We start from the raw sequence: 61,437 nt of genomic DNA, 5'->3' as shown, positions 1-61,437 counted from the left end.
GATATTTGTGTGTGTGTGTGTATATATATATTGAAAGTATACTCTTTCTTGTTTCTGACCATCCCGTTATAAATTTAATTTTCATGGTTATCCTCTACTCTCTACTTTCACTTTCTTTCAAAAACCCTAATAAATGTACTCATTCAATTTTCTTGGCTTCCATTTTTTTAAATTTGGTCGTTGCTTTTTATTTTTATAAAGAAAAGAAAAAGACTTACTTCTTGGCTTTTTGGAAATCACTCCCTCTCTTTCTAACATTCAGAAAGTCAATTAAATTCAATGAGATACGTTAAATTAATATTACACCAAAATTAATGATATTTTGGAATCTAATAGGTAATAGTAATAAATGTTCACACACCAAAATTCTCTATATTTTTTTATTTCTTCTTCTTCTTCTTCTCTGTTTGGGAATAAAGGCATCAAATTGGAATGAGATATTCCAACCCCAAGTTACCTAATTAGAAAAAGAATCACATTCTATTACCCTAATATATATTTATGCTTATTTTATTTATATAACAAAAGCTAATTCTTTAATACTTTGGCAATTCATTGAAAGGTAATTGCATGTCATTATAAAGGTTTTGGTAATTTATTCATGGTTGGCCTTTGACTGTTTGATGCCTTTCTCAAGACTCAAATGAGTAAATGAGACTATGTGCATTTGGTTAATTAATAGATCCAAGCATTTTTCTCTTAGATGCCTTGTTTAATTTATGATGCAATAAGAAAGTAATAACTTTTCCAATTTATAAGTTGAAGATTAGAAACTCTCTCGCACGATAAATTCTTAAATACATCTATTTGAATTCATCACTGAGTGTTCATTAGAATATCAAACCTTCAACCAAATGAATAAATTAATGAGCTACAAAAATAGTACATTAAGACGATGCAACCCACGCTTACTTGTCTAGCCATGATTTTTGCTACCCGGAAGCTTTCTTTTAAATCTTTTTATAGTAATCCAATTACATAAAGATGAATATAGTATAAGATGTACCAAAATAATATTAAATTGAGATATACATTTCTAACTCAACCAACCTAAAACGTGTGTATTGATTTAAAAAATAGCTTACGTAGTCAAGCATCATCGATGATTCCTTTTATGGAATGTATGTACAAAACTTCTTTCTCCTATTTATAAAGCAAAATTTTAATAGAAAATAAAACAAAATAAAGTTTACGCGTGAATCTCACACACACAGATATATATATATATATAATTGACTATTAAAAAGTTTGATGTTCTAATCAACTTTGTTGTTCCACGTTTAAATTAAAACATAAATTTCTTTGCGAATATCTCGTACTTGATTATTTTATTGAATTCACTTTAACATAACACATTCCACATTCCAGACTATATACACATTGCAAATACCCCTTGAGTAAAATTCATAAATTAGTCGAGTAATCTTTTATAAAAATCTAATATAATGCTAATAGCTTTATTAGTTGATTCATCATGCATAACCATATGTAAGAATCTACCATGGTTTAGCTTAATTGGACAATGGAATAATATTTAAATTTAACCATGATTTTTTTTTTAAAAGAAAGAAAAAGAAAAAGGGAAAAAGGAAAAGAAAAAGAAAAAGGGTGATTAATGATTAGCTAGGGTAGAGTGATTTAATTTGATTTAATCTAATGCCTTGGTTAAATAAAGTTGGAAAAAGAGAGAAAAATGAGTACAGAACTATATCTGAGAAAATGAAGCTCACCAAACTTTATGAGAGAAGAAGAGAAAAAAAAGGGTAATACCAATTAGGGACTTTGAGACATTCAACTTTTTTCATCGTACCAACTACCAACCTTTGCATACAAAATGTTTGGCAGCTCATCAATATGTACTAACCCAATCGTCTCCCACTAGAACGTAACATTCATTAGTAATACAGTGTAGTTGATTGTTTCTACATCGTCGTGCATCATCTTCAATCACAAAAGAAGAAAATGTACAAAGTGAGTTTTTTTTAAAAAAACTATACTAGCAGTTTGTGATTAGATCGATACTTAAATGCAAGATGTAAAATATATAAATGCAGCCTAAGATGCACTAATATAGAGAGACATCCTCACTTATAATTAGATCACTTTTTTTTTTCGCTATTTTTATAATTTGATTTGAATGTCAAAACAAAGAAGGTCGAAATACTTGTAAAAAGAATTTTTTTAAAAAATAAAAATATAAAATATAAAAACGTAGATTAAACATGAACTATATGGAGTACAGTGTTCATTGTAATAGATGATCATAATTCATTTATTATTTTTAACAACAAATTTTAGAATTGTATCAAATAATTATATACATTCATGTGCTCATAACGTGGAGAAGGAAACGTTTGAGAAATCTTTTTACAGTCACGTTTGTTCCTAAACTTAACTATATAAATCAAAGTCTCTAGAAACCCTAAATGACCATAAGTGATTTTTAACCCTAAACCTATTAATCTTCAAACCGATTTAAACATAACTCAATGGGTAAAAACATGTATAGATCCAAAAACTAATCTAAACACTACAATTAATAAGATTAGAAGTGTGTTTGTAGTAATCGATATAATAATATCAGAGATATTTTAAACATTTGAAAGTACTTTTCAATATCATTTGAGGTTCAAAGATGATGAAACCAATAAAAAATGGTGTCACTTAGAATCGGAGAAACGTGGAGAATATGATATCAACGTAACCACATCCAAACTCATCATCATGCATGAGAGAGTGTATTTGTCAATATATATACTTTAAGACAAACCCTCTTCTTTTATTGCTTCTTTTTCTTAGATGGAAATATATATTCAAAAAAACTATTTGATGTAAATATATGCGGTGAAAGAAAAAGTGTATGAGATGATAAAGAAAAGTGTTCTATTAGAAGGCCCATTAAGTGCTAACTTTTAAAGCACTTTGAGTGATCTATGAAAAATTAGTTTCTATCTATTTTTATTTCAAAGTAACTATTCTTTTTCTTTTTCTTTTTTTTTTCATTAGTTTTTGGCTTTCTTTATTATTATTATTATTATTATTATTATTATTATTATTATTATTTTAATATTGCAATTGTGGTTGCAATTATTAAGAAGGATATACAAACTATTAATGGAAAGAATCTTTTTTTCATTTAGGGGCCCTTCTTTTTTCTTTCTTTTTTTACTTTCAAAATTTTCTCTCTCTCTCTCTCTTTAAAAATTATGATTTCAGAAATGATATATAGTTGGAAAATTTTAATTTCTTCTTTGTAATAACATTTCTTTTGAACTTTTTGTTACCTATAACTTTTTCAAAATTTTAGCTTTTTTCTATTTTGATTAAAAATTAAAAAAAATAAAAATATTTAAATATTTATATTTCATATAAAAATCAAGTATAAAAATTTAGTGATTTTGTTTTTCGAATCGTAAATAATTTGTCAATATTTTATATTTTAAAAAGTTAATTAAAAAAAGTAATTTCATAAAGAAAAATCTAATTTCATGAGTCATTTTTATATCAAATTGTTCTAAGAGAACAAAAAAAAAAAAGGATTTATACAATTTTTTGACAAAGGATCATTCAAACCATTATTTTCAATAGGTTAAATAATATACCTCAAAGATTCAAATATATATATATATATATATATATCATTTTTTTTCGTTTTCTCTCGATTTTTGACATAGTTATCTTAATATTGCATTTTAATAATATAACTTTATCATTTTTGTTCATGATTTTTAGTACCTATATAAAAGTATAGGAAGTTTTCAAATAGGTCTACAAAATCAAGTTGGCAAAGTTCATCAAAAGAGCTAGCTAGCAAACTATGCAATTTTCAATCTTGTAGTGAAATCTATAGACAATTGAAATATACATGAATGTTATTACATATATACGTCTCTATTTAATGATAACACCATAGTAAAATTCATAGTACTCATAAGTCAAAAAGAAAATCTCAGATTATATATTCATCCAAATTAGTAACCCAAAGCATGTGGCAAAAGAGTTTGGGTTACAAAACAAAAAAAAAAAAAAAAAAAAAAAGAAAGGCTAAATCCTAACTAGTGGAGCTCAACCAGTAAAAAGTATACACAATAGACAAAAGAACTACATAATATTTTATGATTTAGGAATGAAGACAATATATCACATAAACAATGTAAAGTAAAAAGTTGGGTAAAGTTAAAGAAAAAAGGGACAAATAATTCATTGATCATAAGTGGTAAGCAAATCAGTTGATGCTTATAAATGAAATATTGGTGATGATTGATAACACTTTTTTTGAGAAAATCACACATGTTTGGTTTTTAGTTATCATAATTGGTCTTCGTATTTTAATAAAATTTTAGTAAATAATTACTATGGATAGAAATTAATTATAAGAATTTAATGAAATTAGAAGAACAAAATTTCAATTAAAAATTAAAAATGATTGTGATTAAGTTAATTTTGCTATTAAGCATTTAGTCAAAGAAAATTTATTGACCAAATGTGAATAGGAGAGTGAAGGACACCAAAGGCGCGCTCGCCCTAATCGCATTGCCATAGACATCGCCGCCTGCCCTCTAACACAAAATCAGCTCTACGGCGCAGCGCAAACCAAATACTGAAAGCGGCTTTGGTTTATAGGGTTTTACAACCACCGAACAAATGGATTCGTTTTCATCCCCTTCAAGCGGTTCTTCTCCCCAATTTTCTGCCAATGAATTCAGGGATCAGCTCAAGACTCAGCTTGCTCAGGCCTACGCCGAGGAGTTTCTTGAGGTTTTACTTCTCCCTTAATTGTTCCTTTTCTTCCGGACTTGTTTGTTTAATTACTGATATCATGTGCGGATGTATCGTGTATGAATATCTGGACTTGTTAGAGTAGTCGGTTTGATGAATGCGTTTCACTATTGTGTGTTTTGAAGTTTGGGTAGGGATTGGAGCTCGCTTGTAAAGGTGATGCAAGAATTAATCAATGTGAATTGTTGAGTCTATAGATTTTGGAGTATTCTATCACAACATCAAGTTGAATCATTTAGGCTTCTTTTGATGACCATTTGGGGCTTTAGAATTGTGCTTGTTTTCTCAACCTTACAGATTTTCGTATTTCTAGCGAATCATTTGAACTTCAAATTCCACAACCCCAAAAAAAAAAAAAAAAAAGACGAGTTTTTCAAAAGTGCTTTTTTTATTAGTTTTCATAACTCGACTTGAATTTTAAAAATCCAACTCATAAGTAGGAATAGTATATAAGTTTCATTTGCAAATTCCACAACTTAAATTCTCACTTGTCACTTCCAGTTCAAACTTCTTTTTCACTTCCTCATACTCATTTTAATGATTGAAGACGTAGAAATGTAAAATTTAGGTGTGGAAGTTCTTTACTGATCGAGTGCAGTAGATGAATAATACTTAATGTTATCTAACTTGTGTTGTAGGATTGATTGATAGATTTCTTTTCCTGTTGATTTTGAATGGGGAGAGGGAGGGCTAGAGGTTAATTAGGAGGAACAAATTTTCCGGAAGAAATCTCTTGAACCTTTAGGCTTTACCGATGGTTCTATAACATTATGTTATTGTCCATGTGTGGTAGATGACTCGTTCTTTGATTTATTCTTGCTCTAGCGTTCATGGTATGCATAAATCCTTCATAATGATTAGTACAGAGTCCAGACAATAATTTTACTTGGTCTCAGCATTGTTCTACCATATGATCTTTGGAGTTGTCCACACTAAAGATGCTGGGGAAGGAACGACATAAAGGTTCATTGTTCAGCCAATGGTCCTTCCAAAACAGTGTTTTTATTATCTTTGCCCACCTTTGTCTTGTACCAGTTATCAGAAAACTGAATGCACTCCAAAATATGGAGTCAAAGGGCCTTTTACTTGACTGGACCTTTCAACATGGTCGACCAGTCTTTCTCTTCCCACCTTTTTTGGAAGCGATCACCTTCCTCCACAAAGCCCTCTATTCAGTTGAGTATCTCCCATCCTAGTTGGCCAAGAGAGAGAGCCTAGTTCTAGTTGCTAATTCTCCAATGCTCAAACCTCCTATTAAAGAAGGGAGGGACATGAGTTCCCAATTTACGAAGCTGTTAATGGGGTGAGGTGCACTCAACGAAATAAATTTTGGACCAGGAAACTAATTTTTGGGGAAAAGTCTCTTCTTTTGGGGAAATTGTGTGGGTTATAGGCAAAATTTGAATCCAATTTGATTGCCTTATAATAAGTTGGTAGAGAATTCTCGAAGAAGGAAATCTAAAGGTTGAATAAGCCAGGAATGACTTGGAAAAAACGTTGAGAGAGAATCTCTTGTAAAAAATCTTTGAAGGTTTGAACTTCGGGAAAGATGGGGCAGCTTTGATGTTTGATCTACAACTTTATCCACCATACCATAGAGTATTCAATTAGGAAAGTCTTTCATCTGGTGTTCTCTTTCTGAACTTTTTTGTTCTTATAATCTTGTACATTCCCATAAAAATTTATGATCGTTTACAGTGTGGGTGTGTTGCCAACTTCAATTCCTTTTTTAAGCTTTTCCGTTAGGGACATCTCATCTCTCTCTCTCTCTCTCTCTCTCTCTCTCTCCCTCTCTTATGGTTTCTCTCTATCTATATATTTCTCAATTTCAAAAAGGGTTAAAATCAAATTACATCTTTTTTTTCCTCTGTTGATTCTTAGACTTTATTTTTTGTGAATGAAATTTAGTAGCTTTGTTTATGGGATAGATCTCATGAGTTAGGACATTAAAGATATTGATATCAGTTATAATTTCCATGCTTCGTGTTTCTTTCAATTGTGCCGAGGGTTTTAGGGAAGAACTCTTTTGGAAATGTGTTGTGGTATTTGCTGGTTCCTTTACTTTGTTTGCCGTGTGCACCTTGTGTGTGCTTAGTAATATCAAACTTCTTGATAATAAGTTCCGTATATTGATATATAAAGTCCCAAAAGCCAGTTTCAAATTAAAATCTTGCATTTTTCTTGCACAGACCTTAAGAGTGAAGTGCTTTGACAAGTGTATCACAAAGCCAGGGTCAAGCTTAAGTGGAAGTGAGAGCAGTTGCATCTCTAGGTGCATGGAGCGTTATATTGAAGCAACCAGCATCGTCAGTAGAGCCCTCTTTAAGACACCACACTAAAAGAACAGGTTTTCCTAAGACATTATGAGGTCGAGGTATCTTCAGCACCCAACCTACATTATTTTTCTCGGTTAGATATTTGTTTTCCTGCTCTAAAATCTTTCTTGAGGAGACAAGTTTTTGATCTGTTCCCCATAGATAATATTGGTATCATGTGCTTTATTTGCTTACATGTGAACTTCGGGTCATTCAAACTCTCATTTCTTGTTATTTAACATGCTTCAATTGGGGTTCTTACCATTTGGGGGTTCGTGGTTCATCTATTAATGCAAACTGCTCAACCAAGCTATTTCAAAGGGGAGACCCAAAAGCAGCAAAATGCGATTACAAGAGATGAGAAGATTTCCAATTGGAACCTAAACAAGAAAAACTCAAATGTTTAAATGGTTGCTTAAATTTGCACCAATACAACGCAATAGAAAGAACCAGCTGCTAGTATTGGTTGGATAGAATAGAGAAGAGTGCTGGTGTGAAAATTGTACTGATAGTAAATTTCGTATAGTTGGAAGTATAGAGCAATGACACCTCTAGAGTTGGAAAATTTACGTTAAAACCGTAAATTATGATATGCCCAAAGCAACTTCAATAGTAAATAATATATCATAGGGGAATAACACGATAAGAAACAACAATTACAAATCTTCAAATTATGATTCTAATCTCTCAGCCACGATTTTGGGATTGGATTTGAGTATTCATGTGAATAGGTCGGGCCTTCTTGGAATTGCAGAATTCTTTACGTACAACTTAAATATGTGACAGGATATTATAAATGTCAGAACCGTCTTAGATTTGCCTTTCGGTTCTCCAATTCGTTTCATTTAAATTTAGGGAAAAAAAAAAACAAAAGAAAGAAGATTGTGCCTTCTTGAGTTGAATTTTGGTTTTTGTGTCTTACTTTTATAGAACTTGAAGTAAAGTTAATCTGTTGATTTGATTTTTATACTACAATTTTCCAGCTTCTCATAGAATAAATAGTGTACTCTTCAAAAATTTGAATTCAATTTTAAATTTGAAGAAGGAACAAACACTTTTACTTGAAAGTCAACTCTTTTGGCAAAGAAACACAAAGTACAATTTAAGTCTTTCGATAAATTTACATACCATTACAAATATTCATAATTGGTTCATTAATTATAAGTACTTTTCTTGCATTCGATAAACGTTACAAAGAATCTTCAACTTTTTGTAATTATAGAGAATCTCATCAAGATCATTACAAAATTCTAAATTATTTTTTTTCCTATGGTTTTTTCGTCTTATTCTTTCTTCTTTTCTTTTTCCCTATATTGTCACTTATACTTGAAAAAAAAGTTCAAAACATATAATATATGATATAAAGTAATTTACAATTTTAAAATTATGGTTTGTATTTTGTCTTCCGAATTATTCATTTTTTTTCCCTTTCACATACGATGCCGACAAGAAAAATATTCACAATATTAAAAATTGGAGGTCTTTTCTTTTTTTCTTTTTTTTTTTTTTTAATTTCTTTCTAAAAGTAAAATTGATGGTTGGAGTTTATATCTATAATATTTCATTAAAAAAATTCAAAATTACTATGCTAGATAAGGTCTTTTATTTGTTAGAGTTTATCTAGAATTGTTTATTTAGGACAGTGGCCTCAAAAGTAGATAAGATTTTTATTTGTCAGTCTTATCTAATACTAAACTTTTCTACAAAATTATTTGACAACACTATGTTAGATAAGTTGTTTATACACTCAAATAGATAAGGAAAGAACCACTAAGGTAACAATAATGAAAAAGAATATATATTTATATATATATTCTGTATCATATAGATTTTGAAAAAGATATTTAGAATTTCAATTTTGTATTAATAGATGTTTAATTCTTTTTTTTATTTTTTTTAATTTTAAATATGATATGTTTCAATCATTCATTTTAAAGATTTATTAAACGTAAAATTTTAATGACTAAATACTAATTTCATTTTAGATATTTAATAGATTACGTGGATTAAGAGAGGATTTTTTATTTAATTGAACAATTAAGTACACACTCTATTCTTTTCGTACTAAAATAAATGAATAAATAAAGATTAATCGGTCGACTTTAGGGATAATTAATTTTATATTTTGACAAGTAAACATAAGATCATTTTTATATATTCTTATTCTACTTTATTTCCAGAACTTTTCATATTAATACTTTAATGATGTAGCGTAGAATTGGTTCATAATCGACCCATCAGCAAAATTATAATTTTGATTACATTTCTTCAACGATTTCTGCTGTCGACATAAAAATGATAACAAAACAGCAAAAGTAAAAAATATATATAGAGAGTAGTAGATTGAAAGTGGTCTCAAAAAGATTATTGTGGACCATATAATATTAATTAGTGTTTCGTAAACAAAACTTTTATCTATGTTTGTTTAATACTATAATTTTGTTATGAATCAATTAGATTGACATATAGTTTATTTAGAGGATTGCCGACACACATTATGAATATGCAAATGTTTAGTTTTTCCACTACAGTTAACAAGAGGTCGGTCATGTTTCTATTATATATGTCAGTTTTGGGTTCAATCCTCTCTAACTTTCGTGTCGTTACATAATAAATATACATATACATATACATATATATATATATATATATATCATTATTTTAATATTATTAGTTGACTCGGTGATATATTAGTTTTTAAACTCTCTTTAAACTTATATTTAAGTCTTGCTATTCTTTTATATATGTTTTTTTTTTTCATATCACTTTATCTTGAAAAACTAATATGGAAACTCCTCTGGAGCACTGGACCTTTGTTTTTCTACTAACCCATCAAAAGGACCGCGGAATTAGGAGTTTGAAAGCGGAGCCTCAAAGAATTTGAGGCGAGATTGAATCAATGAACAAGGGTTTGAGTAACAGGAGTGCAAAAAAGAACCATTAGATTTCGAATCTGGACTTTTATTTTTGCTTCTACGTTTCTAAAGATTGAAGGACTTGTTTTGATCCATTAGAATTTACCGGAGGTTATGAAATAGCTGGATTGAAAAGAGAATGACGAACTCAATTTCAGCCACTTAGTGGGCTGTTGGGACAGGTATTCAGATGTTTAAGAGCAGTCGCTTTTGTCATGGAAGTTATTTTTTAAAGCCTATAGTTCACTTTCATTTATAAGAATCTCCATCTTGGAACCGAGAAATGTAAATTATAAAACTCCCAATCAACAAAATTTTTGAATCTACCACTACATATAGACACAACGATAAAATGTCTATCACTTTCTACCACTAATAGACTATAAAACTTCGTTATATTTGAAAATATTTTTAACAGTTTTATCATTTACAATAATTTTCTCATTTAATTTAATTCATAAACATTAAAATGTTAATTTCATTAAAATAGGTTCTATTAAATTAATTTTAAGAATATATATATATATATATATATATATATATATATATATAAAAAGTGAAAATTTAATTTAATTTTAATGGTAAAGAAATAGGAAACATAATTAATGAAGATGATAATAATGATAATAATAAAAGGGTGTGTTGGCAATGCGAATTGCTTTGGTAGAAGCTTTGAGTCGGTTTGCATTGCGAATGGTTTTACCCTAATTGCAATCACCTTTTTTCCTTAACCAAAATTTCCATAATCTTCTCCACTTCCATCTCTACACATAGGAATCTTTCATTCTAAAGAAACTATATATTAAAAACAAAACAACACTCTTTCAAACCTACACTAGGGTGATAAAGTGAAATAAGGAACGTTTCAAAAAATCATTTTAACTTCAAGATTTTGATTGTTATAATTGTGTGCATATATTATCGTTTTATTTAGTTCTCTCAACTCATATGTTTCATACAATTCATTTAGATACCAATTTTTTAGTGCCTCAAGTTTGAGATATTTTGTGATTCATTGACATGTTTTTTTCTCTCTTCTTTCCGATTCTTTTCTTTTTCTTTTTATTCTTGTTATACATAGTGGGAACATTTATTTGTAGTTTTTGTAGAATTTATTTTATAAATGTGTTGTAATTACTTTATTTTTCTAGTTTATTTTACCTTGTCTTAGATGTTATCATCAATACGTTAGTTTTATCTTTTTTTTTAATCTACTCAGTAACGTTATTCTGATTTATTTCAAGATTCAAATTTGAGAAGAAAAAAAATAAATAAATAGTTGGAAACAGGATAGCGGATGCAAGAGATTTGAGAAGGAAAAAAAAGCAATTAATTTTTAATCTCGGTTTATTTGACTCAACCGTGATAGATTACATTTGGCATAAAAGATTTATAGAGTAAATTAACCAAGATTTTTTCTTATTTATCAGTTTAATTAATATGATAAATATAGAGTCTAATTATTCAAATATAAAAATCACAATAGTTAATGAATTTCTAACGTCATGGACCAAAATGAGGATTTTTTCAAAAGTTAAAAGAACCAAATTAAAACAACCAGTTTTAAAAGTCTAAGATCAAAATAGAACAAAATACAAAGTTTTATGGACTAAAATAAGATTTTTATTATTACATACACTATATTATATATCGTATCAAGATGCTTTTAAAAATATGGTGAGATCTACCGACATTATCGTGGGATCCATAAAATTAAATTAAATGAAGACAACCTTAGAATGTAAACACATGAAATATGGTCCTATGAGAGTAGTAGACATTTTTTATAGAGAATCCATCCATACCTCCCCTCTTTCTATGTCGGGTGACATGTGTCCTTATTATGCATTCTTATTTTATGCAACTTTTTTATCTCTTTATAAAAGAAAGTCCTAATCTTTTCTTTCTTGTCTTTAATTTTTCTATATGACTATTTTTTATTTTCTTTTTCTTTTTCTCTCTACTTTAATTAATTTTCACTCTCTTCACATTTTTTTTTATATATTTCTTTAGTTCTTACTTTTCACACTTCTTTTTTAATCTTCTTTATCGATTTCTTTTTTTTTTTCGTTTGAACATATTAATGAAGATAGTCATCTTCACTTATATACCCAAAATCATCCCCTTATTTGACCGATGTGGAACTTTGGTCGGATCACAATTCCTATTTACTTATTTTTCAATGTTCTTTTAATTATATTTTGAGAGAACATATTTTAAGCAAAAATCAACTTCGATTATTGTGTTTATATGTTGAGCGAATTGGTGGATTGTAATTTTGAATTGTATTAGAAAGTGAAATGGTAAAACTCTTGTGTTTGAAAATCAAAGTTAAAAGAGAATTTTTAACTTGGAGCAAAAATTATTAAATACTTTTCACAACTTCTAAATCTAAATACATACAATGAAGAAGTATAATAAGTTGAATAATTGTATTTGACATACTTCGAAAAATAAAAACAATGATGATGTAATGAATACGAAGAAAAATGACATTCTTCTATTAAACTTTTGTCTTTACATTTTACATTATTATTATTATTATTATGTAATGAATATGATTATTATTGTTAAATGACATGTAATAAAATAATATTTATAGGATGACGTTCTTGACTTAATTTCATGGTTAATGAAAAGAAAAAATCATTTTTAAGTCATTTGTCCCTTTCCCTTTTTAATAATGAGGTTCTTTTCCAATGTTATTTGTCTTTTACTTCATTAGATAAATTAATATTTCAAAAATAATTACATCCTATGCATGAAGTATAATGTATAAATTTCAAAATCCCTCCCAATCAAATTTTTTCTTAGTCTCATGTCATTTACCTAGTTAAGTTATAATAATATTTGTTTAAGGTGTAAATTATTTTATTTTAAAAAGAAAATACTAAACATTATAGAATAAGAAAAATTATTAAATATAAAATAGTAAAAATCGTAATAAATTAATGATTTTGTGAGATAATGTTAATTGAAATAATATATGATAGTGTTTATTGTAGCTAGAGGTGTGTATGATAATCTTAAGATAATTCTTACGCGGTTTAGATATTTGTTAATGATTTTTTAAAAAATATTTAGTCCACTAAGGCAGTATTAATTTTTATTTTAATCTTAGTTTAATTCATTATTTTTCCATCCTAATGAGATTTTATTTTATATAGTAATTAGAAGTGTGAAAGATCAACTCCAAATCATACTCCCAATCAGCTCCAAGTCAGCAAAGTCAAGAAGCTACAAACCAAATCATATTTTAGTAGAATTATTTTATCATTTCAATCAACTCTAAAAATTGATTTTTTTATATGCATATCATCCAACAACAAGAATGTTCAATTTCAGCTATATACAGCTCACCCATGCTCATCAAATTAATCATAGCATTAGATTCAAGCTGTATAATCACATCAATTTTAAGAAGAAAAAAAAACCCTAGAAACGAATTAAATGCTCGACGTACTATCATTCGACTAAAGCATCATCTTCATGATTACGAAGGACAAAAAATCATTTAAAAAGACCAAATCAAAAGGTCGATGTATGTGAAGTATATAGCTACTACGTGAGTATTGGAAATATTTATTTTGAAAATGACTTTCGGTTGGTCGGTCGGTCGATCACAACCAATGAAAAGACAACAAGTGGAAGAGTTATGATATAAATCTACTTCCATTTAGACTCATTCTCTAATGACTAATTCCTCTCTCTCTCTCTCTCTTTTGTATTTCTTTCTTCATTTTCTCTTATTTACATCTCGTTTACTTTCTATGCCAAACATATGCAAAATTCAAAATTAATCACCTCTCTTTTTCTGTACCTGTGATGCCGCCATCAAGTCTTTGTTTTCTCCATGGAAGATTCAACTATCTTCTTCAAGATCTAACATGCAAATGTATAAGTTATTCTTGCCTATTCTCTCTCTCTCTCTCTCTCTCTCTACTGGCTACAATAATATGCAAGGCCAACCCAATTAATAATCCGAATCTACTCCAACTTCTTTTTTTATTACACCAACTTTAAAATAGGATTGAATCTTCAACGTTTAGATCATGCCAATAATAGTGTGAGTTAATTAAACTCCTTCTAAACAATTAACTTTAACTTTATTCACCAAGTCTTAAAAAAATATTTACTCATTTTCATTTTTTTAAAAAAATTAATTAATTAACTCAATATAAAATTAAAGGCTTAAAAATTCAAAGATTAATTTTATAATTTTGATCCATGATTAAAGACTAAATAAACAAAAATTTTAAATTTTAGTGACTAATATTTGTAATTTAACAAAAACATATGTATGTGATTTGTACTCTCCATTTGAATCCCATTGACTTGCAATTTGCTATGATGGTTTTAAAGTTAGTATATAACAATGGAATGCATACATAAAGTGCAAAAGTTGGAAAAACTTTTTGAATTCACTATTGAAAGGTTTGGATTTTGAATATTTACACTACTTTATTGAGATAATTATAAATAAATACGAGGAATTATTAAGATGGATATTTTGTTCTAACGAAGGAGAGATTGAAATTGTTTCTACAATGATTTGTACTATAGTATTTATTTATATCAAACTACATATCAGCATGCAGTTAACACAGATATTTTCTAGTATGTCTACATAATACAATTTAAACCACTATATACTAAAAGCCTACGACTAATTAAGTAGTGAAATATACCCTTAAATTGAATTGAATAGACAATATATTGTTTGAAATTTTTAGTATTTTATTATGTTAGATGAATGATTGAAAGTAAATTATATATATATATATATATATACATCATAGTGTTTTAAAAATGGTAATATATGTTATAATTTTAATTGTTGTAACCCTTCACACACGGCAAATGTTAATCTTCTAAAATATGACCCTTCACACACGCCACAACTTGCTTTTCATCAATATCACTATATATGCCAAACTCCCCCACTTAAATGTATGATGTATATGTCGTCCCAATTCTTTTTATACCATAACGAGGATATTGTTACGAGTAGATAATTTGAATTAGAGATGTGTATTTTCATGAATTGTCAAGAAAATTTTCGTCCCAATTCTTTTAAAAGAAATGAAATTCAAGTGAAAAACAACATCCAATGACTCCATTGGGCCATGAAAGAAAAAGAGAGGTTAAAACGAAATCCTTTAATTGACCTACTCAACCTTCATTTTTATTTTGATGAATGGGTCGTACTCATGAATGTACGTGCTTTCTCGACACATTTGATCAAAGAAAAAATGACAAAATGACAAAATGACCTACTGGGCCGTGGTTAATCCTCTTCTATTGGATGAATGAGGCATGAAAAATGCACATCTCAACTCATTTGGCTCCATGTTAAACTCTATCTAACTTCGAAACCCTAATTTGAAAAACACTCTATATCAACCAATTTGACTTCAAAAATGCCTATGTTTTAGAGGAGGTGAGGAAATAGACAAACGTAGACTTGAGTATATTTTGGTCGGCAACTATGATGAGACAAGAAATAAAATTATAAAATAAATTTATTTATTTAAAATTCATTTATTTGAATCGATTTTTTTCCTTTGAAGTCTAATGGTTATTTATATATTAAATAAATTCTTTTAGCAAAATGTTTTAAAGAGAATGTGATTTGTGACTCAACTTCTTCTTATGAGTTTTTTCTGTTGTCTGTTCCATCGTTGGATACCTATTATAAATATTCGACTTCGGTATTTCTATTAGTGGTACAGTAACATCATTATGTATATATGGTGCCTATTTGGGTTATAGGTTTAACTATCTTAGACCGAATACTCATTTAGGCATAATGAGCTCTCATACCATGTTAGATAGCATGAAGTTCTATCTCAAGACCAACTATCAATTAGAGGAGTAACTCATCTATCCTATAAAAAGTAAAGTGTTCTTAATTTTTTCAACGTGAGACTCTCAAACATTTCCACCCGTATACATAAAAACAAAATTATATATAAAGAGAGAGTATGATATGTTTGTAAATATTTGGGACAACGTGAAACACACGAACAAAATTTCCACAAAAAAGGTATCTTTTTCTATTGGGAACAAGTCAACACTCCCCCACACCATACAAAATCCATCCACGCGGTTTAACCACTCTATCTCTTTAAATACACTTACCTTTCCCAACTCTATTATGACATTTATTTCCAATTTTGGAGCTTAGCAATTTAATTCTCCTTTTTGTTATTATTTTTCTTCATTACATTTTGTCATACAACTTAATTAATACCCCTAAATAAATCTGTTGAGGATAACTCAACATTTTATTTATTTATTTATTTATTTGTTCTTTTTTATCTCTTTCAATGGAGAATAGGAGGAATACAATGAAAAGACCGACGTAAAAAGACCGTTTCAACCATGAAAATTTAGCCACTAAATAGAAAAAGGTCGGCAAAGTGATGTCACATTTCTAAACCTTATATGCCCCATTACCAATGGTCACAATATGTCGTGAATTTTCCCACTTCCTATCCTAAACTTTACACTAATTATACAATTCGACTCCGAATTTTCATCTCTTTTTTCCTTTTTAATTTCTATTTATAAGTGGTTGATCAAATTTCATTAATTAAATGAATTTGTAACTTATATTCATGGATTACTTCTTTTTATCATTTTAACTTATTCTATCATTTTGATTAAAATTCTTTTTTTTTTTTTTTTTTTTTTGTTTGAGTAGTCTAAATAAAGTTGATTAATTAGGTCAATAATTAATTATATGACTTACAAGAAGATTTGTATTTGAATTCCAAGAAGAAGAAAAAAGAGCAACTCTTTTCTCATCATATCTAAATTAATACTTTCACCATACACATGTCGTGTTACTATTTTCACAACTAAACTATAATGTTATAGGTGAGGTGACACTTTCCTATCTAAAAAGGAATTGAAGGAATTCAAATTCAGATTTTGTTTTACGTTTGTTTGTTTGTATATATATATATTTATATCTTTGATTAACTTGTTTTTTTATATTTTGTTTTGTATTATACAATCTAAACGGTGCCAAAAAAAAAAAGCATCAATTATATGACATTAACCAATATAATATTTCAAGTCGTGAACTCAATTATTTTTAGTAAACTATAATATGTATTACATCCACGTGGAGTAAACTAAAGTCTGTATTACAAATTTATAAGATGGAAGAGAATTGTTTTAAGTGATAAAATTATTAAATATATTTATAAATATATAATAAAATTTTGTTATATTTATAAATAAATTAATTAGTTTTTGTCAAATTTAAAACATTCTTAAAAAGTATTAGTTACATGAAATTTTATACTATACACAAAATATTCGTTACATCTACCTTTTCTTAACTTAATATTTAATAGGTAAGTATATATCATTGGGAAAAAAAGCTGCATAAACCACTCTTAAACTATGGGATTAATCATACCTTACAACTTTTAATTTCATAAGCTATATTTTTAAAAATTTGTTAATAGTTGCGATTATTTCTTTGTAATTACGAAGGGGTATTTTAAAATTGAAAAATAATAAAAATAAAATAAAATAAAGATTTTCTTTCTATCTCTCATCTCTTTCTCTCCCTTCTCCTTCCACCTCTCCTCTCACCTTCTTCACCTTCTTCTTCTTCTTCCTTACTTTCAACAATTGTCATTACGTAGTTCGTGAATGATAAGCTCCTTCAACTCGTATTTCTCTTTCCAAATCCTCTAATCTGCGAGCTTGAACACTAATTCTGAAGACGACTCCAAAGATTGCGACTAGGGTAAAAGAGAAATCAACTCCCATGAGAATAATTTAGAGGGTATTTATCATCTTTGATATTTTTGTTTTCTGTATTTACTGATTTGAAAATCTTCTTTCCCTTGCCCTGGGTGATGTCATCGTTACTTTATTATCGACACGATGGTTTTCGTTTCATTGACTTTTCCCTTGGGGGTTTACTTTTCGTTGGCTTCTCTCCATCTCGTACACAAAAATGAATGGAAAATCAAGTTTAGAGAAAGAGTTATTATTGCTAATTTTGGAGTCTAAATTACCAAGCTGTAGAGGAAGATGAATGGCATGGATAAACAAAAAGTTCATTTCTTATGCATACAAATGAATAGACATGGAAGATTCGTTAGCTTCAAACATACAAATGACCATTGTTGAAAGCAAGGGAGAAGAAGATGAAGATGGTGAGAGGAGGTGGAAGGAGAAGAGAGACGAAGATCGTGAGATGTGAGAAAATCTATATTTTTATTTTTATTTCTTTAATTTCAAAACAACCAATCATCATTACAATCGATTGATTGCATAATTGACAAACTTTAATGACATAATTGATCAAAGTTAAAAATTAATGGGTGTGGTTTATGCAATTTTTCCTAACTAGTTTAATTTGATTTATAAATACATTGTCAGATAATTCATTTTAAATAATGGTTTAAAAATGAAATTTAATTTCTAAATTTGTTGCAAAATTATATATTGAAAAATATGAAATACACAATCAATTGGTTGAATCTTTGTTTTCATAATTCTATTTTTAGATTACCTAGACCTCTAAACATGTTCTTCCATCCTTTGCCAAGCATTACCTAATTAGTCATGTAGCTACTCAATCCAATCACCATGAAAATTAAAAACTTATATTAGTTGAGCTAAACTAATTTTCATAGCTTAAATTAACTTCTATGGCTCTTCAACCAACTCTTACCAACTAATCTTTGAAACTTAGGGAAAGTGTGTTAGGCAACAATTAATTTATTAATTAAGTTTCAATTGATTGGTGAAGTCTAGAGTTACAAAGTACTCATCAAGTGCGCAAAAGGAGGAAAAAAGTCCCATAAAACTAAATAAAGTATCACATATTAGGTCATGGGTAGCTTAAGTAAACACAATTAAGCACTAATTAGCATGCCTTCTATTTGTGGAGTGATACGTTTGGATTTTACCATCTCTACGATTATTATATTAAAAGAAACAAAAAATGGATACTCCCATGCTTATGCTGGCAATCTTTTAGAGGTGTTGGAGCCCCCAGTTTGTCTTAGTTAGAGTGGGTTGTATTAAGGTTCATTCAATGTTTCGTACCCTCTTGTTGTAAAAATAAAAAGAGTAACACTGTTTAAAACCTCCATTGTCACATGATGTTTAATATTTTGTAATTAATCATTCTCTCTCATTCTTTATAACTTAAACTAAACTAGTTTGTTCCGAACATATATTATTTTACACAGATTATTAATTATAATTCATATACTATTTAATTTAATAGATCATCACCAAAACGCAAGTGTATTTTTAAATTTTTTCTTTCTTTCTTTTTTTTAGAAGTATTTGTGACAAATGTTTAAAGATACTCAATGTGTGTCAACGATTTATCTGTCAATGGATTTAAAAGGACATATAAAGAAAGACTTTCATCACATATTTATTTTATTCAATATTTCGACACATCATTAGATCATTTATTATTACCTCAAAAAAAAAACCCATTTATTGTTTAACTCGATGGGCCCTACCCCGCAATTGATACAAATTGCAACACCTCTCAATACGTCATCGATGTGACGACATAGTATCGTCTATACCTTTCCTATAAGAAGCAATGATTTTGTTGTCAAGGAAATTACAGCAACGCATTTCCTTTTTCCTCCATTAAATTAAAAACAATCCTTTTCTTTTTTTTTTCTTTTTTCTTCTTTTAGGGGTTGAATATTCCGGCCGGCGATGTCCGCTTCCGTCGACACTAAGTTACTTGTGACAGATCTCGCTGCCACCGTACAACAAGTTCCGTCGAGGTACGTCCGCCCAATCTCTGACCGTCCAAATTTCTCAGATGTCAGACCATCCCACGCCTATTCTTTCTCCGTCATTGACCTTCACGCCCTCGACGGCCCCTCTCGCTCCGATGTTGTTGACCAAATTGGCCGTGCTTGTGAACGCGACGGTTTCTTTCTGGTAATCAATTCTTTCAATTCGATTACATGTATTTTTTATTTTTTATTTTTTGTAGTCTTCAGTTTATTTAAATTTCTAAGTGAATAATATTAAAATTTAATTAACAAAATAGTTAATTAGAATTAGGATGCATGCATGCATTTGATTTTCAAATGAGATCTTTGATTTAATTTTTAAATTGTTAATTACTTAATAAAGTTTAAGAGATTAATTCATCAAGTTATAGTAAATGTGATCGATGGAGGATATAAGTTGATAATTAAACTTATAAGAGTCTAAATTAAAACTGATATAATAATTTTTTAAGTCAATCATACTTATTTTTTATGTTCCAAAAATGCATCTTTTATAGTATAAATTAACGGTGGGGATTTGAAAAACACATATGCAAACGTCAGTTAAACTTTTGTTTACAAAAAAATTGTTTATTGGTAAAAGAAGACTAAAACATGTATACAAATAAAAAAGTCAACAGCATAGTTCACTTAAAATAAATTTTATGTGTAAACATTTATTATTATAAGTTGAATTTTTTGAAACAAATTTCAAGATTCAAACGTTGATCAATTTTTTTTTTCGAAGTTCGAACTTTGAAAAGTTCGAAAGATATATACATAATGAGAGTGGATAATTTAAACTACAAATTTCTTAATGTTTAGGTTAGTTGAGTTTATGTCTTTCGAGAAACTTGACTTCTAAATTTATTATATATGATTTGACCAAATAGTAAACGTGGGCACAAAAAAGTTTGTGTTGTATTAATTATATTAAAGGAGTGGGGCTTGGTGTTGCAGGTGAAAAACCATGGAGTGTCGGAGGAAATGATCAATGGAATGATGAGTATAACGAAGGAGTTTTTCCGGTTGCCAGAAACTGAGAGACTAAAGAGCTATTCCGATGACCCGACGAAGAAGACGAGGTTGTCCACTAGTTTCAATGTGAAGACGGAGAAGGTGGCAAATTGGAGAGATTTCTTGAGACTTCATTGTTACCCTCTTCATCTTTATGTCGATGAATGGCCCTCCAACCCTTCTTTCTTCAGGTGAGCACACCTTTTCTTTTTAATATTTCTAAATTCTAAAAAGAAAAAAGAATGCATTTCCGTTATCTTTTTTCTTTTGACCCTACATAACATTATTGGGAGTGGAGAGATTTATGGATTTTATCTCCTGGTCGAGAGTAGATACTGACTAGCTTAACTATGGATTGACAACTAAGAGTATATCCTAATTAGGGTGTCATGACTTATGTACTCCAATGAAAAACTAAAGAGATCAAATGAGGTCAAGTCAATTCTATCTGAAGTACTAACCTAGGCTTTGACTCTTTCAAAGAAATTCTGTCAACTATTTAAGAGATAGTTGAATGAGAGTCTAGTAAAAGAAAAATATAGCTTTTGATTTGTTTTTATATTATATCATATTCATGACCTTATTACTTTTGAATGTTTGTAGAAAAGAAGTGGCTGAGTATTGTACTAGTATGAGACAATTGACCTTAAAGCTACTAGAGGCCATTTCTGAGAGCTTGGGGTTGCCAAAGGACTCAATAGCCAACTCAATTGGAAGTCATGGCCAACATATGGCCTTGAACTACTATCCTCCATGTCCACAGCCAGATCTCACTTATGGCTTGCCATGCCACACTGACCCCAACCTCATCACTCTTCTCCTCCAAGACCAAGTCCCCGGCCTCCAAGTCCACCGCGACGGTGCTTGGGTCGCCCTCGACCCTATCCCTAACACCTTCATCATCAACATCGGCGACCAGATGCAGGTATATTAGTTTGAGTTTCGTAGCATTTTGGTTCATCTCATCTGTTTTCTATTAATTTACTAACTTAAAATGATTTCTTATATAGATTCAAAATATATTTTTTAAAATCATATATTTATCATCTTTTTCCCTTTAATTTATCCCTCCACCCAACCTTCTCCCCTCTTCATTTCCATAACTGCCACAACCACCTGTTGTCCCATCATTGTGGGGTAATAAGCTTAGACACTAAATTGAAGCAAGCAGTTATTTGAAATTACGTTTTTTGTTTGTAGGTGCTGAGTAATGATAGATACAAGAGTGTGCTTCATCGGGCTGTTGTGAACAATGCAACAGAGCGAATTTCCATACCGACGTTTTACTGTCCGTCGCCAGAGGCAACGATCAGGCCAGCAAAGGAGCTGATCGACGGCGAACATCGACCTGCTTTTAGACAATTTACTTATTCTGAATACTACCAAACTTTTTGGAGTGGAGAACTTGATACTCGAAGATGTTTAGATTTGTTTAGGGTTAATGAATGATTTATATTTTCCTATTTGATCATCAGAGTAATTAGGTTAATTTCAAATTTTCAAAATTGATTCTCCCTTAGAGAGTTAAATCTATTAGGGTCAAAAAGTCTTTTGTTTGAAGTGCAAAGTAGTAAAATAGATCGATTCTTCACTAAACGGGTGAACTTCAATCGTAAACACCGTCGAAGTATTGAAGTTTTGAGTTACTTAACATCAATTTATGAAGTCTGTAAGCCAATGCTTAGTAATTTTGTATGTTGAAACTACATGTTTAAGAGTGATTTTGATACAATTAAGAACACAATTTTTTGTTATGTCCACGATCAAAATCGATTCAATGTTTAATTTTACATTTTAAATGTAATTTTTATCCTTTCCATAACATCAAAATTTGTTCTTGAGAATTAAAAGCATGTTATAAAGGAAATTTTGAAAATGAAAAAAGAAGAAGAAGAAAGAAGAAATTAACTCTTTCAAAATCATTCCCAAACTAAACATTCCAAAAATTAATTATAGGGAAATTTTGAACCATATAAAATGATTTTAATCATCACAATATCACTCACAGACATAAATTTAATATATAAAAATATCAAATTATTTAATTAATTAGTATGTTTCTATTATTCATAAAGAGAGAAATATTTTTTGAAAATTATTATAATATAATATGATTCTGATGTAACAATAGTAATTTTTAATTTAATTTAAATATATAGTCTCAAATCAACTAATTTTAGTTAGAGAAATTGTCATAAAATAGCAAAAAAAAATTTGAATTTATTTACAAAGTACACCAAAAAAAAAAAGATTCAAATCAAATATTATAATTAGCAATATAGAAAAGAAAGAAAAAAGGTTAAAATAGAGAGAAAAAAGAAAAGAGAATAAAGCCAAACTTTTTAAAAGCAAATAGAAATCTCATTGTCATAGGACCAAACATAGATAAATTGATTAAAACGTTGTAGGCTTAACAAAAAAAGCTGAGAGCTTCAAATCCACTTGAAAAACAATGTTGAACTACATTTGAATTGTCTATATTTATTGGAAGAATTGTTCAGCTAAGATCTTAAAACACGCAATGGAAAACCGTGAAGAATCGAACTTCCCAATGCTCGTATATTGATAATGGATAAAATTGTTAATTCTAACTCATGGTTGTGATACAATAACATATTATCGACCGCAGTCGAACTGAGAAACGATACTACTCTACCTAACTCAGATGTTAACCTACAAGCAATGAGAAACCATATCCTCTACTATGTAATGGAAAACCATATCCTCAGTACCAGAATAACTTTAAATATGATTTTAATCTTTCCAGTCTACTTTAGGAAATTCCATTAATGATTCTTTAAGCTATCACATAAACTTTTACAATTAGTGGGCGACTCCTAGGAAGATTCGGTGAAATTTTTCAAGGAAACCCAAACAAAAAATAGACACAATTTCTTCTTTTCTATCGAATTAGTTATCTGACCTTTTTTTTTAAGAGATTTGGAATGTCAAATTACTTCAAAAGGTGATGCATCCTTTCCTTGGAATAGCATCACTCACTTTTCACTGCGTGTTTTAAGATTTTTTTTTTCTTAGGAGATTCGGTTCGTGAGAAAGTAGTGACTGCTGAGAACTAACATTTTGCAGAAGGCTCAAAATGGGATGCTCGAAGAAGAAAGTTAAGTGAGGTCAAGCATAAGAACCATATAGAAGTAGGAAGCTTGATTGTGGATTTGTAAATCTTTTTAAAAGTAAGGTACCTCGAATAGATTAAAGCATACAAAAAAAAAGTGAAAGAATAGAGGGATTGATCACAAATGACTACACAACTGCCTTCTGTTTAGGTTCAAGGACAGGAGGGTCAACCTCAATTCCCATATTGGCTGCTGTACCTGCTATGATTCTCATTGCAGATTCAATGGTCGTGCAATTCAAATCTGGTAACTTTTCTGCCGCAATCGCACGCAACTGTTCAATGGTTACCTTTCCCACCTTTTCTCCCTTTGGATCTTTTGATCCTTTTTCGACTCCTGCATGGACAAGTGTGGTGTAAATTGTCTATAGATGCCATTAACTGAATAGCATTTTTCAAAATGGAAGTTCTGTAATCATGTTTGCATATGATCAATTCACTCTCGTAATAAATTACCTGGATTGTATCATAAGAGAAAGTTCAAAAAATTAAAATGAAGTGACCATTTTTGCTCATTAGCTATTCATTACAAAATACAAATCTCTAGAATGACTCAGCTCCCTTCTAACTTGAAGTAGAGGATCATAGAGTACTAATAGGTATTGTGAATATTAATTAGATAGAGGTGGGGAGTTGGGGTTTTTAGGAGGGAGGTTCATTTTGGTGAGAATTGAGATTGTGTATCGCTGCGGGACTTGGTAGAGAGACATCCCTCACAAAAGGCTATTCGATTGGTACATTGTAATATCTTTTGTATGCTGTAGATTCAAGGCCTGAAATTAGAAGGAAACCTGAAAACATGTCCAAAAGCTACCACCAGCCTCCACGAGAGATGGGTAGTAAGCTGTAATTTGACGAAGAGGAGGTGGACAATATCCTCCTAATAGCACCCCAGAAGAAAACTTTGGTCCAATTAAGATAGGACATTTCCAGTAACAAAAAGCTTAGAGGCATTAGCATGTAAAGCAATAGACCAAAAGAGAGACTACCACAAAATATGCAACAAACTTTTTCTGGTACACTATCTTCACTACACTGTAGCCTAAAGATAGCTACTTCCAAAAGCTAACCTTATTAACATTCCAACTGGCAATCACAATCCTAGTTTTCCTAGGGATTTAGATTACTGGCTTGGCTGTGAAGAACTGGGAACTTCTATTGCATGATTGAGCTTGAATAAGAAGCTAAAGGAGACTACAGTATACTTAGCAGCAATAAACCACACGCCAATGTCATCTGCAGCTATGAGGTAAATAGAATGGCATTCCTCCTGTTACTGTTGCAATTGCAAATGCCAATTCTTCCATAGGCCATGAATCTCAAAGTTATGTTCCAATGAATAAGCCTTATGCATACCAATGAACTTCTATGAGGAATGCAACTAGGAATATTAAGGGAATATCAGTAATTAAATAGAGAGTTGGCTATATATGGAGTTTAGTTATAACTATAGGGAGTGAGGAAGAAGGGAGTTAGGCATTTGGTGAATGAATTAGGTTGGAAAGGATCTCAAGAAAGAGAGTGCAAGCACCTCAAATTACCTATTTCCATGGCAGTTTCTTTTTTATATTGCAATATATTCGCTCGGTATATTTTCTGTGGACACCTAACAACTTCTTGCTTTAGGCCCTCCAAAAGAAAAACTTTGGATTTGGCCCACAAAACTTTGGATTTGGCCCACCCTCCTTGCAACCATAGGGAAATATGAGGACTAAAAACAATAGGGATGTTTGGAAAACTGGAACGTAGTCAAGATTACTAGAAAACAATGGGTGTTGGGATGCATGAGGAGTCGAGGGCGAACCGAAAATGAGATTGTGAAGTATGAAAACGATGGAAAAGAGGGTTGAGTTAAAAACAGACAGAACAAAAAGAGTTTAGTACTACAAATTGAGTTCAAAGCACTCAATCTAAACATGAATTCTGAATTTCGTCACATTACAAACTCAACTCATTACGGGTCTCCGAGCAAACCCTAAATATTTGGCCAAATGAGATCATACAGCCCAGCTACCCTGACCTAGGGAGAGGCAACTAACTCGTGAAGAGTAGGACTTATTTGATTTTCCAATCTTGTCATGTGTTCTTCAACTAAAGGATGCAAAACACCACACTTCTAGAATTATAACTAATATCAAGGTAGTTCAAGGTTATTTCCCTCCTCGGACCTAAAGTTCATGCTTAGTAAAAACATTGATCTCTGCCACCACAATTTCATCCCACTCTAAGTTATTGTTTTTAAAACAATTTCACAGAGGAAAAGAAAATTATGATACCAGTGGCAAATTGTAAAGGAAAAAAATATTACTTTTCAAAATAAACCCGATATAGATCATTCTATACCTAGGAGTTCCTGCTATGAATCTAATTAGCAACTTATCAAGTAACTTCACAAATTTTCCTCTCCTGCCCACCCCTTTTAAACAAATGCGAAATAAACAGTTCTCATGAAGAAAAGGCCAGTTTCATATTAAATCAAAGAGAACAAAAAAGTTACACAGGGGAGGCCAAATGGGTTCGCAAAAAGGCATCCCAATTGGCACAAACAAGGGAAAGGGGAAAATTGTATAAAGCATATCAGCAGCTAAACGCACAAAATATAAAAATAGAACAGCCAAATGAGAATCAAGTACTTAAAAGGAAATACCAGCAGCCTTGAGGAGAAGAACCGAAGCAGGTGGAGTCTTCAACACGAAAGTAAAACTTTTATCCTGTACCAAATCTAACAATTAAGTCATTTGCCAAAGGAAAGCATAGCACAGGATTCACAGAGAAAGGAAAGACGAACCCACATCGTAAACAGTAATTTCAACTGGAATAACATAGCCGGCCTTATCGGCTGTCTTGGCATTGTAATCCTTACAGAAGGCCATAATATTAACACCCTTGGAACCGAGAGCAGGGCCTACAGGAGGAGCTGGGGTAGCCTTTCCAGCCTCCAAAGCAAGCTTTATCATCCCAATTACTGCAAACCCCCAAAAGCAAATTAGACAAAGTCGCAGCCCACTTAAGGATAATGTTGAAAGAAATTAAGGGTTTAACCAAAAAAAAAAAAAAGAAAGAAATTTTTTTTACCCTTCTTGGCTTTTCCACCAGGCTTGGCTTTAGGAGGGGCCATTGAAACAACACTGAGACGTCTCGGAGTGTGAGAGATAAGGGAGGAAGATTGGCCATTGGTGAGAAACCGAAGAGAGAAATTGAACTTTGAAGACAACCCAGAAGAGGATGAAGTAAGAAATGGAGAGGAAAGATGGTTGGAATTGGCAGAAATTTTGGAAGAAAATGAAGGAGAAAGAAGATGGTGTTGATGATAGGTGGAGAGGGAAGACGCCATAGATAAGCAAACCAAACACAAGAGAGCTCTCACAATTCTTTCCGGATAAACCCCGCAAATTAAATGAAATAAAGTTCTGTTTTTTAAGTTGGGTTTTTGCCGGGTGACGTTTTACAAATAGAGTCAGGACTTCACACGGTACGTCAAAACATGTCCAAATAGAGAGTAGCCCAACACACCACATAATCCATAGGACGTAATGGCTTCCAAAGCACTAACCACTTTAAACATTACATTTTTATTAATAATCTTAAACTTTTTAAAATAAAGTTAAAAAATAACTTGATAGATTATCAAGCAGTCCAATTTTGATACTTAAACTTTTTAAAGAAATATAATTGGATTAGGATATGGATGAATTGTATGACTTTACTAAATTGTTTTGTCTCCACCTTCGTCTACCTCATATCGTTTCACATCTGCCCTTCTCCAGCCATAGACGACCGCTTCACCTCTGCCCACTCATTAGCATTGACATTTACTCATATTTTATATGCTTTCCTCTGTCTTTGGCGTTCTTCGCTTTAACCTTTCACCAAACAAAAGCATATATAAGTTTAGCCACACCTCTCTTGTTTGCCCATCATTGCCAATGGTACATTCTTTGTCCTTTCCTTGATCACTAACAACAAACTCATCTCTCCAAACTTGGATTTTGTTGCGAAACAGTGGGATGAATTTCGGGGAAAATGATGAAGCTGAAGAAAGACGGATTTGTACGATAAATGGAGTGATCGGAGACGATGAGAGAGCTTTGTAATTATTGCTCTTCCATGTCTAACGTATGGAATGTTTGGATACGTGGATTGATGAGTTTCATATTAATTGTCATGTTTGTTTGTAGATCCTTGCTTTTGCTCGCCGGAGATGATAATGGGTTAATGCTTCCAATGACTGTCGGCTACTCGGTATATAATCAACTCTCTCTTTTCAATCTTATGTTTAATATGAATATAATCAACTTTACATTCTTAAAAAAAATAATAAATCATTAGAAAATTTATTTTATTAGACACCTAAGTTTGAAATTTAAATTAAAGTTTATTAATCACGAGTTTATTTATTATCATTTCGAAATTTAATTTTAACCACAAGAAACTTTGAATCAAGAAAAAGAAAAAAAAAAAAAAGAATCGTTTCATTAATTTATTTTGGTCTATATTAGTAGATGTTACTATTATATTATTGTGTGGATTTAATTTTAATGTAAACGTGAAAGTAATAATATAGTTGGAAAATATTGGTGAATCTACATCCATTTTTTATTATAATTAATGTTGTTTCTTATGATGGAGACTTAGGCTATCATATAAAAACTAAATTTGGAAAAAAAGAATTATTTAAAAGGAAATTGATATAAAGTTTGATTTCGAATCCTTTTAATCTATCATATTTTTCTACCCTAAAAAGAAAGAAAACAAATTACGTAAGTCCAAATATTTGTAATTTAATAATTTTTTTTAATGAAACAAAACTCAATAAAATTTTTGTTTGGTTGTAATAAAGTCTTGAATGTTTTCTCAAAACCAACTTTTAATTTCATAAGTTATATTTTTAAAAATTTGTCATGCAAATCATAAATTGGTATTTTACAAAATAAAATAACTAACGATTTAAACTTCATTACATCGGATTTTTCTATGAACCGTAAATTTTATTTATGTGCATTTATATTTATTAAAATCATAATCATAATTTTTATTTCTGTCTGAATTTAATGTTATCGTTTTATTGTTGGTCATATGTAGGTATGTGTGTATATATTTTACACTATTATTACATATAGAGTCAAATTGAAGGGTTAGTTGAGAAGATCAATCAATTAATGCATACGAGAAATAACATTACCTTTTTTTATTTTTTATTTTTTGTAAGAAAACAACTTAGGTGGCAAAAATTGGAAAACTTGATAATTTTAAAGAGAATTTATCAACCCAACCAAACAATCTATTAGGATCATTAGTATGGGGCAGTAAATAAGAGGGTGAGCGAGTTAATTAGTTTAGATTAGGTACTCTACACTTATTAATGACACAAATCGTCCTTCGGGAAATAATTGATATACAAGTTTCATATGCTTCAAATTTAGATGGGTAAAGATAATTAGTAATAAGTCTTTTTCTTATATTGCTTGAACTTTTAAATGTGGAACAATTATTCTTCTAATATTTTGTTAAAATCCGACATCGTCCTGTACCCAAAACTAGTATGAATAGTGTCTTGTTTTGACTATTGAAACAACGTAGAAAGTGGCTAATCTGACCGTTAAATATGTCATCTAATTTCACTTTTGAAAAATAGCACTTAATCTACCCTAACTAAGTAAAGTGCGTCCTTCAATGGCATTTAAAACCTTAATTATTTGTGAGCAAATTTAGATATTACAACCACACACGCATAAGACAACGACAAATAAAGATTTTCGATATTATATAACATGATAAAAGAAAATCAAAGACCTAGATGACATGTGATGATAATATTATTAGAAAACAAAACAATGTATTCGAATATTACACAGGCTCAACTACTAATGTACGATTTTGTTAGAACACACGAATCCTAAAAACTGATTTGATACTTCTACTATATTATCTTTCTCATTGTTACAATCTTATAATTGAAATAGCACATTTCTAAAGTAATAAACAAAAGTCAAACAATTAATAAGTTGAAGAATAAGAGGAAAGAACCGTTAAGAAAAATAGAGAAGTGTTGAATCATAAATTGAAGGATGAGATATTAACGGTCTTCATTCATACATTAACGATAAAAGTATCTTTTTTAAAACTTTATTCTTTCGTTAAAGGGTACCATTGGATTATTACTTTCAAAATACAAATTTGGATCTAACATTTTTTTTTAAAAAAGTATAATTTAATCTTTATTTTGCTATTACTTAGTTGGTTATGTAGAGTTAGGATGATGTCTCATACAAACAAACATAGGAAATTTAAGATATGAAGTGAAAATGACATATCATATATCACATAAATGAATAAATAAATAAAATAAAATAAAGAATAAGACTTTAATTTAAATATTTTTTGTTTTTAATTAGAAAAGGTTTTTGATTATCATATAGTTAAATTATCAAAGAAGGTATGGGGAACCTTGAAAAGTAAAATGAAATCCAAAACAAAGTCTTAGACATGTGTTGTGTAGAAAAGAACATACCCCATCCAGACTCAAAATAAAATTATTTTTTTAAAAAATAAAATAAAATTTCTCTCTCCTTTTCTTTTCTTTTCTTTTTTTAAAATTTTTCTTCTTTTCATTTGCATGTGCCCTAAACTTTATGTGTACCCTTAAACTTTAATCAAAACTTTATTTTTCTTTCATACTATGCCTGAATTAATACGAATAATTATCATTGTTTTCTTTTAAATTTTGAAATTTTAATTTTAATAAATATAGATTTGAAATAAAATTAGAAAAGGAAAAGAAAAGAAAAGAAAAAGACCCAAAATCAAAAGAGGTTTTTTTTTTTTTTTTTTTTACATCTGATGTTTGCTTCAGATACCGCTTGACAACCTTGACGGCTACGGGTAGGTGGGGCAGAACAGACCCAAGTCCAATTTTTTTTTTTATGAATATACTATTTTTTCACATTCCCGTGACCCAGGCGATTCAAACATACACACCCATAAACGAATTTCTAATCACATTCTTCTACCATTTGTATTCTGCCCATAACCTCTGAACAGAGCACACAACTCCGAAGCAAAATCCATTTTTTCAATTCCCTATGTTTTGAAGGCAATCACTATCCTCTTTCTCTTTTGGAGATGCTAATCCTCTTGCTTCTTCTTTGATGGGTTCAATTGGATTCTTCTGTTTGATGCTTTTAATCTCAAGATAATAGACTGGAGGCGTTTTGTTGAGCTTGGGAAGCTTCTGGGCTCTAATGGGTCTCACCAGACCTCATAAGCCCACTAATGGCTTCTCTCCCAGATGGGTTTTTCTGTTTTGCATTGCTAGTTTCTTCCTCGGTATTTTTGTTGTCGACAGGTACTTTTTTTTCTTTCTTTTTTGAGATCTTGTACTGAATGGGATGTTTTGCTGGTGATGGGGTGTTGGCATTTTGAATGAGGATAGTGGGTTGTGTTCTTGAGCTGTTCTTTTGAGAAATTTTGGCTGATCGGATGCAGAATATATAGAAGTGGAAGGGAAATTGTCCTTAGGCTGCATGGGTTTCTTTGATTTGTGAAAGCATTCTTTTGTTTCTTTTAGCATTTGGGACTTCCTGAAACTGGATCTTTTGGTGTTGGGTGTAGCAAATTTCTGGGTAATCGCGGAAGATTCCTGCTTCTGATTTCTTCTATAGGCTGTTGATTTTTTTTTTTTTTTTGGTGTAGGCAGCAGAAAGTTGTTAGAACTATTTCTTGTTTTGTCGTTGGCAAGAAAGTTTTATCTTTTAAACTTTCGTTTTTTGGTTAGATGGTGGTGCTCTCATGAGATCTATTACACAAAAAGCACAACATTTTGGATGGTTAGATTGTCAGTATCAAGTTCGAATTTTATTTACCGAGTCTGAAAACAGAGTACCAAAATTCTAAAGCTGGGATGGACGTTGATGTGCCTTTGTGAATCCAAATTCCATTCAACGACTTTGGATTTGAGTATTCATGGCTCTGACTTATTTTGGCAACAGTTCTATGGAAAAAATTCTAAGAAACTAGGTTAGAAGAGTTAGATTTGGGGAGGGACTTGAGTCAGTACTTCCGGAACTTTACAAGGATTATTTTCCTGTAAGCAGTGAAGCACGTAGATTTTTTAATCTGATAATGAGAAGAAATGCGTAAACATGGATAACTTTCATTTTTGCTTTGCAGACTTGAAACTTCCAAATATGGATTCACAGGGCAGATCTGCAATGTGGGTCCTTTTCTTTTCTTACTTTTGGGATTGTCTTAGACTCTTAGGTAATGCCTGTCTCCTTGATGTAATGAGTAAAGAAAGAGTGAGTTCCTTGCGCTCTGATAGTTACCTAGATTTCTTGTAAAGAAATGGAATTGTCCTTAGCAGCTGTTCCTTCTGAGCCTTGAATTTTTATCTATATTGAAATTATATTTATAGTATTGCACATATGGTTAATTGTTGTTAGAAAGGTTCATATTTTCAATATCTTCTCCGTGCCATGAAATTTTATCCACTTAGTTATGTAAGTTGGTAGATCGATTTATTATTATTATTTTTTAATTTTTGTCTTACAGGTTTTGGGCCGTGCCTGATCCAGTTCAAACAGATGAGGATGCATCTTTAGATAAAGTCCAATCAAAAACTTCTCACCCCATTGTTAATTGTGAGAAGAAGGCAAGTTAGAGTATATTGATGTTACAAATTTTCCATTACAGCAAGCAATATCTTGATGACTGTGTTCATACCACAGGAAGGTTCCTTTCAGGCTGATATTCTTTCTCAAGTATCACAAACCCACGATGTTATCATGTAAGTTTTAGTCTCTTGGCTGCATATGCACTATCGAAAAAATGTCTGTTCCCATGTAATCCTATCTCAAATGTAATGAGGCACAATAAGTTGTTGATAATGTCATATTATTATTCCTAAGTTTGAGGTATACCGCGACTTGAGTTTTTCAGGACATTAGACAAAACAATCTCATCATTGGAGGTGCAGCTAGCTGCAGCTAGAGCCTCTAAAGCGGATAACGATGAAGGATCTCCTATGGTTACAGAACCCGGAGCCAAGATTTTGAAGGAGCGACCAAAGGTTTTCTTTGTTATGGGAATCATTACGGCTTTCAGCAGTAGAAAGCGAAGAGACTCCATTAGAGAAACATGGATGCCTCAAGGTTCAATCATTACGGCTTTCAACTGTTTCTGATCTTGAACCATCAAACTTGTTCCTTACGACAAGTGTTATATTTAATTTAGGTGAAGAACTAAGGAAGCTGGAGGTGGAGAAGGGAATTATAATACGCTTTGTCATTGGACATAGGTAGAGTTTTTATGAACGCATGCATTGAGCTTAATGATGAAGCTTCTTTATTGCAAAATCTCATGCTTCATAGTTCCATAGTTAATTTAGCATGCTATGGTTCTCAGTGCAACTCCTGGTGGGGTGTTGGATCGTGCTGTTGATGCAGAGGAGGCACAGCATAAGGATTTTCTAAGACTGGTATGTAACTATTAATATTTGTGATTCAAATAGGGCATAGGTGCATTTAACAAATGTGAGGAGAGGGAAGAGAGAATTATTTACTGTTGTTGGCAACTGGTGAGGCTCTTGTGGGTGTTAGGTTGGTTGGCTTAATTAATCTGCATTTTGTTAGGTACAGTTATTAACTGATATTAAATAATAAAAATAAGCTATGGAATTATAATGTAATTGAAGAAGGGGAGAGTCTAATCCTCTTGAATGCTTGCAAAGATTTGTACATTTTACCTCTTCTAATTCTAATTTTTGGCTATTCTCGACTTTTATCAACTTTGGTATAAGAGAAAATCATTTCTAGCAATGCCAAAAGGGAAGAAGAAGAACATGGAAGAGCTAATTGGTTCTGTTGAGGGGTTACTGGAAGCTGTATTGCATGAAATGAGGAAGGGATTTATGCAAGGGAACTCCATAAGATCCCAAGCGAAGAGAACATTGGGGTGCTCCTTGTAAATTCTTAAAAGAAATGGGAGAAGTGAGAGCACTAGCGGTATTCTTGATAACTAACCTCCAACTTCTCAATTTTATGGGAAGGACAAAGTTGTACCGCAAGAAGTAGAAAGTTGCAGATGTAAAGCTGGAAGCATAACAGAGAACATAACTTTGAAGTCCATCAAATGATATTTACGATAGGTTTTTTAGTCAAATGTAATTTTATTCCTCAAAACCCTTGAAGACAAGCTAACATCCCAATGTTGGTCGCAGGAGAATATGTGTGGATGGTTAAACTAGTACGAGCAGAGGGTGTTTCGTGTTTGTAATTGGGCCATGCTCTTGCTCATATTAAGAATAGCTGAGACTTCCTACCCTTGCACCTGGGGTGCAATGGCCACGAAGAAACCTTGTGAATTATGTAGGTTTAACCTGGGGCATAGTACGATAGTGTTTTGTGGGGAACACTGGGCATGGTAACTATGTTGGCAACACTGAACAAGGGACATTCTTAATAGTTTGGTTTTGCATGCATGCAAATTACGCAACTAAAGTGAAATACAACCAACTTGAGCAATTTGCATTGTATTTATACACATGCACGACTACTACCTATGTGAATTTGGACTATGCAAATGTTTTTAGGGTATCCTTAGATGCAGATACAGAAGGACGAGGTCTAGCAATTGTTTGAAGAGATGTTAGTAACAGACATCATTGGACCAAGTCACACATTCCTTTCTCTAGTCTAGTATTTATAGTCAATGAAAGTATCGTAGTTTTCCATTCTGAGCATAGAACAAATTGCTGATTCCTCCTCCCGATATCAATCTGAAATTTGATTTTGCAAGCAATCTGCAGTTTCAGAGGAAGGTTTTTTACATTCATTTTTCATTTTTAATGGTATGGTAGTTCAAGGTTTTTTTTTTTTTTTTTTTTTGAGCTATGGAGCTTTAGAGTAGATAATCTCCTCAATTCCCAATATGTGTTATAGATTAGCTATATAATTATGCACAATCCTTGAATTATATGGAGATTGGGGCAAGGGTGTAACACCCCAGACTTGTGAGGGCCACTACAAGATTTTTTGTAACACCATTCAATTATCCATAAACTAATAAGCACTAATGAATAAACTCTTCAGGAATCTAGTAATACCTAACTTCTGTGATTTCTTTCTGGACACTTGTACAATGCTTGATAAAGCCATGAACCATCCATTCTGTTTTTAAGACATCTATTCCCATCATCATTACCTCCATAGTTGAGGAAAGCTCCATTTCCCAGCTTGTGGGTGGGTGGGTGGGGGGTGGAGGATTTGAGGGGAAGTGCACTCTTGGAGCTCAATTTTCTAATTATTTTAATCTCATTGTCAAATGTTCTCCAACTCCCCTTAACCAGAGCTTTCAACCACCACATGTCGACTATGATGTGCCAGCTGGTCTTATACTTGATCTAACACTAACACATAACTAATTGTTGTTTCAAGGCGTTGCTATACTCAAAACTAAAGTAGTTGATATGTACTTTCTTTTCTTCCATCAGCACAAATTAGCTTAGTAAATTCCCATGCATTTTAACCTATCATTTTACTTTGGTTTATGCATATTGTGTAATTACTATTCGAAATAACACACTCGTCGTTAAATGTACCTCTAAACTGTGATTGTTTTCTTACAGAACCACGTAGAAGGATATCATGAATTATCCTCAAAAACCCAAATATACTTCTCAACAGCAGTTGCTAAGTGGGATGCAGATTTCTTTATCAAAGTAGATGATGATGTTCACATAAATCTTGGTTAGCGTTCTTACATTCTTGGATTATTGACTCTACACCTTTGAGAGGGCATGTTTGTGTTTATGTTGGAGGTGGAATGTTGAGATTGCCCTCCATAACTAAACTGATTGAGAATTCACAGGTATGGTAGGCTCTACTTTGGCCCGTCATAGATCAAAACCACGCGTTTATATTGGTTGCATGAAGTCGGGCCCAGTTCTTGCTCAATCGTAAGAAAATTAAATACTTTATACTTGAGAATGTTAGTTCCGAGGAATGTTGCATCAAATATGAAACACCATAAATTCTTTGCAGAGGGGTAAAGTACCATGAACCTGAATACTGGAAATTTGGTGAGGAAGGCAACAAGTATTTTAGACATGCAACTGGCCAAATTTATGCCATTTCCAAAGATTTGGCTACCTACATTTCAGTTAATAGGTAAGTCCTTTCAGACACTAGGCCCTGTTTATTAACCTAAATTAGGCTTGTTTTTTCATAATTTGTTTACTTTAGTTTTCATCTTTCCTATGTAAAAATTTGACAAAACCAAGAGACCAAGAGGTGAAAGTAGTTCCTACAAGTTTATTGTTCACAAACCGAAAAGTTATCAAACGTAACCTTAACAATAATGTGGCTGACTTACAAGAAGAATTTTCTTTTACTATAGGCCTATACTACATAAATATGCAAATGAAGATGTTTCCCTGGGTTCATGGTTCATTGGACTAGATGTGGAACACATTGATGATAGGAGCCTTTGCTGTGGCACTCCACTTGGTAAGATAACAACTATCCCCTTCCCTTACTTGATTTTGTTTCAAAGTTCTACCTCATCTTGTCAAAATATGTTTCGCCGATCCAAAAATCTAACCCCATGGAAGAGATATCTTGATTCAATTTCTGATAATACTACATTTCATTTCATCGAAACTAACCAAATGCAAAAACATTTTGTTGAATTGTTTCGACGGTTACAAAATGTAGAAGAATATTGCTAGTTAATGAAATTGATTTGTTTAAAACTGTGGATGTTGTAGATTGTGAGTGGAAGGCTCAAGCTGGGAATCCATGCGCAGCTTCATTTGATTGGAGTTGTAGTGGGATTTGCAAATCAGTAGAGAGAATGGAGGAAGTTCATCAGAGGTGTGGGGAAGGTGATGAAGCTATTTGGCACACTAGTTTTTAGAAAAATCCTTTGCATTTGATATCTTTATTTTTGTCACTGTATATTTGTAGATTATCTGTTTGTATTATCAAGTTATCAACCCACACTAATGTTCACAAACCAACCCCATCTGCCCAATGTTTTGCTTATTTTTCATTATTACAAGGCAGTGGCTGTTGATTAATTTAATTAATGGGTTTCATCTGTTGAGGAAATAGAGGACTTCCTGTTCTTCTTTTTCAAATTTAGTTGAAGTTTGGTATTGAGATCAAAGCTTAATTGTGATAATGATTTGAGTTTGGGTAATGTTTAAAATGTTGAAGGTGGGAAAGCCACAAAAAGGGTAGAAGGTGGAAGATGAAAGGAAAGTGTGATTTTTGATTGGCAAATCTTTGACCAAAATTTGTGAGATTGGATTGATGTGTATGCTCCTTCGAAAGTGAGGAACATTTATGGCATGTGACCATCTCTGTTCATTTATTTCTCTCATCCCACATTGTTTTTTTTTCTTTTCATGTAATTTTTCAAATTGAATTCATGAAATAAGTTGGTTTGAGAGACAGATTACAGAAATCTGATTATAAATATATGGTTTTGATAACAATCCATTGTTATTTGACACAAAAATCAATCCATTATAGTTATGGAAACTCTATTTTAGATCTCTGTCAATCACTTACTGATCTTTTTCTAAGAGTAAGCACTTGAAAAGACATATTAACCACACGAATCGTATCGACCACATGAATCGTAGTACCATGTAGGCCCCAAACAAAGAGGTACGCAATGCAATGGGTAACTGATACAATGTGATTGTGGACCATTAGTTTTGGTTAAAAGACAGAAAAAAACGTTTAAAAAGCTCACAAATAGTGGACGGTAGTACATTTTTTCTTTTGTGGATTGTGGCTTTTTCTTGTTTTGGTTTCTTTGAGTTCATTATTTTGACAAATGAATGTAAACAATCATTTTATTTGAAGTGGTTTCATAACCCTACTTTCATAAAGTTCTTGGAGTGGTTTCATTACTTATATGAAATTGTGACTTTGGTTGTTATCTTTATTAATATTGGAAATATGTTACAATGAGAATTGTACTTTTCAGCTTTTCTTAATCTTCTTTAATTGAATAATTAATTGGGTTTTAGAAATTTATACCTATGAATATCGATTAAAAAAAGGTCACTAAGTATTAAGAGCATAGGACTATCTATTCGGAGTAAAATGGAAGCTAACAAGTCTTTCCATCTTTTTTACCTTCTACATAACGATGAGCAACAAAATTACACGAACATCTTTTTTATGGTAAAGAAAATTGATGGTTACTACGAAATTATTATACTCAATTCTTCTCTACCTAATTCGGTCAATTTTCACTTAGCTATTTGTTCTTCATATTTTCATAAGCTTTTTTGTAATTCAATTGAAAAAAAATATATATATTCTTAATGATCTATTGAACCTAAAATTTCAAATTCCAAATTTCAAAACAAGTAAAATTAAAAGTTAAAAAGAGTTTTATTAGATAGATTTTAAATTTACGCATTCAGAGCTAAAACTTCATAACCATTCCATATATTGAAAATTAACATAAGTCGTTCTTTCTCATTTTTTACTATAATTTACATTTTTTTTTTGTTTCTCTAAATGCAATGGTTGAATTATTAGCCAAATTTCAAGTTCAAAGACAATTTTTTCAGAAGTTACTTTTTTCAAAATTTGACTTGATTTTTTAAACAACGGATAAAAAAAAAAGTTAGAAATGAAAGCAGTGTTTATAAGCTTAATTTAAAAAAAAAGCACAAAATGATTATGAAACGAAACCTAAATTTGTATATAAAATATTGAATAACATATAGTTTCGTGTCGATTATTCTTTCCTTGTAGCCACAATATATATTGTGTGATGGAAAAAGGTACGAAAGTGACCAAAGTTCACAACTTTGAATTTCTTTCTTAATTGTTTTTTAAGGTGAAGGTTAATTGTGGTTTGAAACCACAAAACAATTTGTGGAAAGATTTCCATTTCATCTCTTGAATATTGACCAATTGAAGAAAAACACAAAATCAAAGTTTTTACTTTTTCTTTGAACTAATTAAGCTATGTTTAAGTTTACAAATCCCAAGATTTTCAATTGTATTATTAAAGACAACATCTACGTAGGTATGATATATATAGAATTTGCAAGAGATAATAATTGACCCATAGCTCTCTCCTATCTTCATTAATATATAAACTATGGTTACAATATAAATTATTTGTAAGAAGATAACACAACTAATTTTTTTTTTAATTAAGGTAAGATATTAATAATTCATTCCAAGATAGAACATTTGAATTATTTAAAAGAAAGCATCTAAGTTAGAATTCTACTTTCTAATTGATAAAGCTTTTCAAAGCAATTTTGGCAATATCTTTTCACCTCTCAAATTATTATTTCTTAAAATTCTTACACTCACAATTTTGGATCTCTTAAGTACACACATGTGTTTTTCATGCTTGAAAAATGAAAAGGATTAAGAAAAATAATGGTAAAGAGTTATTATTGGTTGTGATAATCAAATCAATCAATGTTGGTGTTCAAAAGAATGATGAAGACTAAGTCTAATTAGTATTTAATTACAAAAATTAATTATAATCCAATATGAGCTTAACATTATTAATTCCACCAACAAACTTCAATATTTTTTTTAATATGTTTCATAGGTCAAAGTTGTTGGTTCTCAACATCACTATTTCTTTTTGTATTAATTAATAATTTCAAACCCTTTATACCATCATGACCTTCAAGGGAATGCAGCCTTATTAAAGAAACAAAATTATGTTTATACCATTGTCAAACTTTATATACTTACCATATTATAACAAAAGAAAAAAAATATTATTTTGTTTTTTTATGTCTTTGTAAATATATAGATTTTAGAATAAACTAGTTTGAAATCAAGGTAAAATTTGACTTTGAATGAGTTACAAAGAATTGATCTTTGTAGACTAATAATAGGGCTTTTGGGAAGAAAAAAAACAAAAATTTTAGGATTAAAAAAAGATGTTGATAAAGAAAATTATTAATTAAGAAAAATAAAATTTACAAATAGATATCTTACATTTTATTAAAATATAACTTTACTAGTTATGTCTACTTAACTACTATGCTTTGCTTTCATCATCAAATATATGACTTATCTATAGTTTAAACAAACTTGTATCAACATCAAGTGATATCTTTATCATAAAAATGGTGTTATCTTAAGCTTGGCTTGTCTCGTGATATAAACTTTTGATTAATTCAGTGATGAGAGTTTCGAAGCATATGTGATTAAGTAGATAGTTCAAGTAAAATTCGATGGATAAAATTGATTACTTAACTAAAAGTTTTTAAACTTATCCATTAGTAACGATTCAAGCTACATAAGAACCGTTCAACTATATCATCTAATAGATTTAGATTTATCCATATCGAAAAGAAAAATATGCTAATTTTAAGAAAGAGAGAGAATTCAACTTTCAATTTTAGAAAGAAAATAATACACCTTCTTTATCCAATCCAACAAAAATCCTCTCTTTATTAATCAAAAAAAAAAAAATCGTAACTTTGTTAATCCACAAAAAACACACACTAATATAATAGGACTCATGAAATTTTTAGTCAAAAATTTAGGAGAGTTGAAAAACGAGGAAGAAGATGAAGAAAGTAATAAGTTTCAAAACGTGAAAAATACAAACGCGGTGACGAAAACACGATCAATCACTATCTTGGGAATTGGAATAGCCATTTTAATGGCGATTTAGAGAGCGACCGACCATACCCATCTGGCTTTTCAGCCTAAGTTCGGCCAAAATCCTTCGTCCCTTTAACTCTTTTTTTCATTTTCTATATTTAAGCAAGGAGATTGAGAGATATTTAGAGTTGATTTGTTTTTGGTTTTTGCCCCCAAACTTTGCTCTATAACCATAAAAATTTATCTGGTCCTTACAAGGGCGCGCGTCTTCTTTTCACCGCTTATCTCTGGATTCTTATCCATTTTCTGATTTTCTGTTGCGACTTTGAAGAATCTAGGAGGGAAAAACGGGGATAAAATTATATCCGAATCCCGGTATTCTTTGATCCCTTTCCGTTTCTTACTCCGTTTCTCAGTTGGTTTGATTCTCTTGGTTCCTTTCGATTCTGTTCTTTCTTTTTTTTTTCCTTGTTTGCTCTGAAACCCATTTACCCAAATTTGTTTTTCTTTCGTATCCATTCGCTATTTGGCTTTGTGGGGTCATTTCGTTTTCTTGATTTTGAGGGCTATGGCGGTGGATTCGTACGTTTTGGAAACGGCGGAGGCTTCCACTGCCTACGATTTAGTGTTTAAGGTTTTAATGTTTGTTGCTCGTTTGTGGGTGGGGATTATTGTGGGGGTGTTGGTGGGATGGATTTGGAAACCTAAATGGGCTAATTCTGGAAGAGTTTTGTTCAATTCTTCAAAGTTGAAGAATAATTTGCCGTCGTCGTCTTGCTTCGTGGGATCAATTTCTAGATTGAATTCTTTGAAAATTCAGCTACCCAGATGCTTGAATTTGACGTCAAATTGTGGAGATGAAAAAGAAGTTCTAGCTGACTCACCAACCCCTTCCATTTCCAGGTTTGTTGCTTTTAATTGCATCAAGAACAAATAACAAAACTCGATTTTGAAGTTCATTCTGTGATTCTGTGTTTGATTTAAACGTCTAGGTTTCCCATTGGCAATTGTTGTTTGTAGCATTGAACTTGAAATGTAAGATATTAAATTATGAGGTATTTCGTTTCTTTAGACTCATGTCTATTACCATAATTTTGGAAATTATTAGGAAACTAGTTGAGCGTGTATTAGTTTTAATTGAAATGGTCGAAAGGTATAGGCTTGTTTCAATGCTGGAGTTTATTGCAAAGTTTAAGCTGATAGGTTATGATATGGTATATTTAATCGCTGATACATATCCGTAACCACAGTTCATCCAAACTAGAAGGCGAAAAAATAGCCCGGTTAACGGAGGAGGATTTAAAGAATTTATATAGGCTTGTTGAGGAGAAAGATGGAGGCCCTTCATGGATTCAAATGATGGATCGTTCTACTGCTACCATGAGCTATCAAGCATGGCGGAGAGACCCCCAGGTTGCGATCTAGCTATCCATTACATTACTTTATTCCCTTGTTTTATTGCCCTTTTCGGTTTGTAACTAATTTTCCATAATGATTAGTGAAAACTTTCAGAATCTTAGATGAAGACAACTGTGTCGAGTTTTTTCTAATGAATATGAAGTGTTATTTTTTGTGTTTTTTGCCAGACGGGGCCTCCGCAATATCGAAGTCGAACGGTTTTTGAGGATGCAACCCCTCAGATGGTAAGAGACTTCTTTTGGGATGATGAATTCAGAATGAAATGGGATGACATGCTTATAAGTGCTCAAACTTTGGAGGATTGTTCTGCCACAGGAACCATGGCTGTCCGCTGGGTGCGCAAGGTGAGTGAAGTTTGTTTCTTTCACTCATGTTTGTTCTCAAAATTCTAGTCTTGTTTGCATTCTTTTCTCATTGATTTGTTGTTACTGCAGTTCCCATTCTTCTGTAGTGACCGAGAATATGTGATTGGAAGAAGAATCTGGGAATCAGGACAGTCCTATTATTGTGTGACGAAGGTAAGACATACTATGCTGGTGTACCTACCTCTCCATTTCGTCTTTTCTTCTGTTTCTGTTCTCATTCATTCATGGAAGTCTTGTTGAAGTTGGGTCTTTTTAAATAGACATAGCTGCACGCATGCTTTTGCAGGTTAAATTGTGATTAGTTTTCAATTATGCAGAAACACTTGCACGTTTAAAACTCGATTTTCCTGAAATAATAGTTTTTCTTGGTATATCTTGATTCAGGGCGTACCTTGTTCCTCAATACCTAGACAGAATAAGCCAAAACGTGTTGACCTTTACTATTCAAGTTGGTGCATCCGTGCAGGTAGCTTTCTGATATTTTAATGTGTAGGTTTAAGTATTCTTGTTTATTTTAATGTGTTGGACATTTCCTTGCCGAAAATTCTAATTTATTGAGTGATCTTCTAGTTTTAAGTAGCTTTCTGATATAAAATTGCAACTAAGTACCTCTTGCTCTGCTAAAAAATGGAACAGTTGAATCGAGAAAAGGGAACGGCCAGATGACTGCGTGTGAGGTGTTATTATTTCACCACGAAGACATGGGTATTCCATGGGAAATTGCAAAGCTCGGAGTCAGGCAAGGGATGTGGGGAGCCGTCAAGAAGATTGACCCTGCTTTACGTGCATATCAAAAGCACAGGGCAACCGAAGCCCCACTTTCAAACAGTGCTCTGATGGCTAATATCAACACAAAAATCAGTATTGACTATTTGAGATGCTCAGAAGATGCATCTGATGATTCCTCAGACAACAAAACCTTAGAAGAGCCCTTGGAAAAACCAGCAAGGAAGAACTTGTCTAAGCTTCTTATCGTCGGTGGAGCTATCGCCCTTGCTTGCAGCCTCGATCACGGCCTCTTAACAAAAGCAGTTGTATTCGGTGTTGCCCGTAGATTTTCAAACATCGGAAAGAGATGATCATCACCGCAACAAATCTCGTAATCAGCTTCAGTTTAGCATTGGTTTCTTGACACATATATGAACACCCCTTTGAAGAAAGCTTTGAAGGTGGTAAAATTTTTAATTTTTCCCTCTTGAGTTTGTAAAAAAAGAAGCTTTAGAATTGGGGAAGAAGAGAAAAGGGTTAAAAGGATTAAAAAAAGAAAAAAAGAAAAAAAAAAAAAGAATTAGGCCTCATGAATATTATTGTATGGTTGTATTTTTCTTTTTCTCATCTCATCTTCCTGTTATTTTGAGATGTGATGGTGATGTGTTTGTAGAATAAATAGGGGAAAGTAAGAAGCAATGTTGGGTTGCTATTTTATTAAATTTTTGTGGCCATCTTCTTTTACATAAATCGTTACTCCCCCCACCTGAATATAGTAAATTTATTTTGGTTAAATATAAGAATTAATGTCTGATGTTCATAATATACAATAGTATTCATATTCTGTGTATTCTTCACTTCCATATTACTCTATGAAGTTCTTTTTGTTTACATTTCATTTTTTGGTCCACGAAGCCAACGACTTCTCTTATTCCACAGGACAAAGGAAATCACTATTAAACAATAAGAAGAAAGAAGATTTAAGATAGGGCTAAGAAAAGTGGACATTAGTTTTTAATATGGTTTGTTCTAACTTGGGGAATATCTTGCGTCTTTCACAACTACTAGCTTCTATTATACGAGTAAGTTGAACCAACCTAATCTAAATATTTAATCGCGAGAATTAAAACTTAATAACATTAAAAATTATAATTAACAGGATGAATGGATTAGATATGGGATAGGAATTCATAGTGGATGAAAAGGCCTTTCAACGGAAGCAATAATGGAAGAACTCTAGCGGTTGTGTTGTTGAGTGGACGCCTGGGTCTTGGATTCTCCATCATCGTTTCTTGATTGTGCGCTATGGATTCCGCCATTGTTATTGTTAAGTATTGCTGGGGTGAACAAGATTTGAGCAGCAAAGGAATCGAATAAACCGAACAAAGAATTCATGTTTGACGAGATTTGATTGAAATCGGTGTTCTCTTCGTCTTCTCGTGTTCCTTTGTTTGACGGTTTGATTACGGAGAGAAAGAATGGTGGTTTAATTAAATTTATAGAGATTTGCTTCCATCTTAATCTTTATCTCAAACACCCTTAATATATTAAGGAATTCTTATCTTATCTCATCTCATCTCAAACACTCTTGATTTCCAAAAATTACGGTCATATTAAGAAATTTAGATATGTTCGTTTTTGTTTAGAACCATTTTTTAAAAAGTAATCTTATCTACTAATATTTCTTTTTCTTTGAAAGACTTATGTTTGGACAATCAAGCAAACTTTAATACAAAATTCTACTCTAGGTTATTTCTAATATGATTCGTTACGTAGGTATGAATTTGAAATTTAAAGAAATTGATCTAATTTTCTAGTATAAGAAATTAATTACCAACCAAATTATTCATACAACCATTAAATCAATAAAATTTAAATTTCAAAAATCCAAAAAATTTAAGTAGATATCGAGAAGTCGAAAGAAAAAAAATAATAAAAAACTAATTTGGAGTAGGAAAAGGAAACTAAAGGTATTGGAAATCAATTAGGAAAATGTGGGGCTTAAATTAAAATCACATTTTATGTAATTGTCATCTTCGTAAGAAGAAAAAAAGGTTGAAAGATGCAATCAAATAGGAAGATGAATACATTATTCGGTTTATTTGATGTATGTGCTGTTCATTTAATTATATTATACTCCAAAAGGTCTCCTCCTTCTTCCTCCGTTCCTCCCTTCCCTTTTCCTTTTGCTTTACCACTTCCTCTCTCCGTCAAGCCGCCGCCGCCGCCACCCAAGACCGCGCCGGAGTTGGGTGTCATCGTTTCCCTTCAACATTCTTAGATTATATTAATTTGTAATTTCAGAATTAGATGATAATGACATTCTTTTATTTTATTCCTTATATATTTTTCTACTTTTTATATTATGATATGATCACAAATTCGATACAATGTGGATTCAAATATTAAGCATTCTTCGTACTTTTCCATTTAACTATCAACTTTATTCATTTTTAACTATGGCAAAAATGAACTAAATTATAGAAAATTTCTTTGTTTATTCGTGATAAACATCGTTATCCTCTATTACTAGTATAGACATTAGTATATATGTGGTTTTATCTTAAAACCAATTAACATTGAGAAAAACTAATTAGTTCATCTACCTAAGAGTTCGAGTTTTCTTGGATTTTTCAAGGTGAGATTCTCAACATGTCCCTCAGTATGATATTTCCTTTGGATTATCAATTTTGATAGAATCACAACTTTTTTTTTTATTTAATCGAATATCCTATTGGACTTTATGAGTTTTAATATCATATTTGATAATATGAAATATATCTCAAAACCAATTAGCAGGAGAAGAGTAACTCATCTATTTTATAAAGAATTTGAGTTTCCTCGATTTCTATTCTCAACAAGTATAAGTTGCAACAAAAATCAAATAATTGAAAAACCAATCTAATTCTAAATGGCTTGATGGATCATTATTTCGGTTTTTTAAATAAAATTAGACATCTATGTTATATTTTAAAAAAACCAAAAAAATATTGATTTGAAGCGGATTTAATTAGAAGAATCAATTAAAACTAAACTAAACCAATATATACCCTTAAATTTAAATTCTTCATTAGTTAGTTTAGTATTTTAAGATTTGGTTTGGTTTTTGATTAACTTTCAAATCTAATAAAATAATGTATTTATTATATCTATAAATATTTAAATTCATTTTTGTTTTGTGTTTTAAATCATAAAATGAAATCTTTGACTATAAACTTGAATGCAGAAAATTAAAACAACACACACAATTGAATTGATTAGTAAAAAATAAAAATTTAAAATATGGTTTTGTTATAAATTTTTTATAATAAAACCTATTTTTGAGAGATGGTCAAACCCTTCATCAACCGTTCGACTACGACATTTGGAGCCAAAATCCGATCGGAGGGAAACACATATATTTACATATAATTTTGGTGAACGAGTTAAGAACACATTTGATATTTTGTTTGATGACTTTTCTTTTCTTCTCTTTTCCTTAATTTGTGAGCCACGACACCCCACTGATTCTTTCTTTTTATGTTTCCCAAACTTATTATTTATATTCTTTCCGTGGTTCCAACAATTCCCATTAATATAATTTACAATTATTCTTTTGTCAATTACAAGAGTTCTCACAATTTCCAATTCTAACAAAAAGAAAAAAAATCTCTAAGATTATCCATCCAGATCATTCACAATACTCTAAAATCTTGAAAAATATAAAAACAATTAACCACCAACAGCAATGAATCAACCAATATAGTATCAGAGTAGAACAGAATCTGATCATTTAATTCCATCCAAAAGAAGAACACTCTGTATTATATACTACAATTCCCCAAATTTCGTTCGTATCCCCTAATTTTTAAACCCTAAAAACTGAAAGAATGAATGAAGAAAAAAAGTATATGAGTTTGAATTGAATCTTGATTTCAACGTGAGAAAACCTCAATTGGGGACGAGAGTTTCAAAGCAATTGAGACCATCCAACTCCAGAGCAAATCTCGGCTTCACCGACGAATTCTTGGGTTTCGGTTCTTCTTTCTTCTTACTAGGCAGCGGCTTCGGAACGGCGGAAGAGGCGGCGTTGTTGTTGTTGTTGGGAGTGAAGGAAGGAATAGAGGAAGAAGCTCTAACGAAATTATTGCCGAGGAGGAATTCGGCGGCGAAGGCGTCGAATAAACTGAACATGGAATTCATGTTGATTGAAATTGTTGAATTGAGAGAGGTTGTTGGTGAGGAAATTGATGCAAATTTGGGGGGAATGAGAGAGGGAATTTATAGGGGGGAGGGATTTTCCAATTTCCTTTTTAGATTCCTAGAAGTTTCTTATGAATAATTTTAGTTGGTTGGCGTAGTGTAGTGAGAGAGGACTTGTTCTTTAAAGCCGTGTTGAATAAGGGAAGTAGCGTTGTGGTTAAAAAGATGTTAACCGTCCATTCCTATCCTAATCTACTTCCAACTTAAAGACCATCACCATTCTCAAACTAAACCAAACTATACTTTTTTTCTTATATATATAAATATCTCTTGTTTAAGAAAGAAGAGGATTTAATATTTGGAAGTTTTGATTTCTATGGTGGTTGAAACTAGAATTATAATTAACAAAATTATAATTAAGAAGAGAGAGGGGGAAAAGTGTATGGAAAATGGGGTGAGTAAGGCATGATGCGTAGAAGGGCGGGCGATGTTGCGGGAGAAGACGAGAAGCATCGCGTAGGAGAGGGGTCCACGCACAAGCAAGTTCCGAGTCAATCAAGGGAGACGGAATGCTTAGCCTTAGCATCGTTCAACGCATTGAATTCCTTGTTCAAACTTTTACTAACAAATTTTTTTTTTTATGCTAAATTCCATTCTTGTTTAAATTGAGTATATATTCTAGTTATATATATATATATATATATATATATATATATATATGCATTAAACAAATATTTTAAATAAGAAAAATTTACGATCCGTTATCACATTAATTTACGACTCTTTTATCTTCAACATTTATTTTACCCAATAAATTGTTCTTTCGAGTTGTAAGCTATTTATTTGAGAAACTGCTTGCTCCCTGTATTTGATTTGGCCTTGACAATAAGACTAGTGCTTGTGGTAATTTTGGTTAAATAGTTTGGTTCGAATATAGGTGACAAAATCAGTTTGACCATTTGCATTTTTTTATTCATGTTATAGTTTAAACTATTATAGTTCATTTAGAACAAAAGAATTTTTCCTTTTAAAAAAAAGGAATAAGTAAAGGTTAAAGTTGGAACCGATGTAACTAAAATCTATCGAATGCTTACATCACAAGGGAGTTCATGATGTAGTTCAATTTAATGTATTTCAACTTCATTTGCGAGCTAAGCTTAATTCAAGGAAACAGATTTAAAAAGCTACACCAAACTACTTAAAGTGAATAATTTAATACTTTATAATCAGGTTATAAATTCTTTAGAGTGGCCGTTTAATAGTCCAATTTTCAAATTTATTATGTTTTATTGCTTTAATTTTAGTTTCAAGTCCATTTATATAACTTTTCTAGGTTTATTTTTTCAATGGATCTTTATGAGCGACTAAATTTATGTTATATTTTCTTAAGGCAGTATAATATAAAACCATGTTCTTGTTGTAAGACGACGGAACATTTGAGAGATTTTCAATCAAAATCAATGTCTTTTGAACCTTTAACCACAAACAACCTATTTTTCATATCTTGTGATTAGAATTACAACGTCGGAAACCTATATAATTCAAATAGTCTTGATCAAGCTAGAGTAAAAGAAAATTCCAAGAAATACCCAAGAGATCTAAACAAGATCTCCATCCACGCTATAGTATGTTGTCATATTCTTAATCAAGCTGGTGAGGGTCTAGAGAAAATGTGTATATATTATTATTGATATTGGGAATTCCAATAGAGTAATAACAATGATGGTGGTGGTGGCAGCCAAGTGCCAGAGCCAAAGAGTTGGCTTGGACGGGGTTGGACCGACCGTTTAACCAAACCAAGCACACGTTAAACGTATTACCAAACACGATCGAGCAGAGATTTTATAGCCTACTGTCACTCGTACGATATTTGCTTTTCATTTTTTCATTTCAGCCTTTTGATCAAGTGGGGATCGTACATAAAGTCCCATCCAACGGCTCTCCCTCCTGCCCTCTCCTCAACTCAACAAATGAGTGTTGTGTCGGGTGATGCACAAACTTTTTCTCCCTCTTTTGCGGTTTGCCCTTCCTTTTTTTCGGCTTCAGATCATTTTACCATTCTATCCTTTCCCTTTTGATTTTCACTTTTATTTTAACAGATTAATAATAAATTTTAAATACTGTTTTTATTCCTCCATATCTTTAAATTATTTTACTTTTTAATAAATCTTTGATTTTGTATTTTTGAAGTTTTTTTTTTTTAAATCAAAGTTAGCTAAATGATAATGATAATTTCATGTAGAGAAAAATAATAAGTTATTCATCTTTGTGATAATTAATAAAGGTTACATATTCAAAATTCAATATTTCACAAGAGTACGGTATAAATTGAATTAGATTATTATTATGTTTTTAATGACATTATTATTATACATCATTTTTTTACCTGTTATAGGTGATTTTAGATCAAATTGTGTGATTGCGCCTTAAAAAGAACAAAGTTAATAACAAATATGATATGAGCTGAAAGTGACAATTAAATATCGAAATCAACCTAACAAAAGGGGCTTTGTCCAAACCAATAACCTTGCATGAGGTTAAGGGGGACTTTTGCTAAATGCCCAATGGGCATGTGTTTATGCATGTCATGGGCTAAAGTAATACTTTAAGCCTAAGATATAGTTTATTAATGTTTTGATCGACGTGAAAACATTATTTTGTTATTTTGTTTCCTTGTAGAGACTTCCCTTTGTTGTTTTTCCTTGTGTTGTAAGATCTTTCTCTTGTGTTGGTTAAGGTCTTAATGGTCGTTTTCAGTTCTTTCGTTTTGAAAAGGTGAAATCTAAATTTTGGGATGTTTTGGTGAGCAGGAGTTTCCTATATCGTGAGATGTTTTCTCTTGTGTTGGTTAAAACCTTAATAGCCATTTTGAATTATTTCCTTTTAAAAAGACGAATATAAATGTGGGGTTGTTTTGGGAGACCGAAGGTCATAGAAAATTAACCTAATTCTGTTGTTGTTAGTGTGTCGACTTTGCGAACATCTCTAATATGAAAAACAATAAACATATCTTGTTGTGATGGTTGTTTGGTTCTGATAGGTTGTTGAACATTGATTGTGTCTCTTCTTTTTTATTTTGTTGTCATTATGTATTTGACTTTCAATCCAACATTATTATCTTGGATAATATTGTTTATTTTTCATAGTCCAAGAAAAACGCTCGATCGAGGGGAACCATAGCCATACACAAAACGGACACTCCTTTTAACTTAGTTAATCGTCTAATTATCCTAAGGTGACTTGAAAACCTAGTGAACACCATAAGTCAACTATCTTTATAAATAAACAATTATAACTTCAAATGAGATAACTTGAGTTCGAATCTCAAATTCTCTCTAATCTTTCACACTATTTCAGTCTCACACCAACATGTATACTTTTTCCTTTGTAGATCACACCATTCCCTATCTAAACAAATTAATCGATGACTTACCCTTATTCAAATTTTTTTTAAAAAAATATATATATAAAAATCACATTCGCAAAACACACATTCTATAAAATCACAAATTCTAAAACTATTCCATAAAACATCACAATACTTTTCAAATCACCAAACACCCAAATGGAAAAAAATCAAAACGATAAAAAAAAAAAAGAAGAAGAAAGAATAAATTGAAAAACTTTTATGAACCATATCGAAGAACTTAGCAGAAACCGACCAAAATTGACGATATAACCTTTTATATTAATTTCAATAATACAATAACAATATGTATCGCAAAACGCCACGTAAACCCAACGGGGTCCACCAGATACGAAGTGAATGGACGGCGTAAAATAAGGTAGCTGGAAAACCAAGCGAAAGCGCGGATCTTAAACCAAAATTCAATTTCATTAAATCATTTAAAATAAAATGCACTTCACAACCGCTGAATAATATAACAATTTAAAACCCCCAACTTTCATTTTTTCCTCTCTCAGGTCAATTTTCAGCGGCGCGCTCTAAATTCTCCTCCCCGATCTTCTTCATCATTCCCCCCCTCCCCAAATCGGCTGAGATCCGACGACCTTCGTCGGATTTCGCCATCACCATGAAAGGCTCCTGCACTTTGCTCGCCTCCGTCCTTGCTGCCTCTACCATGGCTTTCTCCTCTTCATCCTCCTCCACTGGAGATCGCGACCTTCCTCTTTATCCTCCCTCTCATCAGGCATTATCTCCATCTCCTTCGCTTTCCATTGTTTCTTTCTTCGATTTCGAGGAATCTCGATGAGCTAATCGGGTTTTTTTTCTTTTCTTTTCTTTTCTTTTCTGGATTGTGTTCATTTTTAGGGCTTCGTTCCGGAATCTGGTGCGAACAGAGGTTGCGGCGCGGATTCTTCATCGGAGAAGGAGAAATTTGCGCCGAGGTTTGATGGATTGAGATTCATTGAGACTTTGGTAACTGCTCATAGATAATAATAAAATCCTTAAATGATGCATGTCCTCGCTCTTTCTCCTAATCCATATACCGGATCGTATTCTGTTTCATATGATTATTAGGAAGAGAAATTTTTGTTTTTACAATTTGTGAAGTGATTTTACTGACTTTCGAAAATTATGAAGGAAAGAAAAAAAGAAAAAAGAAGAATCAAGAGATTTTGTGCGAGTTCCTCTTGTTTGTAACGGAGTTTCATTGGTGTAAGAATTGAAAAATTCATGAATGAATTGAACGGGTCTGTCTGTGTGTTTGAGAATATGCAGAGAATATTCCTTAGAACCTTAATTTTAATTCTATTTTATTGTGTATACATTATCGAAATTAGTGGCTTCTCGTTGGTGTTTTCTTTGGTGTTCTTCAATTAAAGTAGAAAAGCATGGGGGAATTAATAAATTAAATTAGTTTGATACCTTTTGAACAACTCCTTTTGCTGATGAAATCTCACGAGTTTCCTTCTTTTATCTTTGTGGGAATTAAATAAAAAATTCAATGAATTATTAGAAATTTCCCAGTGGCCGAATTCATTTACCAAAAGACTACCATCTCCACTTTTATATTTTGAAATTTTTTGTTTTCACCCTTGAAATCTGTTTCAAATGTTCTTGAAATTCTTTTTCACCCTCATAAGAAGATAGATTACTTTAATGGATATAATAATTTGAATGACATATGTGACATCAATCTCACAATCCTAGCATTGGCAAGGTAAAAATACTTCGAGCTTTTCATTGCCATCAACCCTCTAAATTACTATTGATTTCATCCTTGGAGTGTCGGTGATCAAGCACCATATTAGTGCAAGGCTTTGTAATTCGCCATTCTTACCTACTACCTTTGACATAAAAAAAATGTTATCAATTATATTCTTTGAGATTTGTTTTTTCTTAATTTGGATTTAAATCTTATTTTTGGTCATTGATTTTTTTTTCTCTCTGGACTTGCTTAGTCAACTTTACTCTCTAAACTTTAAAAAAAGCTATTTTTGTGTATGTTCTATTGGTTCTTAGTTAAATTTATTTTATCAAAGTAATAACAAGTTAATAAAAACTTTAATCTGAAGGCAAATCAATTAGAGGTAGCTTTCTCTTGGATTCCTTTCATGATGTGTGAAGCGTTTGGATTTTATTGCCTTGAGTTCAAAACTTTAAATGAAGACAAAATGGTAAAATGAAAGCAAAAACATTGGAATCATCGAATTACCCTTGTGAATTTGATTCGCATGACATGATGAACCATTTCTTTTTTGGCATAGAAATAAGGAATGTGAATCGTCAATTTTGTTTGTTGACAATATGTGGTGTGAAGTTGATGGTATAAACCTGTACCTATAAATCTAGTTTGTTTTATTTGTTTATGCTTGGTTAACTTAAATAAATAAACTTGTAATTAACCTTGAAATCAATCAAATTTAGGTGTGCATGTGAGACTAAAAAAGGATTAGTGCAGATGTTTTAGGTTTAATTGTTTGGTGGGATGATTTCAAGGAAATGAAAGGTATAAAGTGTAAAAAGTTTAGTGGCAATTCCTTGAAAGGAAAGGAATCATATCACGGGTAAACGAATATTGTTTTAACCAAAGTCAAAAAAGCAATTTCTTTTCCCTCATTTTCTCTTTCTATCTTATGAAATGACTTTTTTGATTCAAAAGAATGTCATACTACAGGATAAACGAAAAAGTTGAGTCTACTAATCAAAATCGATCGAGTCGAAGGTGGTCAATTGGATACAATAATAGGTTTAGTACTAAATTGACACCATCGATCAATGCTCACTCCTACTAATACATATCAAATGAAATTTATAATTAATTGGGTTGAAGATGAAATATGGGCTCAAAGAAGAAGATCAATATCAGATTTGTTTGGATAAATTGAAATTCATGAAACATTAAAACTTTGAATTTAGTCTCTTGACACCAACATGAGTGGTCGTTAACACTTCATTTCTTTGAAGTTAAAGGATCATACCTTCACCTTTACCTTTGAGGTCAAAGGTTCAAACTAAACCGAAACATTAAAATCATCCAAATTACATAATTTATCTCCATAACATTGAATAACAATTTTAATTCTAGCTTTCACGGGTCCCAATTGGATTTAAAATGAATTGGATAAAAGTTTAAAATTTTAGTAGCACAAATTTTGAAACTTCTTTGTGTTTGGCATTTGTCTTACCCAAGTTGTCTTCATTGTTTTCGTTTGTAATTTTATTTGTGAATTATTGTGTATTTCACGTGCATGTGTTTCACTATAATTACTTTCCCCATTGGATTTTCTATATGTAAAATGACCTTTCCAAATAATTTGGTTTACTACAACCATTGCAAATAAAATTCATATAATTCTTAAAATGATAAAAATTTTAAGAATGGTATAATTTGATCGACTATAACCACCACCAACCAACTTCAATTACCGTCGTTACTATCGACTAACTCCATTGGCCACTGGTTCCATATCTTGACACCACTCTAGGAAACCAACTCCGACATCAACCACTGCTTGGTCTATCAACTTTGACAACCATTATTTTAGATTATTAGTTCAAAGCAATTTGATATTAATGAAAATACTTTTATGGCATATAAAAACACTATAAAGAATTCTTGAACACAGGGGTATTGTTATTTTAAATCGAATCTCTCATCGAGATATTATTTATCCATACAAGTTATTACACATATCAACAATAATTTTACAAAATGGAAAGACATAAAAGTGGCAACGATCCAATCTTTCATTTTAAAAAAAGAAAAGAGAAATATTATGGGACAGGAATAATTGTAATCTTCTTTTTTAAAAAGAAAGAGTTTAGAGAGAAAAGCTTCCAGTTAGGGGTAATATCCTGTCAGCCACTCTTTATATCTTTCCACTTTGTAAAATTTATTGTTGATACGTGTAATAATCTGTATGGATAAATGATATCTCTATAGGAAATTCATCTATCTATAAGGACACGTCCCTCAACAGTAAATGGTATCAGAGTCATTGCAACGCTTAAATTTCTCTATTTCTTTCTCTTTCTATGGAGTAAACTCCTCTTCTAAATTCGGGAAGGATGGTAGTCAATATATCTAATACCATTCTCTTCTTGATTCTTTTTCTATTTCTAATATTTTCTTCATCAAATTTCTCCGCTGTGGTTCTCTCTCTATTTACATTAAAAAGCAATGTTTTTATACTAAGTAAACCTCATACCTACAATAAGTCACACTAATGTTTACAAACCTCAATTATAACCAATGGTATTACTAAAATATGACTTTTGAATCAATTATTCCACGTGGAAAGCAAGTGGCAGTTTACTCGTAATTCTCCACCGTTCATTCATAAATCATAATAAAAAGAAGAATGACAATCTTACAAAATTAAAAATACCTTTATTATTTATTTTATATACAAATAAGGAGAAACAAACAAATCCCATTGTACGTTCCTAATATATTGTTGCGTCCCATCAATGACACCATCCACAACCCCAAACAAACCACTATTACAATACCCTAATCCCATACTCTTTTAATACCTACCCTTAACTCAATATTATTCAAATAATTTATGATTTAATTAGACATAGCATATTTAATTTTGGATCAATTTAGTTTAGAGTTTGAGGGTCATAATTGTAGTTTAGGGTTTAGTAGAAACAAAATATCTTTCCTGTACTAAACAAATGGCGTTCCTTCTTCGTTCTTCGTTAACCTCAAATTTGGAGTATATTCGTAATGATGCCACGGCCCCACAATTCCCATGACGTAACACGTGCCAACACGATTTTGAGGCGCTTGGGATTTGCTCGCACGGACACCCACTAATTCTTCGTCACGTGTCCTCATTGCCGAAAGCCTCTCCACCACTACAAGTACCGTTGGATCCTCCGGAGATCTGCAGCTGCCGGAGTTCCGTCTAGAGGCCACGTTTTTCTTTCGGCTAAAGCTCTTCGCCAGTGAGTCATTTATTTTCTTTCTTTCTTTCTTCTTCTTCTTCTTCTTCTTCAGTTTACTGATGACATTTTAGTTTCGGATAGTTTCACATTTCGTTTTCATTTCTTGAGCTGTTGCTTACTTTCTACCTGCTTGCTCTTTCGTATTACGGTCGTTTGTTTTTGATGAGTTGCTATTTATTAATGCTTGCTTGTTTTTTAGTTGAGGTGTTCAGTTTGATGTGAGTTCTTGTTCTGAAATAGCTTTGATTCTGTGTTTGTGTTCTTGTTATCTTTTGATCACTTTGAAATTTAGTTTGTATGGTAGCGGATTGAGCTAGATTGAGCTAGATTGAGCTAGATTGAGCATGATAGTTTTCATTTTAATGGATTTCGATACTTTTATTTTTTTATTTTTTTTGCATGGTCGATCATTTCATTGTTTGTTCCTTGTGTAATTCGAGTGTTCTGCATGTGTTGATTAGTGATGCTATGTTACGATTTATTTGTTGGAGGTGAATTGAGTTTATTGTTCTGATTTCTGGATGCTGTTTTAGATCAAGGATGGCTTCAATGGGAGCTGTGTCTGTCTCAAACTTTGTTTCGAGGAGTTCTCTCATCAGTCATGGGGCTACAGCCTCAGAGACTAAGACGAGCCTTTCACAGGTTGGCGTGAAGAATCAAGTAGAAACGCACAAGGGATTGAAATCCTTGAACAATCTGGATGTGCTGCGGAAAAGAACTCCTGCAATTGCAATTTGCAGGACTATGAGTAGGAAAACTGATGGGCTTGGTGGAACTGCTGGGAAAATTGTGTGTGAACAAGGGATGAATATAGTGTTTGTGGCTGCTGAAGTTACTCCATGGAGCAAAGCTGGTGGGCTTGGTGATGTTCTTGGAGGATTGCCTCCAGCATTGGCTGTGAGTGAAAATTTTTAGATTCATTTTCAGATGCAATTTTGGCATAACTTTCTGTTATGTTCTGAATTTTTTACTGCTTTTATGTTTTAGGCTAGAGGGCATCGTGTCATGACGATAGCTCCTCGCTATGATCAGTACAAAGATGCTTGGGACACGAATGTAACGGTCGAGGTAAATAGGTTCTTCATCTTTATGAAAATGGTCATCATTTGTTGTGGGGAGGAGACGAAGTAACCTAACAGTTTTGTGATATTTACATGAGCATGACCAGATACAAGTTGGGGATGAAATTTTAACTGTGCGGTTTTTCCATTGCTACAAACGAGGGGTTGATCGAGTATTTGTAGATCACCCAATATTTCTGGAAAAGGTAATGTGAATTTCATAACTAAAGTTTGTTTACATGGTTCTGCCGGACCTTTCTTCTAATGCTTTACATTGTGGATCTCAACAGGTTTGGGGCAAAACTAAATCTAAACTTTATGGGCCGAATGCAGGCGTGGATTATGATGACAATCAGTTGCGGTTTAGTCTATTGTGCCAGGTGATTAATTCCTTTGACTTGCAGATTATTTTTTCACCCTCGAGCGGATGGCATTGTGTAGGATAAAAATATATACATTTTCTTTGTTCTTTCCCGAAATGTTTGTTCTTGTGCAAGACACGTTTCTGGGTTAGCTTTAATCTAGTTGTTTATTTTTCACTGTGTACTTCCAACGAAAAAGTTATTAACTATTTAATTACACAAAAAAGTAATTGAGTTCCACTTTGTAACATATATAAAAATTCTTTTGCAAATTTCATTTAGCCATCGTCTAGAAATGCTGAATGACATTTGTAAGTAGTTTATGTACAGAATACCCAATTTGCTAAGTTTTCTCATCGACTGAGAAATTGTTAATTAACTTACCGATGACATGGTTTCTTTCTAGTGTTACAACTTCCTTCTGACATTTATTTTACATTTAACCATTGAATCTCTGTGTTCATCAGGCTGCTCTGTTGGCGCCTTTGGTTCTAAATTTGAACAGCAGCAAGTATTTTTCAGGACCATATGGTATGTAATCTCTTCTTCTTCTTCTTCTTCTTCTGTTTTCAGTAATGATGTAGTAATCCTAATAAGTTATGGATTTGGACATAATATCATAGTCCTACTGCATCAAATTAGTTAAAGCTACTAGTTAACAATTAATTGACAGAGAAAATATTCTTCGCCAATTGGCAGGGGAGGAAGTTGTCTTCGTTGCCAATGATTGGCACACAGCTCTTCTTCCATGTTACTTGAAAACCATGTATCAAGCAAGGGGAATTTATGCAAGTGCGAAGGTAGGTTTGTGCTACATTAGTTATCTCTGTTTTAGTAGATATATTAGTATCACATTTTACAAATCCAAGAGCTGATATTGGTGTCTCTCTTAAATGCTAACAGGTTGCTTTCTGCATCCACAACATTGCTTACCAAGGAAGATTTGCTTTCTCAGACTTTGCCCTTCTGAATCTGCCTGATCAATTCAAGAGTTCCTTTGACTTTACTGATGGGTGAGTGCCGTCAATTTCTTTCCAGTCAATCTGCATGCCATAATATATTATTCTCCCGACCCAACATGTTTCCTAAGAAATCTTGGTTTCTAGGTATGTAAAGCCTGTGAAGGGAAGAAAAATAAACTGGATGAAGGCTGGGATATTGGAATCCGACAGAGTGTTGACTGTTAGTCCATACTATGCCCAGGAGCTTGTTTCTGGAGTTGAGCGGGGTGTTGAATTGGATTCCATTCTTCGTTTGACCACTGTTACTGGTATATTGAATGGCATGGATGTTCAGGAGTGGAATCCTACCACTGACAAATACATTCCCATCAAATTCAATGCTGAAACTGTAAGTTAACTAACCGACATGGTTCATATTTTCCTTCTAAATTTTAAAGAAATTTCTTAGCCAGATCTTCATTTTTCAGGTTGCGGAAGCTAAAGCTCTTTTGAAAGAAGCTCTTCAAGCAGAAGTTGGATTGCCTGTTGACAGGAACATCCCTTTGATAGGGTTTATTGGTAGACTTGAGGAGCAAAAGGGATCGGATATCCTATCAGCAGCTATTCCAGACTTCATTCATGAAGATGTTCAATTGGTGGTCCTTGTACGTACATGTTATTTATTTCTTTTGCCCACTGGCCGCCTTATTTAGATGGAGGTTGATTTCCATTTTCTTTCTGCTAGGGAACTGGCAAGAAATACTTGGAGAAACAGCTTGAAGAGCTAGAGATAAAATATCCTGACAAAGCTAGGGGCGTAGCAAAATTCAACGTTCCTTTAGCACATCTCATAAATGCTGCAGCTGATTTCTTGATCATTCCTAGTAGATTCGAACCCTGTGGTCTTATCCAGTTGCAAGCTATGCCTTATGGAACAGTAAGTCACCAAAAATCGCATATATATATTTATAGTCATTTCTATTTCTTACTGGATACAGTTCAAAATAGTTAAAACATACACCCTTGAGGGTTTGAATGTTCCACCCTCGGTAGCAAACTTCTGTTAGCACGCCCAACACAATAGCTTGATAGTGATATATGTTTCAATTTCAGATTCCCTTGGTAAGCACAACTGGTGGGCTTGCCGACACTGTTATTGACGGTTATACAGGTCTCCAAATGGGTGCTTTCAGCGTCGAAGTAAGTACCGATAGTTTTAAATCCGCGTCATATAATCGATTCCAATTCGCTCTCTATTTCTTATGGAATTCATGTAGCAACTTCGTGATTGGAGTCTGCTTGTTGTTTGGCAGTGTGAAATGGTTTCTCCAGCTGATGCAGCTGCAATTGCTAAAACAGTCCTAAGAGCCGTTGCACTCTTCGGCACCGCTGCCCACAAAGAAATGATACAGAATTGTATGGCTCAGGATTTCTCTTGGAAGGTAAATCCAAACACAAAACCCATAATAATCACAAATAGCCTCACACCCCTATTTCATCTCTCGCGATTCAATTGAAAGGGAACATCATCATTTTGTGTTAATTTATGCAGGGTCCAGCAAAACAGTGGGAGAAATTCTTGTTGGGCTTGGGAGTCGAGAACAGCCAACCTGGAATCGAAGGGGAGGAAATCGCTCCTCTTGCAAAGGAAAACGTTGCGACTCCTTGAGAAGAAGGCTGGCAAAAGTGATGTATGACTATATAAATTCCCAGTTTCTCTTAGTATATGCTAAATGCCATTGGGTATGGATATGAAGAGGAGGAGGAGGAGGAGGAGGAGGGAAGTACTGAAGGATTTGTTTGATCTTTTAGCACGCATCCTTCCAACAACAAAGGTAAAATGGCTCTAGAAACTGAGGCCACTCTCTAATCGATGATTGGTCCTCAGGACATGGCCATTGACAGGTAGAACCACCCTGTGACCCTTGTAGTATTCCATCAAGGAAAAGGAATTGGAAAATAAACTAAATCTGCAATCTTTTATTGTTGTAAGCATATAATATAGTATAATCCATCTCATAGTGTTGGAACTTTTGATCCTTTGTTGTGCATGTGTATGGGTTTTGTTAGGTAGTAGTGGTCGTTGTTCTACGTCGCCACAATGTGACTCGTAGTAATTGGTGCTACAACCTTTGCACTACTGTTAATTATATTGTGGTCGTCTTATCGAATTAGTTTATGTATATTATATTTGTCTCTACGTGGTTTTGCTAGAATCCGTTGCAACCATTTATATAAGGAAATAGTCATTTGCTCCATAGTAAAGAACTAAAGTTTTGGTGTATAGTAGTAAGAATAACTAAAAAAGCAACTTGGAAACAAGAAGGGCATCTCCAATCCACTTCACTTTATCTACCAAAAGGAATAATACTTTATTAGGGCAAATCCTAAAAAGAAAGAGAAAAATAAGAGAAAAAAAAAAGTAGAGAATATGTGCAAACAAATCACGTGGGATGAGAATCATTGGAAAATAGGTTCATCAAATGGTGAGAAAGTTTCAAGTTTTCGAATGGTTAATGCATAAATTTCACACAAGTAGAAGACTGACTTCTTTAAAATGCAATATAATAACCCATTTTTTTAATTAAATTCGAACTAAGTTTTCATCTCTTTTGTCTTAAATCTATTTTCATATGCTTATTCACACTGACACGATTACATTTTGGATAACTATAATATTTTGGATAATTATAACGAATAACAATTTAAAAATAATAATTTAGAAAATAGGCTCTTTTGTAATATGGTTCAATATTTTCTTAAAATGTTGTTATATACGTTAATATTTTGAATCTAATTACACCTATTCCGTAAATTTTTAGCCATTTTGATGAGATTTTTGAAGACATTATTGAGGTTAATCTAATTGCATTCCAACGAAAATAGATTTAATGTATGGATGTTTTAAGTTTTAATTATAGGAGATTTTCAAATATAGCAAAATTAACCAAAATATTTACAAAATACAATAAAATTTCATATTCTATTAGCCTCCGATGTCTATCCATGTTTGTCATTCAAATCATCTAAAATTTTGTTATAATTGTAAATATTTTAAGCATTATTGATATGTTGATTTGATTTGATTTTTTTTCTAGTGTAATGGTTGGTGTGATTCAAATTCAAATTATGCAGTGACTAAACTTTTAAAGTTTATATTTTAGATTTATGTTTGCTTTAATCATATTTAAAGAGAGAGAAAATAATAGAATGGAAAATTAGAAATGATTGTGATGTCATAAAACAATTATACTAAATTGTAAAGTTTTCTACAAAAAATGTTTTAACGAATAGATACTTAAAACACTTTATTTCTTTATTTATTATTATTATTATTTTTTTTTTTTACTTTACGCCGTCCATTTCAACGTTCTACAAATGACCACAAACGCACGGCTCTTCACCTTAACTCCGCCGCACAATCACTCTCTGTCCACACTCTAATTATACGGCGGCCGGTACGCCAACTACTTTTCTGAC

The 61,437-nt window shown here is 31.8% G+C and overlaps 8 protein-coding genes across 13 annotated transcripts in view; 7 read left to right on the top strand and 1 right to left on the bottom strand.

The window, feature by feature from the left end:
• The first annotated feature begins 4,411 nt into the window (after positions 1–4,411).
• On the top strand, positions 4,412–7,684 carry LOC103482878 (mitochondrial import inner membrane translocase subunit Tim13). Of its 2 annotated transcripts, XM_051089933.1 has the most exons (3): positions 4,507–4,758; positions 6,969–7,153; positions 7,405–7,684. In XM_051089933.1, exons 1-2 carry the CDS (start codon positions 4,645–4,647, stop codon positions 7,116–7,118), a joined length of 264 nt encoding a protein of 87 aa, XP_050945890.1. In that variant the 5' UTR covers positions 4,507–4,644; the 3' UTR covers positions 7,119–7,153; positions 7,405–7,684. The 2 variants fall into 2 exon arrangements, with proteins under 2 accessions (XP_008437464.1, XP_050945890.1); XM_008439242.3 differs by lacking the exon at positions 7,405–7,684 and having other exon boundaries at positions 4,412–4,758; positions 6,969–7,358.
• Positions 7,685–19,624: 11,940 nt separating this feature from the next.
• Positions 19,625–22,565, top strand: LOC103482877 (protein DMR6-LIKE OXYGENASE 2-like). Its single transcript, XM_008439241.3, has 4 exons — positions 19,625–19,960; positions 20,755–21,002; positions 21,415–21,736; positions 22,012–22,565. Exons 1-4 carry the CDS (start codon positions 19,730–19,732, stop codon positions 22,258–22,260), a joined length of 1,050 nt encoding a protein of 349 aa, XP_008437463.1. The 5' UTR covers positions 19,625–19,729; the 3' UTR covers positions 22,261–22,565.
• Positions 22,566–23,956: 1,391 nt separating this feature from the next.
• On the bottom strand, positions 23,957–27,464 carry LOC103482876 (50S ribosomal protein L11, chloroplastic). The gene is made up of 4 exons (XM_008439240.3): positions 27,020–27,464; positions 26,737–26,909; positions 26,592–26,655; positions 23,957–24,281 (listed from the first exon to the last, which is right to left on the bottom strand). The coding sequence occupies exons 1-4, from the start codon at positions 27,276–27,278 to the stop codon at positions 24,073–24,075; spliced, it is 705 nt and encodes a 234-aa protein (XP_008437462.1). The 5' UTR covers positions 27,279–27,464; the 3' UTR covers positions 23,957–24,072.
• Positions 27,465–30,819: 3,355 nt separating this feature from the next.
• On the top strand, positions 30,820–37,050 carry LOC103482875 (beta-1,6-galactosyltransferase GALT31A). Of its 4 annotated transcripts, none has more exons than XM_051089931.1 (12): positions 30,844–31,289; positions 32,114–32,156; positions 32,495–32,598; positions 32,675–32,729; positions 32,882–33,093; positions 33,176–33,239; positions 33,347–33,419; positions 35,568–35,688; positions 35,810–35,897; positions 35,983–36,108; positions 36,338–36,447; positions 36,708–37,050. In XM_051089931.1, the coding sequence occupies exons 1-12, from the start codon at positions 31,217–31,219 to the stop codon at positions 36,854–36,856; spliced, it is 1,218 nt and encodes a 405-aa protein (XP_050945888.1). In that variant the 5' UTR covers positions 30,844–31,216; the 3' UTR covers positions 36,857–37,050. The 4 variants fall into 4 exon arrangements, with proteins under 4 accessions (XP_008437460.1, XP_050945888.1, XP_050945889.1 ...); XM_008439237.3 differs by having other exon boundaries at positions 30,848–31,289; positions 32,495–32,594; positions 32,671–32,729; XM_008439238.3 differs by lacking the exon at positions 32,114–32,156 and having other exon boundaries at positions 30,820–31,289; positions 32,495–32,594; positions 32,671–32,729.
• Positions 37,051–40,494: 3,444 nt separating this feature from the next.
• LOC103482874 (uncharacterized) lies at positions 40,495–43,768 on the top strand. Its single transcript, XM_008439236.3, has 6 exons — positions 40,495–41,457; positions 41,805–41,967; positions 42,141–42,317; positions 42,408–42,491; positions 42,723–42,804; positions 42,975–43,768. The coding sequence occupies exons 1-6, from the start codon at positions 41,123–41,125 to the stop codon at positions 43,415–43,417; spliced, it is 1,284 nt and encodes a 427-aa protein (XP_008437458.1). The 5' UTR covers positions 40,495–41,122; the 3' UTR covers positions 43,418–43,768.
• A 7,335-nt stretch (positions 43,769–51,103) lies between these two features.
• On the top strand, positions 51,104–51,905 carry LOC103482871 (uncharacterized). Its single transcript, XM_008439234.3, has 2 exons — positions 51,104–51,379; positions 51,502–51,905. The coding sequence occupies exons 1-2, from the start codon at positions 51,263–51,265 to the stop codon at positions 51,625–51,627; spliced, it is 243 nt and encodes an 80-aa protein (XP_008437456.1). The 5' UTR covers positions 51,104–51,262; the 3' UTR covers positions 51,628–51,905.
• A 3,431-nt stretch (positions 51,906–55,336) lies between these two features.
• LOC103482870 (granule-bound starch synthase 1, chloroplastic/amyloplastic) lies at positions 55,337–60,157 on the top strand. The gene is made up of 14 exons (XM_008439233.3): positions 55,337–55,593; positions 56,127–56,490; positions 56,581–56,661; positions 56,762–56,860; positions 56,945–57,034; positions 57,484–57,547; positions 57,716–57,816; positions 57,920–58,029; positions 58,123–58,366; positions 58,446–58,622; positions 58,703–58,894; positions 59,071–59,157; positions 59,271–59,399; positions 59,510–60,157. Exons 2-14 carry the CDS (start codon positions 56,134–56,136, stop codon positions 59,624–59,626), a joined length of 1,848 nt encoding a protein of 615 aa, XP_008437455.2. The 5' UTR covers positions 55,337–55,593; positions 56,127–56,133; the 3' UTR covers positions 59,627–60,157.
• Positions 60,158–61,335: 1,178 nt separating this feature from the next.
• Positions 61,336–61,437, top strand: part of LOC103482869 (glucan endo-1,3-beta-glucosidase 11) — a 3,899-nt gene continuing 3,797 nt past the window's right edge. For both annotated transcript variants that reach the window (XR_536514.3, XM_008439232.3), the window contains exon 1: positions 61,336–61,437. This exon is cut by the window's right edge and continues 169 nt beyond it. The gene's annotated coding sequence lies outside the window, so the exon portion shown is untranslated.

This window comes from Cucumis melo, chromosome 9 (genome assembly GCF_025177605.1).
Source record: "Cucumis melo cultivar AY chromosome 9, USDA_Cmelo_AY_1.0, whole genome shotgun sequence".
Classification (NCBI taxonomy): domain Eukaryota; kingdom Viridiplantae; phylum Streptophyta; class Magnoliopsida; order Cucurbitales; family Cucurbitaceae; genus Cucumis; species Cucumis melo.
This window is presented reverse-complemented; position numbering and strand designations above follow the sequence as displayed.

What these genes read in the sequence shown, in the direction of transcription:
- LOC103482874 (XM_008439236.3), top strand. Translation starts at nt 41,123, where the DNA reads ATGGCGGTGGATTCGTACGTTTTGGAAACGGCGGAGGCTTCCACTGCC. An exon ending in CCAACCCCTTCCATTTCCAG is followed by an intron (nt 41,458 to 41,804) that starts GTTTGTTGCTTT and finishes CCGTAACCACAG; the next exon opens with TTCATCCAAACTAGAAGGCG. An exon ending in CATGGCGGAGAGACCCCCAG is followed by an intron (nt 41,968 to 42,140) that starts GTTGCGATCTAG and finishes GTTTTTTGCCAG; the next exon opens with ACGGGGCCTCCGCAATATCG.
- LOC103482878 (XM_051089933.1), top strand. Translation starts at nt 4,645, where the DNA reads ATGGATTCGTTTTCATCCCCTTCAAGCGGTTCTTCTCCCCAATTTTCT. An exon ending in ACGCCGAGGAGTTTCTTGAG is followed by an intron (nt 4,759 to 6,968) that starts GTTTTACTTCTC and finishes TTTCTTGCACAG; the next exon opens with ACCTTAAGAGTGAAGTGCTT.
- LOC103482875 (XM_051089931.1), top strand. Translation starts at nt 31,217, where the DNA reads ATGGCTTCTCTCCCAGATGGGTTTTTCTGTTTTGCATTGCTAGTTTCT. An exon ending in TCACAGGGCAGATCTGCAAT is followed by an intron (nt 32,157 to 32,494) that starts GTGGGTCCTTTT and finishes TTTGTCTTACAG; the next exon opens with GTTTTGGGCCGTGCCTGATC. An exon ending in CAAACCCACGATGTTATCAT is followed by an intron (nt 32,730 to 32,881) that starts GTAAGTTTTAGT and finishes TGAGTTTTTCAG; the next exon opens with GACATTAGACAAAACAATCT.
- LOC103482871 (XM_008439234.3), top strand. Translation starts at nt 51,263, where the DNA reads ATGAAAGGCTCCTGCACTTTGCTCGCCTCCGTCCTTGCTGCCTCTACC. An exon ending in TTTATCCTCCCTCTCATCAG is followed by an intron (nt 51,380 to 51,501) that starts GCATTATCTCCA and finishes GTTCATTTTTAG; the next exon opens with GGCTTCGTTCCGGAATCTGG.
- LOC103482870 (XM_008439233.3), top strand. Translation starts at nt 56,134, where the DNA reads ATGGCTTCAATGGGAGCTGTGTCTGTCTCAAACTTTGTTTCGAGGAGT. An exon ending in GGTTTAGTCTATTGTGCCAG is followed by an intron (nt 57,035 to 57,483) that starts GTGATTAATTCC and finishes TGTGTTCATCAG; the next exon opens with GCTGCTCTGTTGGCGCCTTT. An exon ending in TCAAATTCAATGCTGAAACT is followed by an intron (nt 58,367 to 58,445) that starts GTAAGTTAACTA and finishes TTCATTTTTCAG; the next exon opens with GTTGCGGAAGCTAAAGCTCT.
- LOC103482877 (XM_008439241.3), top strand. Translation starts at nt 19,730, where the DNA reads ATGTCCGCTTCCGTCGACACTAAGTTACTTGTGACAGATCTCGCTGCC. An exon ending in AACGCGACGGTTTCTTTCTG is followed by an intron (nt 19,961 to 20,754) that starts GTAATCAATTCT and finishes TTGGTGTTGCAG; the next exon opens with GTGAAAAACCATGGAGTGTC. An exon ending in TCCAACCCTTCTTTCTTCAG is followed by an intron (nt 21,003 to 21,414) that starts GTGAGCACACCT and finishes GAATGTTTGTAG; the next exon opens with AAAAGAAGTGGCTGAGTATT.
- LOC103482876 (XM_008439240.3), bottom strand. Translation starts at nt 27,278, where the DNA reads ATGGCGTCTTCCCTCTCCACCTATCATCAACACCATCTTCTTTCTCCT. An exon ending in TGGTGGAAAAGCCAAGAAGG is followed by an intron (nt 26,910 to 27,019) that starts GTAAAAAAAATT and finishes GGGGGTTTGCAG; the next exon opens with TAATTGGGATGATAAAGCTT. An exon ending in TTGAAATTACTGTTTACGAT is followed by an intron (nt 26,656 to 26,736) that starts GTGGGTTCGTCT and finishes GATTTGGTACAG; the next exon opens with GATAAAAGTTTTACTTTCGT.